Source organism: Fusarium redolens (assembly GCF_020744475.1).
Source record: "Fusarium redolens strain MPI-CAGE-AT-0023 chromosome Unknown BKA55scaffold_41, whole genome shotgun sequence".
Lineage (NCBI taxonomy): Eukaryota > Fungi > Ascomycota > Sordariomycetes > Hypocreales > Nectriaceae > Fusarium > Fusarium redolens.
Window position 1 is genome coordinate 73,201 of NW_025763704.1, and position 72,089 is coordinate 145,289.

The 72,089-nt window shown below is 34.7% G+C and overlaps 13 protein-coding genes across 13 annotated transcripts in view; 7 read left to right on the top strand and 6 right to left on the bottom strand.

Annotated features, from left to right (window-relative positions):
* Positions 1–119, top strand: part of BKA55DRAFT_587356 (uncharacterized protein) — a 366-nt gene extending 247 nt beyond the window's left edge. The window contains exon 1 of the mRNA XM_046194648.1: positions 1–119. This exon is cut by the window's left edge and continues 247 nt beyond it. The gene's annotated coding sequence lies outside the window, so the exon portion shown is untranslated.
* Positions 120–5,193: 5,074 nt separating this feature from the next.
* Positions 5,194–5,457, bottom strand: BKA55DRAFT_530963 (uncharacterized protein; the record flags this gene model as incomplete). Its single annotated transcript, XM_046189182.1, has 1 exon — positions 5,194–5,457. A coding segment is annotated over one exon (264 nt), but the record flags the coding sequence as incomplete, so codon positions are not given.
* BKA55DRAFT_291555 (uncharacterized protein) lies at positions 5,343–5,870 on the bottom strand. Its single transcript, XM_046185543.1, has one exon. It carries the CDS (start codon positions 5,734–5,736, stop codon positions 5,458–5,460), a length of 279 nt encoding a protein of 92 aa, XP_046040861.1. The 5' UTR covers positions 5,737–5,870; the 3' UTR covers positions 5,343–5,457.
* Positions 5,871–6,310, bottom strand: BKA55DRAFT_291554 (uncharacterized protein). The gene has a single exon (XM_046185542.1). It carries the CDS (start codon positions 6,260–6,262, stop codon positions 6,005–6,007), a length of 258 nt encoding a protein of 85 aa, XP_046040862.1. The 5' UTR covers positions 6,263–6,310; the 3' UTR covers positions 5,871–6,004.
* Positions 6,311–20,459: 14,149 nt separating this feature from the next.
* Positions 20,460–21,385, top strand: BKA55DRAFT_600412 (uncharacterized protein; the record flags this gene model as incomplete). The annotated part of the gene is made up of 5 exons (XM_046196521.1): positions 20,460–20,627; positions 20,679–20,840; positions 20,883–20,956; positions 21,011–21,048; positions 21,258–21,385. The coding sequence occupies 5 exons, from the start codon at positions 20,460–20,462 to the stop codon at positions 21,383–21,385; spliced, it is 570 nt and encodes a 189-aa protein (XP_046040863.1).
* A 6,516-nt stretch (positions 21,386–27,901) lies between these two features.
* On the bottom strand, positions 27,902–28,066 carry BKA55DRAFT_531011 (uncharacterized protein; the record flags this gene model as incomplete). The annotated part of the gene is made up of 1 exon (XM_046189188.1): positions 27,902–28,066. A coding segment is annotated over one exon (165 nt), but the record flags the coding sequence as incomplete, so codon positions are not given.
* Positions 28,067–28,682: 616 nt separating this feature from the next.
* Positions 28,683–30,043, bottom strand: BKA55DRAFT_547313 (uncharacterized protein; the record flags this gene model as incomplete). The annotated part of the gene is made up of 6 exons (XM_046191009.1): positions 28,683–28,710; positions 28,769–28,938; positions 29,011–29,288; positions 29,419–29,526; positions 29,618–29,632; positions 29,851–30,043. The coding sequence occupies 6 exons, from the start codon at positions 30,041–30,043 to the stop codon at positions 28,683–28,685; spliced, it is 792 nt and encodes a 263-aa protein (XP_046040865.1).
* A 4,519-nt stretch (positions 30,044–34,562) lies between these two features.
* On the top strand, positions 34,563–34,745 carry BKA55DRAFT_530992 (uncharacterized protein; the record flags this gene model as incomplete). Its single annotated transcript, XM_046189186.1, has 1 exon — positions 34,563–34,745. A coding segment is annotated over one exon (183 nt), but the record flags the coding sequence as incomplete, so codon positions are not given.
* Positions 34,746–41,163: 6,418 nt separating this feature from the next.
* Positions 41,164–41,633, top strand: BKA55DRAFT_547314 (uncharacterized protein; the record flags this gene model as incomplete). Its single annotated transcript, XM_046191010.1, has 2 exons — positions 41,164–41,336; positions 41,375–41,633. 2 exons carry the CDS (start codon positions 41,164–41,166, stop codon positions 41,631–41,633), a joined length of 432 nt encoding a protein of 143 aa, XP_046040867.1.
* A 1,944-nt stretch (positions 41,634–43,577) lies between these two features.
* On the top strand, positions 43,578–45,657 carry BKA55DRAFT_600413 (uncharacterized protein; the record flags this gene model as incomplete). The annotated part of the gene is made up of 4 exons (XM_046196522.1): positions 43,578–43,596; positions 44,405–44,641; positions 44,759–45,238; positions 45,323–45,657. 4 exons carry the CDS (start codon positions 43,578–43,580, stop codon positions 45,655–45,657), a joined length of 1,071 nt encoding a protein of 356 aa, XP_046040868.1.
* A 4,019-nt stretch (positions 45,658–49,676) lies between these two features.
* On the top strand, positions 49,677–49,904 carry BKA55DRAFT_530996 (uncharacterized protein; the record flags this gene model as incomplete). Its single annotated transcript, XM_046189187.1, has 1 exon — positions 49,677–49,904. A coding segment is annotated over one exon (228 nt), but the record flags the coding sequence as incomplete, so codon positions are not given.
* A 2,781-nt stretch (positions 49,905–52,685) lies between these two features.
* On the bottom strand, positions 52,686–53,659 carry BKA55DRAFT_698689 (uncharacterized protein; the record flags this gene model as incomplete). Its single annotated transcript, XM_046200540.1, has 3 exons — positions 52,686–52,881; positions 53,561–53,567; positions 53,617–53,659. The coding sequence occupies 3 exons, from the start codon at positions 53,657–53,659 to the stop codon at positions 52,686–52,688; spliced, it is 246 nt and encodes an 81-aa protein (XP_046040870.1).
* A 1,697-nt stretch (positions 53,660–55,356) lies between these two features.
* On the top strand, positions 55,357–61,184 carry BKA55DRAFT_587361 (ankyrin repeat-containing domain protein). The gene is made up of 8 exons (XM_046194649.1): positions 55,357–55,533; positions 55,586–55,805; positions 55,857–55,916; positions 55,964–56,026; positions 56,076–56,300; positions 56,347–56,509; positions 56,573–58,066; positions 58,282–61,184. Exons 1-8 carry the CDS (start codon positions 55,472–55,474, stop codon positions 61,146–61,148), a joined length of 5,154 nt encoding a protein of 1,717 aa, XP_046040871.1. The 5' UTR covers positions 55,357–55,471; the 3' UTR covers positions 61,149–61,184.
* Positions 61,185–72,089: the final 10,905 nt, after the last annotated feature.

Sequence of the window (72,089 nt, forward strand, 5' to 3'; positions counted from 1 at the left end):
CTCCCATTAGCCCTGGCATTCAGGCTTGCCATATTATCCCTCAGCACCATTACTATATATATCCCGTTACCGGCAAGGACGCAGATGACGATGTACCTCTTAAAGCAAGTAATTGCAGGCTGAAAGAAGCATGGCAAAGCACATAGAGCCCGAGGAACGGCATCCTACTTATAAAGCACCTTTATGACTTTTTCGATGTACGACTCTTCTCTATACATCCTTGCACACTCTGTATCCGAGTTTTTATCCTATATAATGCTTTGACGAGATTTAACGGCCAAAGAGCTTCAGTACCTAATACTATTAATCAAAAGGCCCTATGCCATTACTACGAAATATCATATATTGAAAATATGGCCGCTAAATAACTAATCCTAGATATAATCTCGCTTACTGCAAGTAGGATGACTTCAGGCATGGCGATGCCGCTTACTGCAAAAACTGACTTGCCTGTAACACCGACCTTAGGAGATCCAGGTAATAGGAAGGTAGGCAACCTGACTAAGAAATCGAGACCGAACTATCCCAATTAAAACCAACAAAGAGATAGTTCGATGCCAGGTGACTTGCTGCATATACTTAATATAGCAGAGTTGGTAGATAAGCGAGGGCAGAAACGGAAGGGACTGGATAATAATAAGACTTATTCGCTAGATAAGTGGCTAGAGCAGTATGCGGCAGATCGTTTCATTACATCCGATAATAGTGAGGAGTTCCTGAAAGACATGAACTAGGAACTATATAAATTCAAGAAGAGACGTTAACGCATTAGTTAAAATGTAGGATTAAAAGACGACTTACTGCTATTAATTCTAAGTAAATAGTAAACTGCTCTATAATAAGAAGAGTATCTGCCTTATTCTATTAGATTACATAGCTTCAGGATCTAGATATATATAATAAGTAGCTAGTCTAAGTTATACATATACACATATCGTAGAGATATTATAGAAATTTTTCTGCTTTATTATCTTTTCCATAGCTTAATAATAATCATTCTAGCAAAAAACAGCCATTCCTTGATTTTATTAACTAGATATTATTAGGACTTTGCAAAGCAAGTAAAGGCTAAGCTAAGAATACTATCAAGATTAGAAAAAGTACAATAACTGCTTATCTACTTTAATGCTTATTAACAGACAGGAGAATTCGCTTAATATTACAGGTAGACTAATAAGATTCGATCTCAATATCCTAGGTTTTAGAAACTAAAGCATTGCCGCTATATAGTCTCGAGAGGCTTTATAGAAGCCACCTTCGGGGCAAAATAAGCAAATAAGAAATAATAACAGGGTCCTGCAGATAACAGCATGCAGCCAGTATATTATACTTATCTACAATTTACGCGACAGGACGCGTCGCGTTTCACTCTAAGCCCCGTCTTGATTAGCGCCTCTATTTCTATTTGTATAAAAGTATAAAATTAACTCTACATCCTGGCAATAATCAACCCTACTAGGTTTAAAGTGGGCCGATAAAATCAACTCTACTAGAGTTGATTTAGCCATTAGTTACTAGGGCCCGTTTCTGGCGTTAATACTTGAGTAGGATAGGATAGGATAGGGGAAGATCTGATGAACTTGACAACGTTATAGATCTTTCCCACCGGCCCTTTCTTTCTCCAGTGTCGTAGGTCATCCTCACGCCGGCCGAGAAGGTCAAATACCTGCGATTCGGCCTCGAAAGCCTCAAAATCTTCGTCATAGAGAAAGGCGCGAGCAACTAGGTTCAGGATATATCTATAGCAGCGCATATATCTGGCTTGAATATCGGCCGCACTTATCTCTGCATCGAGATCTCCGTAGAAGTTTATAAGATAGCTGTTATTTGAAGATATGTTGTCTGAGATTACTGTTCTGACTTAATCCTCTATTTTCCATTTACGTGCGATTTGCCTGAGCGTTACTGCAAGATTTTCTCCGCTATAATACCTAAGCTGGCAACAGAGTGCTAATAGGCGCGACTGGTGCTTGCGCTGGCAGTTAAGAAAATAAGCTATAACTGCTATAATAGCATGCCGATTAGGCGATATCTATAGGTTGAACCCTAGATAGATTTTAGTAAGGGCATCTAAGAGCTCCTGCTTAATCTTATCTTTCTTAGACTTATATATATTATCTAGCAAACCGCCTATTAATTGCCGGCTCTATAGCATCTAGTAGATAGGTAAGGGTTAAGCTGCCAGGCGAGCTGCTAAAAGAATATATCGCTAAAGAAGGAAAAAGGAACATTAGTGTTAATCAGAAGTCCTAGGCTTAATTCTCGGATCATCTTAACTCTAGCGCGCAGCACGGTGCTATATTGCAAGCGTCGTCGCTTAGACCATTCAGATTTATCGGTTAACAGATCTAGATCAGCTGCTTGACTGCTCTCGAAAATCCTGTGGGACCTAACATTAGTCAATAGTGCTCAAGCTCGCGACGTTATATTCACATACTTGCAGAGGTGGTCAGCTGCCGAACTTATAGCAGCAGTGGCGAAGAATTCAGGCTAACCCTTCGCATCGCATAAACGATAGGCCTAGTAAGGACTTAGCAGACTGTTATTAGTATTAATCTTAATAAGAAAAAGTCTATAGCGCTTAATCTAGCTCTTCTGGCCCTTTAAGCCTTTCTAGGATAAGGACTCTTCTAAAACATATTATTTATTCTTCTAAATCTCTTGCAGAAGATCTGCAATAGTAGGGTAGTCTGGCAATGCCATATGTATTATTAGCTCGAACTGACTTGCCAAATTTCTTAGTGGTCAGAGAAAAGAAAAGGCAGAAGGTAGAGGCGAAGGAAGCATGATATCGTTAGATTCCATCGGGTTAGACGTCGATCCGTGAGGAATGGTACGCGTTGAGAGGTAAACAAACTGGCCCTAACGCGGTTTAATATCGCTAGGACAGGACGTAAAAGTTAAGAAGCTACTTTCTCTTTTGCCAGTCTGACCATACTACTAGGGGGTAGCTCACTAATAGAAGTCTTAATAGATAACTTTGATTGGCTGGGGTTGCTAACCAGCCAGGTTCCGGGTAAGCTGTAAAAGCGCTATTCATAGTCTGGCAGCATAGACCTTAGATCGCATATCACGTATCAAATATATTAAATATTATTTCAAATCCAGGATTTTAAATTTGTTTAATTGAAATAAGTTTTTGGCATATTTAATTGATTTGTTTGGCAATTTGTTTGATTGGATTTGATCTGTGGGCTGCGCTGCTTCTTCTAAGGTAATGTGCAGAGGCTATACCTGCCCCTTGACTACTGGAAGCCCTAAGTCTCTATCGAGATTGTTAAGAAGGGGTAAGAAATCTGTAGGTGCAAAGTGAATAAGGATTTCCCGCGCTGAGCCGCCACGGGGAAATTTCAATCTGAATTTCCGTAACATATAGAACTTCTTTCTCTTAAAGAAAAGTATGTCTGTCTTAGGATATTGGCTGTCATGATATGTCCTTCTCTTAACTTGAATATCCTTAAGGTAGAACCTATAAGGACAGGCAGAAGTCCTTTGAATAGTCCAGCTAAAAACAAGATCGAGATCCGCATTGTTTTCAATGAATGTGCTTACAACTGGCCATAGCGTGCTATGTCCACAGGACTTATAAGCAGATCTTGCAATAAAGTAGAATAGAAATCGAGTCCATGGTGATATAGAGCATGAAAATGAAGGATAGGTGTACCAAAAGTTGGGGCCAAATCCGTCGCCAAGAAGAATTTCCAAAGACTCCGCTGGTGACTGGTACACGATATCTTCCGGCGATGAAAGAGCGGCAATAGCGCTAGCCCGAAAGCATTCATTGTTTCGCCAGTACAGGCTATTGTGTATCGCCTAATGTAAATATTATAGGAAACCTTTTTTACAGCTGTAAAAAAATACCATAGGAATCTGTTCCTTGCCCCTAGGTATATAGTTTAGGCTGCTGTGGAAATCCAGGAATAGGTCTTTAAATTCTTTAGTTTAACGATAAAGCAGTGTTTCGTCTAGCAAGCCCAGAACCGGTAGTATTGAGTCGTTGTATATATGCTTAATTTCAGACAGTAATTATCCTAACACAATCGACATATCAACGCTAGAAATTCCGTAACGATTGACTTGTCCAATCAAGCACTTGGCTATCATTATCTGGGTATCAACTCGAGACCGAGAGGTTTTCTGGCATAAGCTAGTGCTTAGATATTCGTATATTAATCGATAAGAGAATGTTAACCAGTCCAATACTGGGCTTCCGCAGAACTGTCCCCAAGGAACGACTTCTACCATGCCACGGAAAAGCAAGGGAACCCGCTTTCGGAAATCATCGACACGAGCCTTTACTTGTAGTGCTATGTCTTCCCACAATGCAATATAATCAGAAGTTCGTTGATAAAAATCAGGATTTGACATTAAGTCCCCAAGGAGGGAATAGTAATAAATGTTAAATAGGTTCAGAAAGTTCCATTTTGCTATCTCAATAAGGGCATCAAACACCGCCCAAGCTTCTAGTCTATCGCACCGTAAGACCCTAAGCAGAATCCTGTCGTAAAACTCTTCCAACTTTTCCGGAACAGTATTAAGAACTTAATAGAGGGCGTCCAGGGAGACTTCGTAGTTAAGTTTTTCTTCCAGCTCCTGCAAAACCAGCTTAACCCAGATAAAAACACCATTAGCCATATTAACGAACCTGCTAATGAACTTTTCACTCTCAGTAGGGTTAAAAGTTTTAAGGTAGTGGTCGTCAGATAGATATTTGTCAATCATTCTCCGGATATCTTATTCTGTGGTAAGATAAAGTTTCAGCCTTAGAAATTTAACAAAATAGGTCGTCCAGGGTGCTTCCTCGCAACTAGAAACGCAGATCTTAACCCCTTAATGGCTTGCCTAGTGGTCTAGCTGATTCGCTAAACTAAAGTTGAGCAAGTTTTCATCATAGAATTCATCCAACCCATCAATAAAAAAGCAATACTGATATCTTCAAGTCGAGTCTGTAATTAGCTTTTGCAGAGCGATCTTTATCTCGTTTCAGCTCATTTCAAGATGCTGCTATGATATCAACGGCTCCTCACTCAATGCATTCCAAAGATCCTCAAAGACCTAGGGAATGAGCTCTCTGTGTTCGCTCAGGATAGTATACAGCAGAGTCCTATACATGCCGTCCATATTCTTCTGCTCTACTGATCCGAGGTTCTACAGAAACACTAAAGCCATAACGATGCCGTTTCCATTGCGTGCCTACTTATCCAGCTGTAATCTGGTCTCTGGATAACTGGCAAGAAAATTCATCATTGTCGATTTGCCACTTCCTGGTTTTCCAATGATGTAAAAGATTCCTTCTCCTTTTTCAAGCCAGCTTCTGAAGGATTGCTTGAGATGCTGATATAAAGGAGGCACCATTTCATCCTTGACCATCCATTCAAAAGTGTCTTCTGCTAGCTCGACTTTTCTGATCTCATAATGCCTTATTCTAATATCCTGAAAGGCGATAGCCTTCAAAACCTAATGGCATTTGATCTCTTCTATCGTTAGGTGGGATGCTTCGAAGAGTTTTTGAAGCTTGCTGATATGCTTAACCCATCTGGGGTGGTTATCAACCGCTTGATTAAGTTTGAATTTCACAGATTTGATCTGCTTGATAAGGTAATCGGACTTTTTAGAAATGTTTATAAGAGTAGTCTGCAGAGTATCGCGGATATTTTTGATGTCGGCTGAGCTTTCTTCACGGTATTTGGCGAATATAACGTCGACTTTTTCGAGGATATCGGATCTATGTTTCATTAGTGAACGTGCTGCTATTCACTGCACATTTCTCACCTCGAAATTAACGTCAGGTGAATACTAAGTTGCCTAATACATATATCGAATGCCTGTCTTAACCCCTCTGCTTCCAGTTCGCCCCATAGTATGCATAACGTGACCTTCATAGTCTTCTTAGTAGATAAGCGACTAGTGATCTTTTCGCCGATAATGGTAATTCGTGGCCAATTTAAGATATTGGCCCGGTTTAATATCTGTCCAAGAGATGGAAAATTCGTTTGCTAACATCTTAACACTGCTCGGCAACTTGCAACAAGCTTTCCTCCTTAGGGGAAAGTAGAGTCTGGCTTTTGCGCTTCTCTATCAAAGTGGCGATGCCAGGCTCCAACGCGGAAGCAACATCTCTCAGCCGTTTGTGTTCGTCGAGTTCACCAGTCGTGTTATCGTGCACTTTTCGAGCAATTGAAACTATCTTGGCAATCGTTTCAATAAAAGTAATAGCCGCGGATGTGGTGCCAATAATACTAGCGGGATCCATGGTAGACATGGATATGATACTGTAAAGCTTGCGATTGATATTGAGGGTAATGCAGGTTGAGAACTCTGGGCCGCCTTTGTAGGGATCCAATTTCAGCTTCTAGTCTGATTGTGGCCTGATCTTGCAAGGGGGTTGAAAGCTTGATCGTTATTGGAGGTGGCCAGCCGTAACGAGGCGCAGGTCACATTATATCATCATTGAGGGGTCTGGCATGCAAATTGGTGAAGGATTGCATCACCTTGTAACCAACTGCTATTCTTTTCAGAGTGCATAACTTATAGTGTTTACCTCTCTATCAATAAAAGCGTGCACTGACGAAAAGAATGTATTATGATGCAATTCTAGGGAAATTAGAGGGACGTTTAGCGTATACAGACCACAATATGTACACTGCATCGCAATGTTTGCAGCAATTATTATAGTAAGGCTAACTTTATTTAGTTCTGTTATTTATTTACTTTAGTTTTACTTCTCTTAATATCCTTATAATTTCCATACAAACTTTCTTTTTTCTTTCCTTCCCCTGCTTATAGCTGCTCTGGCAACTTCCTCTACTTCTTTTTAGTAGGTCTTTTTTTTGGCCAATCACCTTCATCGCAGTCACTGACATCCTCTTTCACTTGAATCCCCACCGACCCCCTGTCGGCGCCATGTCACTAATCTGCCAACTATGCCGCAAGAGGTACTTCTATAGACGATAGGGGTTTCCTCTTTCAGTGAAAGTGGGAGAGACAATAAGGATGTAGGAAGCGTGTGGAGCCCTCTGTAGCGATTGGAGCATGACTGATTCCTAATTGCGTTGCTGCCTGCTGTTCCTACCCTCCTCCTCCTCCTCCTCCTCCTCCTTATTATGCTTGGCCAGTACCTGATGCCTGTCACGGTTTGATCGATCGCGGGTCAGATGCCGGCAGCTCTTGCAGCTGAAGCCTGCATACGTCTCGAGCTCTGCGATCGGTGGGCTCCCGTCGGCCGGCAGCTCCATGTCCTTATCTATCAGATCTTGGAGCGCCCGGGGCCATAAGCCTGATAGTGAGAAGGAGGCGGCGAATGCAATGACCTCCTGCAGCTGTGCCCCAACTGTCCTGTGGCGGTTGCGGTAATGATGCTTGACTTGATCTGTGCCGGGCTTGATGGCCGCCGGGCAGAGGAGGCAGAGGAGGATGTTAAGCTCTTCGCATAGCTAAATGATCTGGCCTCCTGGCATAGTAGTAGCAGCATCATTATTATCAGAGACTGGTAATGCTAATCCTCCTTCTTCTCCTAGCTTCTTTGGCAGTGGCCGTCTTGCTGAGGAGCCTATAGGCATAGTAGTTATCCCTAAATGGTTTTAGTTGACTATATAATAGATAGATATTCTTAGGTACTTCCTTCCTAGGGCTAAGTAGGTAGAGTTAGGTAGGTAAGTAGGTAAATAAATAAATAACTATTAATATATTTATTATAATATAATATAAACTCTAATTCTATTTTATTTTGCTTTTTATTATTGCTTATAGTAATGCTAATCCTTGTTATCTGTCTGGGGTTGTGTGACGGAATGGGTTCTAAATAGGTAAACTAGTCTGTACTAGGTTTAATGTTTGCAGAGTTATAGGGCGTTATACTAAGCAGTTATAAAGTATCACGTCTCTTAATAGTAAATAGAGCAGGTTAGGCATATTTAGGTAAAGAAGTCTTATTAATAGCTAGTAAGCTAAGTTCTATAAAAGTGCTAATAAACGTAGTCTATATATTAGAAGTGATCTGTAAGGATTACTAAGGCAGTTAGATTATGGTAATCCTAGATTATAGTAGTTCCTAGAGCGTTATAATCCTATCTGTAAGGTAATCTAGCTCTGATTGGTCTATAGCCGTTGCGGGGCTGATGCCTTGTATAAGTTTTTATAGGGTATATGTAATGTAACCGCTAGGGTCATAACACGATCTCTCCCCTCTATTAGGTCTTGTCCTTAAGACCTTAAAGTAGGCCTAGTCTGTTTTTTATCTAGTTAGTTCTAACTTACATCCCTAAATATTTTCCTATTAGTATATGCCGCTAATAAGATATCTAATTATATTTCTAAATCTACTAATTAAAAAACCAAAGAGCGTAAATTTTTAGCTAAGAGTATCAAGCTATTACGCAAACCTGCTAATATGCCGTATTCCTATTATTTTAAACACCAGAAGGAGTGTTTAATAATAGCGGACTCTTCCCGTTATAGTAAGTGCGTATGCTAAGGGCGATCTTGCAATAGTACTTAGGTGGCATCTTCTTATGCGTTATTTTCTTTTCTTTATTTATTTAGTTACTAATAGTTTTTAGTTAAGAAACTAATTTCTTAAGAAAAGAAACTAGATAAGGATAAAGAGGAGGCCAGTAAGGATCTTTTAAAACTTTATAAAGAGTTAGCTGCATTACAGGCACATATAGCCATAGCTGCTAGTCATTTATCTCATATTTGCAAGACTAAAAACAAGGTAAAGGAGCATCATATATCTAAATTTCGCCATAGTATTTAGGGTCTTAAAGGAGAGGATAAGCTAGCTGAGGAGTTGAGTTATTATAAATATAAAGCTTTTAAGGAACTTTAGTCTTTAAATCCTAAGGGTATTAATTAAGATTCCCTTAGTCTTAGAGACTTTAACTTTAATCCTTTATCTTCTAATATTATTAGTAAAAGTTCTTTAGGAGTTATTAGGTATTAGTAAGGTGTTTAGATAGTTCCTATATGTTTTTGTTTTTTAGGTAGTCCTTTTATTTAATAAGGTATTTTATTTATTTATTAATTCTCCTTATATCTCTAATTGCTTTTGCTTTATAGACTTTTAGTCCTTTAATTTCTTCTGGTTTATTACTAGTTTTAGCTTATATTATATAGACTGCTAATTTAAGCAGTATAATATAAAAGATTAAATAAAGCCTAATTTTTAGTAATAGGTTTAGTTTATAATTATTTTCTAAGATTTTTCTTTTAACTTTATATAGCCTAATATACTTATAGTCTAATTTATAATTTAGTTATTTTATTATAATGTTTTTTATAACTAGGTAAACTATATCTCCCTTTAAAAAGGTTAGTCTCTTAATCCTTTTTATATTATAAGATTTTTTTATTTATTTTTTAATAAATTCTAATTTCTTCCTTAATTCCTTATATAAAGCTTTTAGGTCTTTGCTTTTAATTATAGCAGCTAGGTTAACTGTTTTTAGTTCTTATGCCATATAATATAGGTCTAGGGTAAATCTAAAGTTTGCTGCTAAAGGTGTTATTTCTATGCTTTTGTTATATACTGTGTTATAGGCAAGTTAGGCGCTTAGTAGCTTTTCTACCTAATTATCTTATTTATAGTTAATATAGCATTGTAGGTATTGTTTTAATACTTAATTTATTTATTTAGTTTATTTATCTATTTGTAGTCTAAATGCTATTAAGAGTTAGTAGTTTAGTCCTATATATAATATTAATGCCTGCTAAAATTTGCTTATAAACGTTATTCCTCTATCTATTAAGATTTTATAAGGTAGTCTATATTCTCTAACTATCCTATTATAGAAGATATAAGAAAGTTGCTTTATGTCTATGTCTTCCCTATAGGGTATATAGTAAGAAAATTTAGTAAGTTAATCTATTATAACTAAGATACTGTTATAAAAGATTCTAGTTAAGGGTTTTTTTAATAAGGGTAGCTTGGTTATATAGTCTATTATAACTAAACTCTATAGTCTTTCTGCTACTTCTAGTAGTTATAGTAGGCTATAAGGTTTATATTATTATACTTTAGTTTTTATATATAAGTTATATTATTTAATAACCTTCTTTACTGTTTTTTTAATTCCTTCCTAATTATAATATATCTAAATACATTTTAGGGTTTTCTTAATGCCTTAGTAGCTATATAGGGGATATCTATATATATCCTGTATTAGTTCTTCCCTAAATTGTTTAGGTACTTATAGTTTATTATTATAGGTAGGCATTTCAGCTCTGCTTTTAATAGGATTTTAAAGGTTATATCTTATAGTAGTATTTTAGATTTTATTTATCTATTCTTCCTAATTTATAGGTTTATAGTTATTTATAAGTCTTAGAGTTTCTGCTTATTATATAAATTAGTATTCTCCTTTATTATTTTTTTTAGGAGTTATTTTTTTACTTTTATTATACTAGTATTATAATCTAGGCATTAACTAATAGTATTAGCTTATTTATTATTTAAACCCTTATAATAAATAATTATAAAGTTAAATTTATATAGGTATTTAGTATAATATAGCTATTATTAGTTAAGTTCTTATATTATAGTAAAGTATAAAATGTTTTAATAGTTAGTATAGACTTTAATTTAGTATATACTTCCTATAAGGTAGTATCTAAACTCCTTAAAGTAATTAATAATTATTAGGAATTCTTTATTATAGATAAGGTAATTTAATTCTGCCTTATATAGTTTATAGGAATAGAACGCAATTAGGTAAAGCTTTCCTTCTTTATCTTATTATCTAATTTATCTTCTTAAAGTAAAATCTAATAAGTTAGTCTTTAGTTTTATTTCCTTATTAAGGTTAAATATAACTAATATAGGTTTACTAAAAATGGCTTATTATAGTGCTTTAAATACTACTTATATATCTTGTTTTTATATAAATTTCCTGTCTTTTTTTATAAGTTTTATAAGTAAGTTTATAATTTTACTAAAGTCTTTAATAAATCTTTAGTAGTAATTAATAAATCTTAAGAAGCTTTAAACTTCTTTAATTATTATTAATAAGGGCTAATTTACTACTACTAAGATTTTCTTTTATTTTATTTTAATTTTACTAGGTATAATAGTATATCTTAAGAAGTTTACTTTTTTTTATATAAAAGTAACTTTTTTCTAGTTTAATTAATAAGTTAGTATTTTATAAAGCTTTTAAAACCTTATAGATATATTCTTTATATTTTTCTTTATTATTTAAGAAAATTAAGATATTATCTAGGTAATATATTATAAAGATATTTAAGTACTATTAAAGTATATTATTAATTATTTACTAAAATATTATAGGTATATTAGTAAGTCTAAATAGTATTACTAAATACTTAAAGAGTCTAAATTTAGTTCTAAATGCTATTTTCTATTTATCTCCTTCTTTAATGCAAATTAGGTTATAAGCTCCCTTAAGGTCTAGAGCAGTAAAGATCTATTTACCTTATAGGCAGTTTTTAAGTTCTATAATAAGTAAAAGTAAGGTCTTATCCTTAATTATAAGGGCGTTTAACCTCTTATAATCTATAATAAGTTATAGTTTCCTGTTTTTCTTTAAGATAAATATTACTAGAAATCCTATTAATAAGTTAGATATCTTAATATTCTTTTTTACTAGTTTTATATCTAGGTATTTCCTTAAGGTAATAAGTTCTTTTTATTAAGGTTATAAATCTTCTAGAATAGTAAGTTATCTATTTTAAGCTATATTTTATAGTCCTAGTGGCTATACTATAGTACCTTTATTTTAAGTTCTTTTTTAAATAGTTTCTTATAGATATAGTATTTTTCTAAAATATTCTTAAGTCTATCTTACTATTCCTTTTTCTTAAGTTCTTTTTAGTATTTTAATTATTTATTTAAGTTATATAATTAAGTTTTAAGGAGACTTAAGATTTAGTAGTTTTATTATTTCTTGCCTTTTATATACTTATATTATGCTCTTGTTAGAGGTAGTGAATTCTTTACTTCACGCTTGCCTATACTATCTTCTTTAGTTAGGGTTTAAGATCTCTTATTATTTATTATAATTATTTTATTATTACTGTTAGTATTACTAGAAAAGGTAACTTAGCCAGTCCTCTAGTTAATATATAGGTTTTTCTTTTATAGCTAATTTATATTAAGGAGGATATTAACTTCCTTATTTAGGGGAAGTATATTAAAGTCTATCCTTAATTCCTTCCTTAGATAAAGACCTTAAGGTAATTAATCTCTTAATTTATAATTCTATTATTATAATTAAAGAGTTATCTTTCTGCATTAAGTAATAGGTAGGGTTCTTGCTTCTTTCTTTATAATAGTTTTAGCTATATAACTATTTCTAGGTTAATAAAATTTTATTTAGCTTTATAGTTAATCTATATATCTAGCTATTTTTCCTTAATTTAAACTTTTAGTATTAAGTATTTTAATATTAGGTCTTTATATAACCCTAAAGTATTTAGTAATTTAAGTTATTCTTATCCTTACTCTTTACTTATCTAACACTTTATTATAAATAGCATATAACTTTTCTTAATATATCTTAGTATATCTGCTTATAATTACTGTTATTATACCCTTCTCTATTAAGGCAGTTATTTGCAAACTTATTATTAGCTAATTATTACTAGAAATGTTCTTTTAGTTTTATGTCTTATTTGTTTATATATTGTTCTTATGCTAACTAGGGTATAATTAGGTAAAGTCTATTTGCTTCCTATTAGCACTATATTTCTTTAGTAGTATTTAAGATTGTATTATTATTTATTAGGTTATTTATTAAGTAGCTATATTATCCTTAGCTTATTTTTTCTAGTATTTGTTTTTTTATTTTTAGTATTTTTCTTTAATTTTATTAATTTCTACTTAGTTAAATGCCTCCTTAAGGTTAACTAAGGTAAAAATTCTTTCTTAAGTTATTTTATTATTATTTAACTTAGTTTCTATTAAACCCTTTTTTAAGTAATTAAATTTTCTATTTATAATTTCTTTAAATTCTTTTTTAGCTTCTTTAATAAGTTTTTATAATTATTAAATTCCTTTATAAAGTCAGTTTACTTTATAAGTCTGTTAATAATAGGCTATATTAAATTATAGTTCTGCTACTCTTAGGTTTTTATATTATATATATATTAAATACCCTTTTAATTTTTTTTTTATATATAGTTTATTATTAGGTATATTAGAAATTATTATTAAAAAATAATTATTATTAAGCTTCTCTTACTTATATGTTTTATATTAATAGTATTTATAGGATAACTATAATATCTCTTTATGCTATTTATTTATAGGAAATGTTTAAATATTATCTTATTTATTAAATTTTTCCTCTTTATATAGGGGGTTTATGGCATTATTAGTATAATAGGCTTTAATATTTAGAAGTTTAAGTATATTAGTATTTTTATACTTTCTAGCTCCTTATATATATTATTCTTTAGGTAAGGTCTATATTCTGCTTCCTGCTTTATTAAATAGTGGTTTATAGGGTTATTTTTATTTAAGCTTAAGGCATTTATCTTCTTTATAAAGGTATTATATAGTTATTTATGCTACTCTTCCTCTATATCCTATACTTTAGGAATATTAATAATAGTAAGTGCATATCCTAGCTACTACTTCTTATTCTTTATTAAAGGCTTTTTCTTTTTTCTATAGTTTAGTTTTAGTAAATCTAGATATTTTATATTTTATAATATATCCTTTTTCTATATTTGCTATAATAGTTATTTTATCTTATTAGGTAATTGTCTTTATAGGGATATTATCTATTTACTTAGATGCCTAAGCTTATTTATCTATTTTAGGGGTAATTACTTTTCCTTATTTTATTATTCTTAAGACTTATAGTTTTTTAAGTTTTTTAATTTTTTTAAAGTTCCCTTTATTAAGCGTTTTATTATTCCTTATAGTTTAGGTTATTATAAAGCTTTTCCTTCTTATTTTTATTATATTATGCCAGCTTGGCAAGATATCCCGGATTATTGGCTCTTTTATAGGCATTCTTTTCCCTTTAGATCCGATTCTTGGTCTCCTTATCTCTTGCTAGTGGGTTTTCTGTATTGGCTTCCTTATAGGTAGGAAATAGGTCTTGCAGTTCCTTAATTAAACTATCTAGGTAAGGGTACTATTCTGGTTCCTTTGTTTTCTTTAAGCTAGTAGTATTATAACTGCTTTTAAGTATTCCTAATATCTTAGTTTACCTGGCTATTTGCAGGTCTTATTATTTAATTAGTTTTAAGGCCTGCTTACCTTAATTAGGGTCTTTAGGTTTCTTAAGCTCTAGGCATTATTATATTATATATCTAAACTAGTTGCAGTTATAGCACTTATACCTAGATATATCTTGCCTTTAGTTATTATTATTATTGCCTGGCTAAATAGCTCTAAGTACTATAGGTCCTAATTGCGTTTTATATAAGGTATTGTTTTGCTAGTTGCCTTATTGCTGTCCTTAGTTTTAAGAGTTACCTTAGTTATTATTATTTTATTATTAGTTAAGGTAATATAAGTTAAAGTTATTACCCTATTTATAGTTAGCTCTCTCTCTTTTATATTTATATTATTATTTATTAATCTTAATTATTATAGTAATATATATAGTTAGACCTTCTTTAAGTCTATTAGCTAGATATAGTTTATCTTTAACTTCTTCCTTTAATCCTTTATAGTAAATTTCTATTAAGGCTTTATTATCCTATTTAGTCTTAGATATAAGCTGCCTGAATTTGGCAGAGTAGGCTATATAAGACTTATACTACTTAAATATAAGTAGTTCTGCTATAGCTTATTATTCTTTATTAACTACTCTAAAATTATCTTTAAGGGTTTATTTAAAATTATCTTAGTTTCTAAAGATATTTTAAGTATCCTAATCCTGTGCTTTTTTATTATTTTTAAGGAAATCTCTTAAGATAGGTTTAAACCAGTCCTTTATATCTCCCTAAATTAAGCTTGCAGTATATAGGAGTTTCTTTATAGGGGTATTTAGCTTATTTTTATAGAGGCAGAAGTAAGCCTTTATTTAGGTCAGGAATGGGATTATATCTGCGGCTTGGCCTCTAAAAGGTTCTGGCTTAGGGGGCTTAAGTGCCTCTTTAAGGTCTTATTTATTACTTTCCTTATTAGCAGTTATAGCAGGATATGCATTTATTTAAGCCTATAAAGTATAGATAGTATTATAAAGCTATTAAACTTTAGCTATTATCTTAATAGTACTAAATAGTGCTTTAGTATAAGGAGGTGCTAGGCTAGTATTGCTAGATATCTTAATAGTATAATATTACTTAGTTATTAATGCAGTATGTTTTAAATAAGAGCTATTAATATATAATAGAATAGGTTTTAAATAGGTAAATTAGTTTATATTAGGTTTAATATTTATAGAGTTATAAGGCATTATATTAAGTAGTTATAAAGTATTATATCTCTTAATAATAAATAAAGTAGGTTAAGTATATTTAGGTAAAGAAGTCTTATTAATAGCTAGTAAGCTAAGTTCTATAAAAGTGCTAATAAATATAGTTTATATATTAGAAGTAATCTATAAGGATTACTAAGGCAGTTAGATTATAGTAATCCTAAATTATAGTAGTTCTTAAAGCGTTATAATCTTATCTATAAGGTAATCTAGCTTTAATTAGTCTATAGCCATTATAGGGCTAATGCCTTATATAAGTTTTTATAAGGTATATATAACGTAACTGCTAGGGTCGTAATAGGTTGGAGCTTGGGGTTAGGGTTAGGGTTAGCTTAGGGTTAGCTTGGGGTTAGCTGCCTGTTTAGCTGTTTTTACTTATGGTTTTGCATAAACTGTAGTTTTGCGTAAATAGTCTGTGCCCTTGACTTTTTAGGTTAATTAGCTTATATTAGAATTAACCCTAACCCTACTTGCCATTGTGGTTTACCGTAAACCCGCCCGGGACTGGCAACTAGGTCTGGCATATACGGCAGCAGAGAAGCTAGAGTTCTGACTTATATATAAAGTACTTTATTACAAATAAATTTAATAAGATTAAAGTCTTAACTTAACCTTTATATATTATGAGCTATTATGCAGTATTAATACCTTCCTTAAACCCCTTTATTTTATATCGGCAGTTCGAGTTAAATATAACCTAAATATAATAAGATATATAGCTATAGCTATTACTAAACTTTATAAGTTAAGAACGCGCTTTAGTTAGCCATAGTAGACTAATTTATATTTATAAACTCTATTACCTAATAACTATATAAAAAAATAACCTTAAAGTAAATTTACTATATAGCTATTAATATTATAACTTTATATATTAATATAAGTATTAATTAATTTATAAGTATTTCTTTTATATTCTTACCTATTTTAAACTTACTATAGCTATTATAGTGCCTAAAATACTAATTATTAGCACCTACTTATTTTAATTATTATAATACCTATATTTTACTAATACTATGAAATTTCCTATATAAATTTAATTATTAGCAGGCTGTTAATGTAAATAATAGTCTTAGGGATATTATAGGCTAGGTAAAAGGTTTGGCTCTTGTTATCGGCGACCTAATAACTAGCTCCCGGATTCTCCTAGTAGGCATAAGACTTTATATAAATAAGTTTATATAAACTAGGAATCTCCTACTAAGCGTAGTCTAGTAATATTTTATAAGCTACTAGTATAATAATATTATTATATAAATCTCTAAATTAATTTAAAAAAAGACTATTTATAAAAGCTAGTATAAGTAAGTAACTTCTATTAAGGAAAAATATAATTATATTAAAGTAAATATTACTAATAAAGAATAACTTAATAAAAGTATATTATATATATACTAGATTTAGATTATAAGGTTAATTAATTTAATTAGTAAAGATATTACTTTTATATAATAAGAAGAATAATAAGTAAAACTAGTTAGGAGGCTAGATAGCTAAAAGAGTTTTGGCCCTAAACTAGATACTATTAATATCCTACTGGCATATAATAGTTACTAATTCTAGGGTAAGGGAAGCTTATATATTATAGAAGAAAAGCGGCTTTAATAGTTAGTTAGAGAGGAAGCTCTCCTATTTAAAAAAGGAGCCGTAAGGGTTATATATCTGCGCCCTAAGGTTATTAAAGATAGAGTATAAGGGCAGAAGAGAATGCTAAAGGTATTTAATTCTTTCTTAAAGTATATAAGCATATTTAGGCTTAGTAATCTTATATAAATATAGACTTATATTAGGTTATATATTAGTATATTTATACTTATAAAAGTAAGTTTATAAGAAAGCTAGGCTAACTATAGTTATACTTATATTTATAAGTAAAAAATAACTAAAATACTTTTTTATATATACTGCTTTATATATATAAAAAGTCTATACTTTCTAATATCTCTTACTAGTTAATTAAACAGAGAAAGCCATTAAAAACCAGGTCATAGGGGTTAGTAGCTAACAGAGCTAATAATAATATAAACCAGGCTTATATATTTGGCCTTTATAAAGAGGGACTTACTAATTCAGAAATAGGATACTTATATTAATATATTAGACTAGATAATAATATTACTAAGTTTACTGATTTTATTATAAAATAATCCTTAAATATAGAGACTTTAGTATTATTATTAATAGAGGATTTTAGGCATTATAATAACTATAATTATATATATTATTTTATAAAATAGGTAGTAGTACTAAGATAGGCCTAAGGTTAGTTAGACTATAAGTTATAGCATTTAGCTATATTAACGCATTACCCCTTATATTAAGGGCAGAGAGCTTGGCAATTAATAGCAAATTATAGGATCCTTTATCTTATTATATAGTTAATAGCCCCGGATAACTTAGCAGTTTAAAAGGCATTAAAGTTATATGCCTTTTTTATACTAGCAGATCTATAAGACTGTAATCTTTATTTATATATAGTTAATCTAGTTATATAAGCCTTATTATTAAGCTACTAGGCAGTAAATATAAATTAATAAAGAACTAGACTTAAATAAACTTATAATAGCTATAATAGTTTATAATATAAATAATATAGGCAGTATATAATTAATAATTATATATAGATATAGATTTAAAGCATGTTCTTAAATAAGTTATAGTATCTATTTTATATAAAGTGCTTCCTGCTATTACCTTTACTATTTTGCTTTTTCCTATGCAGTTAATGCTTAATAACCTATCTTAAGTAAGAATTATAAACTAGTATATATTATAATATATTTTATAAATTCGCGCTTTACTATTTCCTCCTATACTTATTTATATTTACTTAGTTTATAGTATTCCCTTTTTTCCCCTTAAAATAGCTATAATTATAATTAGCTATTATTTATATTAGTATGCCTTTCTTTAATAAGTTTAAAAGACTATTTATAAGATATAGGCTATTATAGTTTATAAACCCTGGCAATTTATTATATTTAATTAGACTAGGAAATAAGAAAGTTATAGTAATAGTAATAGAGCTAACTAGGTTATATTATAATTAAGATAGGTAATTAGTTTAAGGTTAAGATATTAGTAGTTATAGCAGTTACAGTAGTAAGGAAGTATATTATATTTAGTAAAATAAATTAGTAAGGTCTTAGTTTAAAAGGGCATTTCTTTTATAATAACTAATAATAATAAATATTTAAAATAACTAACTTATAAGTTAAAATAAGGAAATATTATAATATATATCTATAATATTATTTATTTAAGTTTAAGTTTATTTTTATTTTATTTTTATTATTATATAATAAGTAAGATTATTCCTTAACTAATATATATATACTTCTAATATAAATAAGAGGTTCCTTATATAGAACTATCTTTATTTATTTATAATATAGTTAAGCTGCTTTATTATTTATCTTAATAATACTGCCTGCTAAGGATATATAAGGTATAGCAAATTAAAGTATTTTCTTATTTATTATTAAGGATATAATAGGGTTCTTTTAATTTTATAATATATTATATTAGCTGCTTAAATACTTAATAAGGTTCTTCCTATTTTATAATTCCTCTTATTTACCCATTTCTTAAGCCACTATTAAGGATTAAAATTACTAAATATAAGATTAACCTCAAATTCTATCTTTACTTAACAGTAGCCTCTTCTATTAGTATATAAAATTCTCTAGCATGTTCTAAATAGTTTAATTACGCTAAAAAGTATCGATTGATCCACGTTTTATTTCATGCACTAACGTGGTTGATTTACTGTGGAATTTCTCATTGTATTGTTCAACAAACACAACGCCGCCCCAACCCGCACCCTCAACGCATGACTGATACATATATATATAGATCTCATATACCTTTGCAGCGCGTCGGGTACTTAATTTCGGGTTATTTTGAAGGGCCTGAAGGGCAAGGAGGGTTCTGGCTTCATTTGAAGGTTGTGGCATTGTTAATTGTTGAGAAATATCTGATCAGATAAAATGTATGATATAAGAGGGAAAAGTGCGTCGCTTGCTTATTAAACACGTTAATATTAAAATAAATTATATATTAGCTTTATATTAAGCTATATACCTTTTTTCTATATTTTAAAAAATCCTATTTACCTAGAATTAAGAAACCCTTATTTATAATATATTTAATAAATTTTTTAAAAAAATACTATTATAGTAATAACTTAAAAACTATTTATATTATTTAGTACTTTTACTATATAAAATAAAGCTAAGCCTAGTAATATACTTAAGTAATATAGGGTAAGTTTTTTATTATTATATAAGATAATATAGCACTTACTTATTTGCAACACTTACTTATTATATATATTAAAGTTATTATATATATTAAAGTAAATTAAAATTTATTAAGTAATTAAAATTTAAATTATTAATGATTTTTTATTATATTAATATCTTTTTATTTTAATTAAAATAAATTTATAATTACTAAATAATATAAGGTATTATTAGTACGGTTAGGAGTAGCATGCCCTTAATCTTTAGTCTTGCCAGCTATTTACATGTTTCACCTGGTAAAATGGTCTGTCTGTAGTTTTTACTAAAAGTCTGATCCTTAGGCCGTGGCCTGTTAGTGCAGTACAAAGGCGCTGATATACAGTATCTCCTTGGCTGGATAAGTTATGCTTTCTTTTTCCAACAGCCTAGCAACGCCACACATCATCCATTCCTAGCTCAGAGCCACTTAAGCCCCTATTAACTGAACCCTGGCTTAAACCCGGCCGAATCATAAACCCAGCCTTCACGCCTCCTCATCTTGACGCTGACTCATAACCTTGTCTCTTTCTAACATACGGTGCTTGATCGACTATTTCTCATCTCCATAAGGCCTTACTACTGCTTTCGACAGGGGCGCCACTGAGACTTGATGACGAATGCTATTACCGCCACGGATTCCCAGGCCATCTTACTCTTGCCTAAAGCTCATTCCAATCAATCCCAATCCCCCGTTTAATTACCCTCATAAGCGCGCAGAGAGCTACTTCTTCTCCCATCTAGTCCTCAAGACTTAACCGAATTGCTTTTAGTCTTGCCCTTAATGGACCAAGACGCTCATCTGCCGCACGACTCGCTGGGACCGCGGGCTCTAGCTATCGTCACGCCCTTTCTTATCATTGCCATTATCGTCTTCTCAGTGCAGATCTACACTCGCGTAACCCCAGTATATAAACTAGATGCCTCGGACTACACCATCTCAGTCGCCATCGTGAGTACAAGACAATCTTAATAAATAGGTAAGACTCTGATCCAAGTGCAGCTTATCGAAGTCATCGTCTACTCGCTCTTCATAGCAAGTGTTACTTCCGGGTTAGGCCGCCACAGCTACGATATATCTCCGGAGCAGGGCGTTAAGACCCTTCGATATGTTTATGTGGTTATCTTACTATCAACTTTAGTGCCTGCCCTCGCCAGGATCTCGGTCGGGTGTCTACTTCTAAAGTTCGCATCGACCAAGGCCTAGCACGTAATCATCTGGTTAATAATTGGTATTCAAGCTGCCTGCATTATCGGCACTAAAACCTTCCAGCTTATCCAGTATCGACCGATTAATGCCCACTAGGAAGAGGTTCTAGATACGCAGTGCTTAAGTATACAGCAGATTTGGATATATGGCTACGCGGCTATAGGTAAGTTATTAACTACGAAATTAGCCCTTATTACATAATGCTAACTCCTCTTGCAAGGAGTTGCTTTATTCGGTAACTTGACTTTAGCAATTATCCCAATATTCTTAATCTGGAAGCTTAACTGATTGACTGTGGAATGGTATCTCATTACTGTCTTAATGGCGCTTAGCCTGGTTATGACTATTACCGTCATTATAAGACTTATTAAGATATATACATTGAACTTTACTTCTCTAGAAAAGTTCTGGACTCTAATACTAATATACTTTTGGCTTTAAATAGAAGAGGCTATTCTAATAATAGCTTCTTCCGCGCCGATACTCAAGTCCCTAGTTGAGCATGCCCTCCATTAATTCGGCCTACCTACATTCCAGCCCAGGATTAGGAAATTAACCTCATTTCACTCCAGCACCCTAACATCAGATACAACACCACGCTTGCACTATCAGCAGTCACAGCAGGAGCTACTAGGATACAAGCAACCTTTCTTTATACATAAGCCCCGGCTTAAAGCAGCAGAGGACGGTCCAACAATATCGAACAATATATAGCCTTTTAGCGATATTCCTAAAGCACTAGCGTGCTGATTATCTCATCATAAATTATAGCAAAGCGCTCTGTAGCCTAATCTGATAACTCGACAGGAAATACGGCCCAAAAATGGAAATCTTTTTAAATCCAACCTATAGGTTTCGCAAAACTCGGACTCAAGTTACCCTGCTATATAGTGGATTTTCGGGATACTAAGGCCTTAAAAATGCAAAAGGGAAGAATATTAAGAGTTCCTATCCTATCCAACCAAATCCCAGATCCTCACGACGGCCCCCTAGACGAGCCAGATTGTATAAAAATGCGATAATATCACGCAGAATCGCCAAGCGGCTGCGTAAAATAACAGATTTCAGGCAAAGCAGACACAGTCAGGCAAAAAAGTAATAACCATATATAAGTCAATTATAACAAAAAGAAATATAAAGTTAAAGACTATTTTCACCTAGCTCTTAATCCCTCTTATACATCCGCCACGGCTACATTAATCTCAAGCCCTAACGATCTAATACGTTGCTTAGCATATCATCTTCTATAAAACGTATTAACTAATTAATCCTAGTTTTTAGAGAAGCAGTAGCTCCTGGAGTAACATATAAACATAATTGTATTATAAGATACTATTAGCCTAAGCATTACCTAGTTATCCTATGCAGTCGCCTGCACAACCCGAAATTTCTGCTCTATATAGATTTCTCCTAAATCCACATCTACGCTCATAATATAACTATATATAATCTTTTCCTTAAACAAGTTCTATATCGCTCCTGTTGCTCTTCTTGCTATCTGACCTAGAATCGTCCTCCGAGATAGACCCTTTGCAGTTGCATCCAGACAAGCCACAATCCGACCCACCTATCTTATCAAAACCTAGAGCCACCGGTATCCTCGGAGTTCTGGGGGTGTGGTAGACGCCTTAGGTATGAGAGGCCTCCGCCGTTGAGTTCTTAAACCCGGCACGAAGGTAGGATCGCAAGGCCAGAAGACATACAGTTATAAGGGCGATGTTCTCCTTAAGGGCAGTCTAAAGTTCTAAATGGTAGGATGGCATATTAGCGACGGGAAGAGATAAGCCGCCAGGCATTCTTATATATCAGAGTAAGTGGCTTAAAGGACATAGGGTTGCGGATGATTATAATAAACCCCGTTAGGGAGAATGCAATGCCAATAAAATTAAGGAGAAAGATCATAACGCCAATCTTCACCCTCTTGTTCATCTAGAGGCCTTGCAAGATGAAGAAGGGAAGTATTGTAATTAGAACCGATGGCTAGCGGGTTAAGGAAAATAAGACAGACTAAGGAGCACGAACTAATAATGTTCCCACTAAAATAAAGGGAACACGCAATAATAAAGCTCGCTATGCAATCACGGAGCTGCAGACAGTGTTCCGATTTGAATTAACCGCCCTAATAACAGTGGAGAAAAGAATAAGCCATAATAACTACTATGGAAAGATTTTGGAATCTGGTTTTTTACTAATTGCCTTCAATAAGCCAGTATAGGAAGAGCTGGGTGCAGACGGTAGCTAAATTGCCATAGACGCAATATACTGTAGTACCGTAGAGACTCCATCTCAAAGCTATCACGAAAATAGGAAATAGTTAGTAATACGTTTTAAGCAGAGGGGACTTACAGGAGTATAGCGCTATAAAGAAGGGAAAGGCGCTTGCCTATATAATCTACTAAAGTGGTAGGCATTAGATTCTAGGCGGATATAAGCGGTTATTAAGTATATGCTTATCTTAGTAGAGTTCGAAGAGTAGAAGAAAGGGAAGTATACCTTTAAAGCATACTATATCTCACTTGCGCTAACACCCTAGTTAAGCAGAGTTTAGTCGTTAGTTAGGCCTAATGCACCCTTAGCTGTTAGCACGATAGCTAGGACTAAGTATGCAAGATAAAATAACAAGGGTTGGTTAGCCACTAACATCTTCTCAAGTATCTATCTACAGATTAATAAAGCTCCGCTTCCATATCATATACAGTAGTCTTTTTACAGGCCATATTTAAAATCTTTACATTTCCCTTTTATCTTTAAATACCATACCCCAACTATCGCTTGCATTTACCAGAGCGTTTTTCCATTATAACCTTATTTCAATCCACCATAATTTCCAAGGAAGAGAAATTCGCTTGCAAAAGCTACATCCATGGCCATCGCGTTACTCAATATCAGCATACAGGTAAGTATAACATCTTTAATTAATCTAGATAGTAAGACCATCTACTATACGCTGCCATAGCTGACGTCAAGACGTGCAATAAGACCGCCTACTTCTACAGGTTAGTAAAAAGGGCCGCCTAATATCGCAATACACTTACTGCCGCTCCCTATACACCTCGCGATCTGTTCACACGAAATGCAAATACGCATTAACATCGCACCAGGCCATATTAAAGCAATTCAGAAGAGGTTCGACCCTACCCTTAACCCTACCTAACTATCTGCAAGTAGCGCCCATTAACACCTCCTTATATATAGAACGATACGCCTGCTCAGAGGGCAGCTTATATAAATATGCATACAAGAGTAATCGGGGAGCTATAAATGACATTCTCTCAGTAACATCCAGATACAAAAGCTCTACACCATCTACAGCCTTATCTCCTCCCAGATTTAAGCCTAAACCTTTAGAACTTGCTCCCCTCCCGCTTCAATCAACCTCTACCGAGAGACTGGCGCCAGCTTACTATAGCGCCGAAAGCGCCGGCTTAATTTTAAGATCAAGTCTTCCGATCGTGAATAACTGGCCCTTAGACAATATGCCTATCGCATAGACGACTCCATTAGAGAGCTACTTGCCTAATTCTGTGCTTTCTAATATACATAATCTAACAGGAACTAAGGATTCAGTTCTAAATATGGGCGCAATCAAGCAAGCTTAGATAAGTAGGCCGACGTTCGATAATCCTTTATTGACCGTAGATATTCTTAGCCTAGGCGATCTCTTTATTAAACCCGATGCTAGTTAAATGCTTGCATTAGATAATTCAAATCTGTTAGACTTTCAAACAACAACCTATTACAATCATAGACAGTGGTTCGATAACTATAACTTTATGAATTCCTAATATTCTTCGCTAATTAGTCTAGTCTAATCTAGAGGCTATGATTATATGCTGAAATAGCCAGGGTATCACGAGATAGAAGGCGTAACAGGTTCAGTAGCTTAAATCAATATCAAGTCATTAAGTCTCTGCTGCTAATTACCAAGAAATTAGCTATACTGCCATTTCAATATTGCCCTCTGACTTCAATTCTCTACCACCTGTAATAACCTTGCCAGACCCCGAGACCGCATATCAAATGGCTTCAAATGATTCATCGTCCGAGGCACTCACGGTGACCTTTTGTCCTCCAACAGATGTTTCTACTAACTCTATGCTAGGATAGTCAGTAAGGGATTTTTTTTCTTTTTCTTTCTCACTGTTGTGACACAGCCTATTTCGTATCAGTTCTACCTCTTAGTTTACTTGCAATCTTTAAATCTTACTATTACAAACCATCTTCACATCATACTAATAGGACAACATTGCAATAGGCACGATAGAGTAGTATGAATTTAAAAGCGAATGACGTAGTAAAAGTGTTAGCGAGATTAGTCATATAGACCCGAGGGCGATATCAGAAGCTCTAAGCATGCTTATAGATAAAGAGGATACTAATATATAAACAACTTGCTAGCCTCAGTAGGTGCAGGGTATCGAACATTACTTATCACCGTCTTAGAAATTCAAAACGCCTCGCATAAAGCGCTTATCAGCTCCCAATAGCCTAACATGCAATCAGCCTATAGCTAGTTCTCTAGTCTTAGCAAGCCGCTATTATTGCCCTAAGACGGGGAATATACATGCTTGGGCCTGATTTATGCAGCCAATTAGGCATGCCCCCTATATGGCGAGGAAATTATAATCAGGAAACGTCACCTAATTTAGCGCACTAGTCAGCATTATTACACATTACTCGATTTACGTTTGCCAAGTTGTCCTTAGTATAAAACTCCATGTAGTTTAGAAGATTTATACTAATTGTTTCCTAAGTAATAGCTTACCGCCATATAACTCACTTATATAATACGTTATAGAAGGGTTAGAAATATTAGTATATCGAAAATCGCTACGTTCCTCTACTTCAGACCTCTATTAATTCTGCCTTAATAGCAGGCAAGTATTTAAGATAGTAAAACTACGCCTATATATACTAGGGGACTACTATCTGACATTTCCGATCTTTAAGGCTTATACTGCTAATCCCTTGACGCTTTTTAATACCTGTTAATTCTGCCTACCAACCCCTATTAACTCCAACCCGTATAAGGGACTAATACGCTGGCTAAATAGAGTATGAGTAGTATTGTTAATATGGGGAGGTTGTACCCGCAGCTGTAAGGCAAGAGATCAAGCAATTTCCCCTTATCTTAGGAGTGGGCTTATCGATAGAGATTTGTAATTTCACAGGAGCAATGTGGACAGAGATACTTATACAGTAAGTGGCCAACGTATGCTAACGCAAATAGGGGCGAGACTGTTGGCTGTAACAATTAGGAGACGTTAGGTAAAAACTTATAATGTAGTTAAACAATGATCGCTAGAGATTAGCATTTTTTGTTTTCTTTCTTATAATTCTTTTATTAAACTGCCTAATTCGATACCTTAAGGCAATATAAAGGTAGGGTTAAGAGCAAATTATGCTATGCTGACTAAAGCGGTCATCGTGACAAGTCGCAATGAGATCCCCAAAAATAGTTGCCAAAACGGCATTTAAAAAAGCAGAACTAAAAAGTTTATTGCGTTTTAATACCGCAAATTCAGCGCTCGACCTATACCATGCCATGCCATGCTTTGCAAGTGTCCGGCCTATACAAACCATTCATTCTGTCATCATGTCAGGGTAGACTGGGGCAGTATATAGGTGCTTACTCCTCATGCAAGGCACAAACTGCACGCTATAAAGAGCTTTATCTTACCTAATAAAGTATAGTCACTCTCTTTTATCTAGAGTAGGAATCAGCAGCATAAATAATGCAAGTCTCTTAATAAGGAATAAACTAGAGTCCCTAGTACCGGACAGTAATATTAAGAAGCATCTTAGTCTACTTATCATTAGTTAACAGTAAAACCTTAAATACTCATCTTTTATATATTAAGATATGAGGATAGCTGCTAGTAAAACAACTCTAGCATATCTAGCCTAGTAAGTTAACATTATAGCAGAAAAGTTATAATTATTATCCTTCCAAAGGATAACATTCCTTATCCTAAATATTTATTATCCTACTTGCACTTCTTTTATAGCTAAGTTACTTAATAGTTTAAGCCCTAAGCTATCCTCTATAAAAACTACTATTATCTCTTAAAATATAACTATAGAATATAGTCTAGCCCTTAATACCTTTACTATCTCTAAAGTGCTTGCAGATACAGGCTATAAGGTAAACAGCATAATCCAGGAAGTAAGTTAAAGGGCCTTTATAAGATAGCATCACGCAGCTCGGCTAATAACAATTTTCCTATTACTTAGTATAACAGTTACACCTAGCCACTACGCTACAGGGCAAAAGATTAGCTAATAACTGCTATTATAGCAATTACAGTAGTGCATATAGCTACTTATAGAAGCTTACGGTAAACCAAGCCGTAACACAATGCTCCCTCCCTAGTGGCTTATAACCTGGAAGCCAACCCTCAAGCATATACCCCGCAGTACGCCAAACCGCATTACAAGGGTAACCTTATTATTACGGCTTGGTTTACTATAAGCTCCTATAAGCAGCTATATATACTACTATAATTGCTATAATAGCAGTTATTAGCTAATCTTTTGCCTTATGGCGTAGTAGTTAGGTATAACTATAATAAAAACCTCTAAGTAAAGTAGCTTTAGGTAATTATTATTACTTAACCCTTACTCCACTTACCAGGCTTATCCCTGTATCACCGCTTTTATTCTAATTTACTTAGCTACTTCAAAGATATTAAGCAAGTCCCGTGAACTACAGTGCCTTACCTAACCTAGCCTCTTAACCTATGCCAAATCGCAGTCAATATCCTCTTCTAAATCACCCTTCCAGAGTCATATAGCATCCTCTTCCTCTAATCTGGTTTAGCTAGCCGCAATTATCTTTTCTATGGTTCTCTATTATGCAATGCTAGCTAGGTCTAATGCGTTATTCGTGTCGCTACAGTCTCAAACGACCTAGTAGCGCGCATACTTTTTGCGCCTATCTACATCTATAACCGCACCTCAGTCTACTAAATCGATATAGCGCTGTATTCTTTTCCCTAGTAACAGATAATATTATCTTATATAACTATAAGATACTTATATATAGCGTAACTATATCTATTTAATATAGTAAATAGTTTAATAGCTAGGCTATTGTCTTCCAGCAAAGAAGTAAGTATTAGGCCAGATAGCCCTATTGCACTATAGTAGTCTTTAATATCCTTTAGCACTTTGCCTTTTAGCTAATGCTCTTATTAAAAGTTCGAGCTAATTAGGTCAAATAGCTAGTTTATAAAGCCAATAAAGTAGCATTTAATACTGCTTATTTAATTAGATAATGCCCTCTATATTATTACTAATTTCATCTAGCTATTCTCTGTAACTACATATAACAAAGTAGTAGATATTATTCTATTTATATTCCTACTTATTAGGTACTCTATGCTATATAACCCTTACCCTAAATCGGCGCTAGTTTACTACAAGCACTAATCAGCAACTCGGCGTAAGCCAAAGCCATAAAAGCCAAATCAATTAACCCTACTAACCTATTTTAGTAGACGATTTAACTTAAATCGCCTATAAATAATACCTAGGCTAGAGATCAATACTAAAGCATAATGGCGACAACTACGATAGCAATAAGTATGGCAGAAGGACCATAACGACTTACAATTAACTCCATTACTCCGCTTCTATCTGCAGTTTTATTGTATTATCTAACCAGTGCTGGAAGCTAGTCTCTACCCTCGATAAGCACCATAGCCATGCCAACCTATTTCAATATCAGTAAGCAGAATCGCACCTATTAATTAAGAAACTTATAATAATATGCTACTAAAGATAATAATAGAACATCTAAGCACCAGGATTATCCGTAATATAACTATACAGTGATTTCTTAGCCGCAGTGCAGATATTAAGCTCCTCTCAACGAGACTTACCAGATTGCAGCCCACCCTTGCAAAGGGAGGCCCATCATATTACGGTAAGGGGGATCCCGAAGGTTAATAAGGTCCGCTGGCGCGTCTATGACAGCTGCATACGGAAAAGATCCCTCACCAGAACCTAGAACCCAGAACTTATGGCCATAGAGGTATATCAGATGGCCCATCTTCCCAGTTATATCAGTACTTAGTAATCAAGCGACACTACTTCCTTAGGCCAGACAGGGGGTAGAACGCACCATATCTATAGACTGGTTTGAAATGCTTATAATAATATCAATAGTTAAGTTAATAGGTAAGTGCATAGTCGTGTTTAAATTCCAGCCAGAGGAGTTTTCCCCATAGATAATAGGGACATCTGGCTCCGAGAACGGAGCATGATCGATTACCCAGGTCACAATGTCTGTCTGGCTCACGACAAAAGACAAAGCCTTATCAGGCCGCCCCGAAGGTGGCGAATTGTGGCCATCGAATGGAGAGAGTGCCGAGGGGTCTAGTAGGGCAGCGTCTGCCTTAGCTAATCCGTTAATATATATCTACGACTTCGCTAGATCTTCTATAATATCTGTAGTAGAACTATTGTCAGCCTAGAGAGTTAGGATTTTGCATGCTACTACCGATATGTGAACCGTTAGAGACCAGCGCACTTATATTATATAATACAATCGCCTGCCCTTTAAGGACCTGCTGTATGTTGCCGCTAGGGAAAGTAGTGAATTTAAGGTAGTAATTCCTAGGAGACTGATTAAGCTTAACTATAACAGAATACCGCTAGCCAAGCTCTATATAAAGCACCTAACTTAAATTAGTAGAAAGTACGTTATAATACTGCCAAGAGATACTTACATTTACCTCTTATAGCTTAGTATAAAAGCTATCGGCAGCATAGACAAACATTAAATGCCTATCCAACAAGACCCTCAGGGCACTGACGGCACCAGAATTGACTAAGTTAAGAGCCAACTAACCTCTTAACTAATCCGTAGAGATGACTAGCAAAGGCGAGGTCGTATTAGTACAGGTCTTAGGCGGCAGTAACGATATATTAAACCCCGGCTTGAACATTATAGGCGGCATACAGCCACGGGGGTTTAAAGAGTCCATTCCCGGCATATCAGGCATCCCCGAGGATGCTGGAGAAGTAGAGTAGTCTATTAATATAGTAGCAGATAGCCGTAATGTGACCGGGCTCACAGGTGACTCCATAGGCATATCATATATATCACGTCCTTTTAACATGTCCATGCTTAGCATATCCGATATATATTGCATTTCGGAAGTAGTCGTTAATGTCCCGAGTGCTATAGTTGTCTTTTTTATCTCTATTCTAAGCCCTAGTCTAGACTTAAGGGCGCTCTTTAGGAGGCACTATACCTTTCCTTAGCTATTAGCCAAAATACTATTAACACATAACAGGAAAGCACCGGTCTTTATATATCGCGCAAATATAACATCCGAGAGTTTATATATCCAGTCATTTAGAAGGACATTTATTACATTTCGTTTAGCAGCTAGGAGCGCTATAAGCTCGTCCTAATCTTAAGCCAGTGTCGCGAATGGACGTTGGCGTGATGCGGCCGGTCTGATGAGAAGTGGACCGCAAATGGCGTCATTATAATAGGCACGGAAGTGAGAATAGTACTAGAAAAACCTATACTTAGATGCCGTAGAAAACCGATAGGTAAAGTTACCCCCTAGAGGAATAGGGTCCTACAGATTTATTCAGTAAGGCTTAGTATAATAGAAAAGAGAATACTCAGAGGAGGTTAATCTAACCTATGTAACACCTGGCATACTATCTATATAGGGAGTTCCTTGCTGTAAGAGTCCTAGTTCAGGGAATTGTTTTTAGCGGCTATTTAGTGCAGTACCTCTAATCAGGGAGATAACAAACCATGCCAGTAGATAGTGGTCTTAACATTCAAGTCGTTCTAGACAAAAATTTCAACATCGTCCCCTTCATCAACGTCAACCAAAGGCCCCGGCTACTAGCCATTAATGAGATACACTTCGCGCTCGAACCTATCTATATGGCAGTTAGTGGCACTGGCTTAAGTGTTTTATTAAGTTTTTAAGGCCAGGTAGTCACATGCCTGGAGAGTTGAAAGCACTGTAAACAGTAAAATTAAATTAGCGTAAAGCAGCTCTCGCGCCAAAAGCGTAGATAGCGACAACAAGAGATAACATAAGCATCTCGGCATTAACATGTATGTAGTCCTACTGCAGTCGTATACGCGGTAGAGATTAGAGTTAATAGGTAATATACTGCGCTCTGGAATCTAAGCCAGTCCTATATGAGATATTGAAAGGAGCACGTTAATGTAAGTTTTTAAAAGATAACTAAGAAAAGTAAAAATAAAAAATATAAAAAAGTTATATATATCGAAACGCTATGAAAAACACTAGAGAAGAAAAAGAAAGAAAGAAAGAAAGAAAAGGCGTAGGGGCACAGGAAGTTTATAACCTTACGGCTAAGCAAGAAAATCACCAGGCCCAACAGCCAAACGGAGCCCCTATAAGGCCAGATCAGTCAGGCCTATTAGAGGGAATAAATAAACACAGCTTAAAGAGGTACCCAAGACATATCTTACAAGCTGTTCTTGTCTAGAATCGGTACTATAATAAATGCAAACCCCTATTAATTTATATAAAGATACATATAGTATGCAGGATTTATACAGCGCTAATAGAACTACACTCTGCATAGCCCCCTGGTTGCCGGGGTTGGCAAGCCATAACGCAAGCACCTTTTAACCAGCCATATAGTCAATCCGTAATTCCCCTGCTAGAACGCGGCATTTGTGCGGAGTTTAGTGCCGTCTTATTTTCATAGAAGGGCAGGATCCGGCAGACGGCAAGTACTTATTAGCTGGCCCGAAGTAGGCCCCTAACGCCGCAAACTCTATATCTACCTTAGACTATAAGAGGTCTAGGTGCTACAATCTCCATATTCTATAGAATATATCCATCCACCAAGTCCATGCTTACAAAACCCCAGCTAGTTTAACTCCTAATCCTCAAAGCTCTGTTTTAATAAGCTATTAGTGGGTTTTACTAGAGGTAGGGCAGGTAGCCGCATAGAAGCTAGTGAGGATCAAGATAACAGAGAGCTCTTATGCGTATTATATAATAGAGAGTAGAATAGACAGAAACTAAAAGTTTACAGTACTAACATAGCACATACTTTCTTTTTAATACAGGACTATATAGATCTTCAATCTATTACTATTTATTTAGTTATATATTATGCATTATTAACTTTAATGTAAGTAAAGGCAGAGGCAGACTGCTCCTGTAACAGTTATGTGCATATCTTTTGGCAGTTAGAGTTGGCTCTTAGCTGACTTCACTAGTGCTGCCAGTAGCATCCGAGCCCGAGCTTCAGAATAAGGAAACAGTCTGCTATAATGGCGGTAGACTTATTAAATAATGCAGAGGCCTTATAGTATCTAGTGCCAGGATTCCAGAATTGCCTCTAGATAAGCTTTAGTGCTAATTACTTAAAAGGGGATGCTATATAAGATTCCTTAGCATTAACTTAATCTGCAATAGAACTTATCTTTTAGACTACCTTCTACTGATGCTAGCTTGACTATGCTAAGCTCTGCCTTAATATACTAGCCTTATGCAAGGGCAAGTAATTACATAGTTTTTACTAACTGCCCTGCAATATAGCCTAGCATCTCCTAGCTACCTTTACCATTCTTCCTACCTAGATTTACAGTGGCCTATATGCCAGCTCTCTTTAAGACTTTAGCTATATCCCTCTTAATGTTATATCCTCCTAAGAAGAATAACCAGACTATGTTATAAGCATGCTATAATAGATGCGGGATTATATACTTTTATTCTGCAATAACGTGTTTATAGACTAGCTATTAAAGTTTAGAGTTAGGGTCTTTTCAATATTAGCCCACAACCGACCACGTAACGCAGGTATGCGTTTAACTTGTGCAATTTAGAGTTTTATTTCCTATATATAATATAGTATAGTAACCTATTTACCAGACTTTACCTATTGTTCTCGTTTTTGTAAGTTATCTCTATCTAGCTATATTAATTTTAAGATTTTTAATTAGGGGGGAAAAATAATCCCTGCAAGCGATAAACTCTAAAGATATCAGTTAGGTAGACTGCAAAGAGAATACAGGAATAGGCTATCAATGCAAATAGTAGTCTCAGGGAAGGACAGACAGACCCAGGGACGCGTTCTTTATCTTAATCCTTAGGATTTTCCCCCTTTCTTTCCTTTGCTTTGCTTTTTCCTTAACCTTAAGTCCTCTTTCCTATGTTCTAATTGGCTATAGCATAAAATGGTAGTTTGGCACTGGTAGTTTGGCCCCCCTGCCTGCATCCTAGACCCACCTTGCATGCCCATTGGTCCGTGCCGAAAATCCCGAATGGTAGTTTGGCCTAAACTACCACCGGCCTCGCGGTTAGGATTAAGTAGTGTATTAGGCAAGTAACTGATATGATAATTGCAAGGCTGCACGATTAAAGGGCTAAAACTGAAACTGCGGGACTTATTGGCCGGGAAATCATTAGCTCCAGCAGGCTCCTTGGGGCCCGTGCGGGGGGCCTTTATGTTGCTTATAGAAGCTCTTATTATATAGGAATCGACCTCTTATATTTAATCGGGATCTGAAGATATATTCATTATTTGAACTGCCATAAATTGTATAGTAATTTAGCTGTGAAAGGTTGGAAATTGAAGCTTTTAGTACCCCGCTTATACTGCTGTAATGATAGAGATAAGGTAGGGCGGGGTACAGATTGGAGCTCCTTGAGCTCTTAGATAAGACAGAATATTTTTATATACTTTAGAACATATTACTAAAAACCATTGCCGAAGAAAGGCAGACCGGAATCTATGGCTTTTTGCTATCTATATGTTTGGTCTGTTCTTAAAGCCACGTGCAAAAGTGTAAATAGAACCCCCAGTAAAATGCACGGCCTTCTAAGTTAAGACATAGGGGTGATATAAAGCAGAAGGTTCCATCAAATCCTTAGTAGCTTCATATATACCAATCAACATATAAATGATCTTTATATATATTATCTTTAGATAAACTTTTCGTATAGATAGTACCTATATCTACCTTCAGTTAGAGGGCCGTGACCGGGCATATATATAATTAAATAATCTATATATAATACTAGCAGGCTTACCCGCAACAGTTCACGCGTATATAATAAAGTCAGGTGCAGCCCGTGGAGCTCCAATAGGTCGCGCCGGCTATTTTCTTAATGCGTAAATTATTATCCCATTCTAAAGTACCTTAAGGCATTCCTTAAGCGGTTTCAGTCACGAAGTCAGGTATATAATACAGAGGAGCTATAGCTATTAATGCAAGTTCGATATAATGCTTTATACATAAGGTATTAGCATTCGCAGGCTTAAGTCATACTTATATGTGATGCCACCTTGTTTATATTAGACTTTAATAGCTTAAAATCATATAAGTTCTTTATAGCTTTAAAGAATGCCTTACTGTTCTGCTGAGAATGTTAGTAAAGCTAGTTAGCCAAGTGCAAGTAGGGGGCTGCATATCCGGGCTAAGGTCACTATATGTCTGCCATAGCCACCCCTAGAGCCCGATTTTATTATTAGCAAATAGAATACTTTAGTTATATTTCTAATAGTTAAGGGATATTGAAAAGAATAAAAATCCTTAATAATACTACTTTAATACCGTTACTAGATGTCGCCTAAGTAGCAGGCATAACTTCTAAGCCAACTTTTCCGATATTCCTTACTATATATATTAACGTATATACTAGCATATAGGTCGATTATTCCAATAGGCGAATTACTAGTGCAACTATAACTCTAACTGCTCGAAATGGCTTAATCTTAGTGGCTGCCCTGTCTATATTCCTTATCCTTATTAGAAGCCAGTTCTGGAGCATTCTGAGCTTTATTATTTACCAGATAAACGCAACAAAAAAGGCTACTAATATACTGCACTTTTAACACCAAGCAATTTTTCGCAATGCCAGCATATTAATTGGTACTGCTTGAGAACTGCTGGCGCTTCCATTCCTATAGCGGCATCGATAAACAGGGTCAAGAGACTTCTCAATAACTATACTTAGGTCGTGGGCATAGGCTTTCCTTGCTCTTACTAACTTCTGTATCTAGTCTATAGTTAGACTCTTTTTATCTGCTATTACCAGATCTGCCAGAAACTACATTTTAATCATGCCAGGAACTTATAGGATAGTATTTAATAACATATCTAAAACCGGCCTTTTAAGCAAATCACTTGGCAAAACCATCATTGCAGACACACACGCACGAGGTTATTATAGAAGTAATAATAGCTCGGCACAATATAACTTATTTATTTAAAAATAAATTACATAAACCGAAGATGCAAATGCATCTTGCGCTCTCGGGAATGGCTTCTGCTCGGCTACACTTAAATTTAATACCAGATACATTAACTCTTACTATAACCTAGGTATTAACGTACCCTTAGAAAATAGAATTTATTACTGCAGGGTAACTAAATATGCCGTCGTTAATCCTAAAGTGGTCCGAAATTTTATAAAGGAGACTTACACTAACTATACCGCCTACCCCATATATTAATATTATCTTGGCAATAGCACAGCTCCTAAAACACCATTTACCTTTAAATATGACTTATACCTGGCTATCTCGGATATTAGATATAGGTTAAGGTAATTTCAGTCACTCGTATTTCTCTATATCGCTAACACCTTCATTAGCAGCTCGATAAGTCAGTATGGCGGAGATATTAAGGCCTCAAGCTGGCTTCCCTCAGAAGAATTCTACCTGCCAGATGCAGATCTTACCCTCGTCTGGCTACTTCCAAATTTTGTGTTCTCCATAACCCCTATTAATAACCCATTTTTTGGATTTCATCCAAATAATATCTCAAAAAAATTCTACCAACCCAACAGTAAGTCTTATCAAATACTAGAGTGCTAGAGCTAACTGGTAACAGATTTAGTAAACATCATGGCTTATACTAATCAATATCAAGTATGTAATCCAAAGAGATAAACGCCTATATGCTCCCTGTTAACCGCAGCCGTCCTATTATAAGATAATATTTCCAACATTAAGCTAAATCCCACTCAGAATGTCACAGCCAGACTGATACTGGCCCTAAATGGTGCTGATAGTATTAGTTCCTTACTTAGGGGAAGAGGGTCAGGCGCACTTCTTGCAAGCGAAAAGGTTGCTTAGTCTATATAAAGTTTTCTTCCTAATAACCAATAGGCTACTAAAGTTAAAAACTGGTTTGCGATCAGTTTAATAAAACTCCAGTATGCCCTTGTTAAGTATCTAACCGGTCCGACTTCTCCCTTAACGGAAAATCTTGCCCTAAAGGTTCCGCAGACATCTGAATCCCAGAATCTCTGCTAATTAATGAAAGTCCTAAACCCAGGAGGGTATAAGTCCTTTAGCGTTCTTGCCCTCGTTATTGTCCTTATTGTAGGAGGCATGGTCATTATTATAAGCATCATTCTTAAGCCCGTTACTAATTATATTTATAACAATTAGGTCACAGAGCACCAGTTCCGGAGGCTTTAGTGGATTCTCGATAGAAAGCTGTAGCTTCAGCGAATGGCATACGAATGTTCTGGGGTAGGGACCTGGGTAAATAAGGACAGATATATTCCCGTTACTACAGAAACCACGAAGATAACTTACTTCGACGGAATCCCTATTAATTTACCTAGCGTAGAGTTTAACTAGGAAATACCTAAATAAGACTTCGTTATCAGGCAGTTAGAAAGCCCAGGGCAACACCATTTAATAATACCAGGCATACCTGGCACCCAAGAACACGCACCGCTTCGAGAGCAGCTTACATAAATATAAATAAATAACATAGAGGTTAGGAAAGGAAAAATAGTAAAAGGCACCCTGGTGCTGCGCCACTAACTCGATCTAATCAAGGTTAATATAGTCATTAGCTCGGCAGTTCTGGATAATAACAATAAGGTCTAGGATAGAGCAGCAAAGATATTCTGCAAGAATAAAGCTAAGGCAGCAAAAATTACATAGTAAAGCAGATAGAATATTAAGAAAGTATATAAATCGATAGTGGTATATTTAGTAGATACCACTAATATAGCGCCGCCCAGAATGCTAATCGTCGCCAGGCCTATATCATACTAGCGCCACTAAATTTCCCATATAAATTTCATTATTAGCTGCCAGCCAATGCAAACAATAATTGCCAGGAGCTAAGGAAAATAAAACTCACATAATAAATTAATCATAATTATTATCTTTAGGCATCTTGCTTCTCCCCGGCTACTTAGCTAACTTCTTAAAGAGTATTAATGCGATATAAGCATAGGCAATATCTGTAAACACCCCACTTCCAAAGATAATTCATATATATATATAAGTTAAAGTTCTTATACTTTTCTTTAATTATATTTATACCTCTAGCTCTGCTAATAGTTCTATTAAGAAAACCAATAATATTACCACAATAGATGTCTAAGTTTGATTGTGATATGCCAACTACCAAAATTCTATCCTTACTGCCATTTCTAAAGATTATGGCATTACTATCAGCCCGCTTCCTAAGGACAACCCTATCACTTCGGCAGTCGGTTTTAATCCGGCTTAGTAAAGAACTTATCAATAGTACCAACTAAACTAAAGCAGATTTTAAAATTACTCCATTTATATTCCCAGAGTCCTTTACTAAGCCCTAAAGTATATAGACAATACGCAGACGAAAGGGGAGACTCGGCGCCAACGGAGAGCAGCGACTCCTCTCATAGTGGGCTTTCTAGCGACGCCAAAGCTCGCATCGGAGCTAGTGCGGCTATCAGTGCACTTGCCATTATCGGATTGCTGCTATTTCAAATAGCAGAAAATAGCCTATATAATCATCAGCACAGATATCTTATAGGCAGCACTTGGCGTCTTAAGACCTTTTGTCTCAGCTTAACCAGTCTCCTAATCATCGGATAAGGTCATTTAGCCAATAGCTAATATATTGTACCTCAACTAATTGCCAAAATTGAGCCTAATAACTAAACCTCTGCAGCATAATATAGCGGCAAGATATATTATAATAGTAGGTAGGCAAGAGCATCCTATTATCATCTATACTTATTCATCTTTTCTTAGTAGAACTTCGTCACTAGACTGTAAATCTCTATAAAGATCCTTTCTACTTCGCCTAATAGATATTGCCCTCTATATCCCTATTAACCTACCCCTCGCAACTCTATTTTTTTCATTTTCCCATCCATACAACAAACCAATTACAGCATCCCCTTTCACTAAATTCCTCTTTCACTTAACTCCCTCGCTGGCCCTATCGACGCCAGGTCATTTCCCACACAAATTATGCTATCTAAGGTACCTTCCAATCCGATAGGGGTCTCCTCTTTCACTAAATAAGGACCGAGGCATTATTGCTAGGGCGGCTAGTCTAGATAACGAAGTATAGGCTAAATGAAAAGTAAAGGACAATCTGTAAATACCTAAAGCGGCTATAAAATAGATAATAGCAGATATAAATATATCTCTAGTAGGTTCCTAGTATATCTAGAAAATTATTAATAGTTAGAAAATAGCCTTAAATAGATATAACTAAAGGCTAGATAGGAGAAAAAAGGCTAGATTAATATCTTTAATATCTTTAGTATAATTCCTATTATAGACTTTATTACTTTTATTAGACTAGTTCTTAACTTCTAGCTTTTTATAATTAGCTAGATAATCTTCCTTATTTCTATTATTATCTTTATCTTTATTTTTATTATTATAATTATTAAACTTATCTTCCTCTTTATTTAATATTTTATTTAAGTTTAAATCTAAAGATATAGTATTATATTATAAAAAAGAGATTAAATATAATATATAATATATTATAATAGTTTTATTTTTTTAAAGTTATAAGTTAAAGATTTCTTATTATTAATATATATTAAAATTAAAAACTTTAAATATATAATAAATAAACTATTTTTATATATTAATATAGTTTCTTAAATATCTTATAATCCTAAACTTATAAGGCTAAAAGTTATCTTTTTAATATATATTTATTTAATATTAAGACCTATATAAGGTTTTTAAGAGTATAAATATTATATAATTAATTATAAGATTAATACTATAAAGTATAACTTATAGCTAGGCTTCTATAGCAGCCAGACTTTAAAGTAATTTATTATATTATTAACCTAATAAATAATCCTTATTTTATGCTAGTTTAGGCTTTTTTATTATAGCTATAATAATAGTAAGTAACTAGTTATAAAATAAGCAAGATTACCTTATATATTATAGCTATAAAGTTATTTTATTTTATTTAATATTATAATAAACTAATAGATAATTATAATAAAGCTCTAAAGGCTATATATTTAAGAATAGCTTAAGTTACTAAATTAGTTAAATAATATTATATAATATAAGTATATAGCTATTAAGGATAAAGGTTAATTAAAAAGGATTAAATCTTTATTATATATACTAGACTTATTTTTATATCTCTATAGCGCAATTATAAAATATATATAGCTAATATATTAATTTATATAAAGGCTTTTAGGAGGTAGTATTATTTTATGCTATAAAGATAAGTCTAGCTATAAAGGTTATAATAAAAGAAGAGGCTAACTAATAAGAAAGTATATTATCTACTCTTAATTAAAAAGCCAGCTAGAAGCTTAATAACCCTATTACTTTTTTAGTAAAAGAGGATATATAGGGGTATAAGCTAATAAAAGACCGCGAATTTCCACTTTCACTAAAAGTAAGCTAGATAAAAGGGGTATAGCCTTTTCTCCCTTTATACTTATTTCTTATTTCTTTATATCTTAGAAAACCTTTAGTTTTTTATCTTATTAGCTAGATCTTAATTAGAAAAAAACACCAGGGTAAAGATAGCTTAGATAGTTAATACTAACCCTATCTTAACTTAAAAAAGACTTAGTAAAATTAAAGTTATATATTATATATACTAATAATAATAAAAAGAAAAAGAAAAAGAGAAAGATTTTAAAGTAAAAGGGAATTTACTTCTATAAGCTACAGGCAATAATTAAGCTAAATAATAGTATAAAATACCTATTATAAATTACAATTAAAATGCCACTTTTCTACTTAATAATTATAAATAATAGAGGGGAGTATAATAGGTGCAAAAGGCTTACTAAATTAACTATAATAGCAAAAGGACTTCTAAAGTGCAAAAAGCACATTTAAATTGCAAGGTATAGATAGTTAGAGTGTTAGAATCTTTCTACTCTAGGGGGGTATATTAAACCAAAGCAGTTAAATCTTCAGTGCGTTTTAACCAAACAAACCTTAGAATAAGGAAAGGCAAAGTCACCTAATAAGCTATATCTCAAATAGGAAAAGCGCAGTACATAATCCCAAAATAAGGGGATAGAAGTCAGGCAGAATATAAGCAACATATATAATTTCAAGAATTACTACCTAATTTAGTTTAACAGATTGTATCTTAACTAGATCTGCCGCTCCTTAACCGACCTCTGGTCGAGCTTTTCCTCCTATTAAGGGAAATAAGCTGACTTTTGTATACTAATAGCTTACCTCCGTAGATTGATGGAAGTAGGGCTGACTTTGAAAGTTCGGCAGGCTAATAGAGTTTAATGCTATTTGCCTAATAATTCTGATAGGGCAATGCTACTGCATCTGCTGCATATAATTGTAAGGGGGGCATTATGCTTAGACTAGTATATACTAAAGTTACTTAGGTTATTATATAGTAGTTATAGAGGCAGTAATGTATTTAAAGCCTAACTAATGTATATAGATAAAAAGGATGTAATTTTTTAAAGATATTCGAGGCAGGGGCTTAGCGCACGGACGAAAGGTATATAAAATACTAAGAAGTAGGGACGCCATTGTATGCAGGGCCTGGAGGCCGAATAAGAGATACGCATGCTTACCGAGCAGATCGCACTTAAGAAGGGGATTATTACGAGAGGATTATTATTAGTAGGTTGCTCGTAATAGGTATGTTAGATAATAGTAGATAGTTAACGTTAATAGAGTACACGCCAATATATTCGGCCATTATCAAGGTAGCCAACTTTTTGGTATTATATCAATCAATATTAGAACGCTAGCAGGAGGTAGCATAATTATAACAGATAATAAGCTAGAGGAGGGCAGAGGAAGAAGCATGCTCGGTCAGGTTAGGGCATGGGCTAGCTACTTATATCTAGATCTGAATCTCTAGCCTCACTAAGCTAAGCCGTTTTATAGCAGATAAACCGGACCTTTCGGAAATATCAGTTAAAATTAAAACAAGGGTTATATTTGGGAAGACCTATGACTGCCACCTTTTCACCATTTCCAAACTTATCGGCATAACCACTCATTTCCATCCAGCGCGAAAAGCAAGATGGCGGCTAAACCGGTAAAAGAACCCGTTTACAAGCGCCAACGGGTAGCCCAGGCATGCCAGCCATATCATACAATAAAAGCCAAGGCACATACGCAGGCAATCCCATTTAAATTTGCGCTATCTAACCCTCCGCTAAGTGTGACGGTCAGAAGCCTGAGTGCGGCCGCTATGTGGGCTATAGCTTCACTTATCTCTATACTAAGTGCAGGTTCTCCCAACGCCATGGCTTGAATAACGAAGATGGCCATAATAGAACAAGCCTCAGGGCTATTCATAAGCTTCAGGATGCCATTAATGGCTACAAGAACTTAGTTCATCAACTCTTATCTAAGAAGAAGCAGGATCACTTTAACTCAAAGGAATTACACAAGACAGTAAAAGACCAAGCCAAAAAGGCCCTCAATCGCATCATCTCTATCACAGACTCCCGCACCGGTGACATTGATTCTATCTCCGATCTGGATTAGGTATCTTATTTAAGACCCTCACAAAACCAACATCAATACTTAGGAGAAGTTAGCAATATCCATTTCTTTAATCTAGTTAAGGGACTTTTGCAGACCTAAGACTTATCTAATCTAAAGCAACACTTTAACAGCTATAAACAAGACAGAGAAATCTAGGAGACAAATAACAGAAGCAATAAATCTACCGCACTCCCTAAACTAATTAAAACGAGAGAGCTTATCGAAGTATACTTCTTGATAATCCATATTGCTTATCCTTTTATCCCACAATCTACTTTCATGGCCATCTAGGATGAGTTCTAAAGTCTTGCAAGGGAAGATAAAAACCCTACTAATATAACTAATCTCGCTATCCTTTATTAGGACCCCTATATTTATATCGTCCTTTATAACACTAATCCATTAACTGCTATAGATGTTATCTATGCTATTAGATTATATTATACGTTATTTCCTAGATAAGATTCAGATTCACAAACCTGCCACAAGCGCTACTACCAGCATGCCATAACCTTAGCTTCTGCAACAGCGCATCATCGCTCTATTTACTAAGTCTCGCTACTCCTTATACAATGCTTCTACCTGCTTGCTATATGTAAAACTAATAGGTCAGTCATTTTAATTAATACTATAGGAGATTATCTTCTAATATAATAACAGTTACTAGACTACACTCAGACAAGCAGTCCATATTGCTCAAAGCATAGGCTTACACGTAGAATCCCCATATTCCAAGACCTATAGTGCTACCGAGCTAGAAAGGAGATAAAGAATATAGTATTCGATATATATTCTTAATCGGTTACTTTCTCTCCAGTTAGGGAGACCACCAGCCATCCATAAGGAGGATTATAGCATGGCATTACCATCTCGATATGCCAATAACGAGATTAATTAGACTTCCAATACGATAGAGCCCGCTAAAGAAGGGCTATCTACAGGCAATTACTTCATTACAGTCATTGCCTTCTCCTACATCGTAGGCTATATACTACGCGATATTTACAGTCCAGCGCATATAAGACCTATACCTGAGATAATGCTAAGTACATAGATATTAGACCGAGAGCTTATTGAATGGAGATTAAACTTGCCCCAAAAGCTGCAGTTCGATTTAGGCCACGCATTTAACCAAAACATCACATTTAGACAACAGGTTATCCACACTTTGCCCTCTTATTTATCATCGCTAACACAAACTTATAGAGAAATATGCTCGCAATTAAATTCCACCACCTATAAGCCCTCATTCATCATCCATACCTATATTACCCTATCCTGCAACAACTAGATAATCCTTCTACAGGTTTGCCGCAGGTAGACTGGCCATTAATTGCTCTTTTTAAGAAGACATGCATTAATAAAGCTCAACAGACTGCCCATCTACTTCATCACGTCTCTAATAAGCAAGATTTAGTTCACAAGTTTCCTTAGTAGCAGATAATCTCGTGTTTGATTTGTGCTAGGTCAATCTTGCTGGTCTCAAGCATCTTTTCCTAATAGCCACCTGATAACCCGAGTGAATATAATACCGAGGGCTTGCGTGATAATGCCGAGACATGTCTCAAGATCTTCAAGGCACTTAGCAGTAATTCAAGAAGTGCAGGGATAGCAAGGGACATAATTAGGGGCCTAAAGCAGTGTGGCTCCAATTGGCGCAGTAAGTATTCTATTCAATTATCTCTTCGCAGTATCTAATCTATATTAAAGAAAGGAATTACATAGAGATTGACGCAATGTTTCTTCAACAAGCCTTTCCGCAACGTAGCACCTCGCTCCAGCATTCTCCATCATCTGCAGACCCAATAGCATAGGAGACAATAATTCTAAATTACCAAAATAGTATACTCTTATCAGATACTTTAACAACCCCACAGAATTGGCTAGCTAAGATTATCGACTCTATGGCTTAGTCATCGCAGTTTTTCAGCGCAGCCCAAGGTGATGGAAACAGAATTTAAAGGTACTATAGCAGCAATTAGGACTGCTGCAATTGTCTATAGAAAATCCTCCTTAAATCTAGTCTATAATTCTTTATTAAGAAATTTCAAAGGCGAGCCTCTAAGCCAGTCTTCTTCCCAAATAACTTCCAGGAAACAAGCCTATAAGGTCCTTTAATTACACAATGCAATAGATGCCTTAAAGATCTCAAAAGTCAGCTTTAATAATCATAAAAAGCGCGGATTTTCTATGCTTAAGGTTCCAGATCTTAACAAACAGAACATTGCCTAACTATAAGATTCTACAGCCGCTTATACCACTACCAGTCCAATCATCTCGTAGAGCAATAAAGATCCAGGATAACCGGTCTTTCTATAAAACCCCCTTATACCGACTTCATGTTAGTATACCTCTCCAGTCCACCTAGCCGAAGATTCTTATAAAATTTGTCAAGCATAACGATACAGGCCGATAGTATATCCTTCTATCTTTTTATCTTCAATATACTAACAGACAGTTAGAGGATAACTCCCATCACACCATAACCCCAGGGAACACAATCATAAACAATTCATCATCATCAACCAACGCCTACAATCCTCCAGATATGTTTAAGAACGAATAAATCAAATCAAAAGAACATCAAAGTCAAGAGAACAACAAATCAAGTTTCAACAAAGTGGCGACCTAAGGGCCTATACAGAAGCCCCAAAAGGCTATATTTCGACGTTATCCTACCAGGGACCATCCTTCGCACTCGGCAGACAGAAACACAAGACCATAACATTATTCTAAGCTTAACAATCAAAATATTACCAATTTAGTTAAAGAATATAACTTAGATAAAGTAGCATCAATCGCTCTTATCGCCAATCTATACAGCCCAGTTAATAATAGGAACGGTCTGGAGCAAGCCCGCATAAGGGAGATAAAACTTAGGGATAAAGAATCCCACATCCCTAAGAATCCAGATAGACCCTTGCCCTCTAAAGAAGCAAGTCATAAGGCTTTTTCATTTACTTTAAAGCTCTATACTCATTCGTATCTTATCTTCTTCTCCATAATAGGTACACTGGCCAGAGAAGGGATAACAGCGTTACTAGTCTATCCCGGGGCTCCAGTCATCTTTCCAACCTTATAGGTCAATTTTGCTGGGTGCCTGATTATGGGGTTTCTCGCTAAAGACCGCATGTTATTTCGTCACAAATGGGGACAAAGTACATACAACAAACATATCAAACCTTCCAGGCAGAAAGAGCAAGATCAGGAAAACATCGGAACAGTCTCTGATAACTTGGCTTCGGCTTCCAAAGATAAAGACCCTACAGCCGCCAAGAAAGCGCACCTCAGCATCAAAAAGACATTACCTCTCTATATTGGTCTTTCGGTCGGGTTCTATGGCTCATTCACAACCTTTTCGACCTTTATTCTCGACTCATTTCTGGCCCTCGCCAACAAACTAGAAAATCCCTCTACACCGACATCAGAACGCAACAAGGGGTTTTCGTTCTATACGCTTGCGGCTATAGTCTTAATAACTGTTCACGTATCTTTGGGTGGCCTTTTTCTAGGTGCACATATAGCTATCCTAGCAGAACCAATCGCCCCGTCATTATCTTATCTCTTTATGCACAAGGTGATAGATCCGCTTGCCGTCGTTCTCGGTTAGGGTTATTAGACCGGAGCGGTAATTATATGTATTTTTCTACCACATAATGCTTAGCGCAGTAGTATGCTCTTCTCCATAGCTTTTGCACCTCTGGGGGTATTCACGAGATTTTATCTTGCAATTTATGTAAATAGCAAACTTCCTACATTCCCATTAGGGACATTTGCAGCCAACGTGCTTAAGTCTTTAATCCTCGCCGTGGTCTGGGATATATCCTATCTCTCTTCAATGGCTTCGATTAGGGAGCAGTTGCTCGACAGAGTCAAAAACGGTTACTATGCCGTTATTACTACTATTTCCACTCTCGCTCTAGAGCTCTCCACACTTCAACGCCAGCACGCTTATAGATATGGCACTGTAAGTTTCTTAGTGTCTTTTAGGTTAATAGTTATTATCTCCGGTAGCATCCAATAGACTCAAGGGAATTAGCCCCATTAATCAATCAGTCATCAATCACGTAGAGTCATAAGATTACGACAGCTCTCTCCTATTAACAGGAAAGCTCCCTTAACCTAGGTATAGTTCTACTAGAATCTCTTAGCATAGACAGATAATTAAGCGATTTAATACTATAGTTAAAGTTTATACTACAATCGAAATTATTTAGCTATTACCTTTTTAAGAGATAAGGTTAGGATGTAAAATCTCTCAGCTACCTCTCTAGCAGAAATGGTACTAGTACTTTAGCTAGACCTTCCAGGTCCTCTTTAATAATAAAATGCCTGCACTCCAAGGTTTTGCCATGAACATCTTAGGCATACTTCTGCCAGATTTCAAGGGGCCCTTCAGACTTATTTCGCATAGACTCGGCAAGCAATCCCGTATTGCCCCAAACCGCCAACATCGGAGTCTATATCTTATTTCCCTCCTCCAAATCCTTTTCGTCATAGGCTCTATCAACGAACGCTCCAGCTCTATAATCCTCACAGGTACTATAAATCCTTGTTTTATTGCAGTATGCATTCCTATACTCTAGTGCTCTCTCGTCAAAGTCATAAAGTATCTTTTTCCTCATCCAACTCGCTAGGGTATGTTCTAAGAAGTTCTTGCCATTATTAGTACCTTAAACCATTGTTTCTAGGAAATGGTCTGGTTAAGCGAGGAAAAGCCAGTAGTAGGCCCTCAGCCCAGCAGTCACATCCCCAAACCCTTAATACATAGCTGCAGTCAGAATAATATCAATTATAACCACTTTTAAGACCCCCGGTCATAAATCAAGTCTACCCTGTGTATTGCGGGGTAAAATAAATCAATTCTACTATAATTGAATTTAGTATGTAGTACTAGGAACAGCTCCAGGGTCAGGGATTATCAGCCAATGACCTTGCGAAACGTCTACTTTCAGCGAAAGTGAATGAATCTATAGAGATATAGTACCTTGCAGAGTAAGCCTACTTAAGATTATCCTCGTATGAATTACTACTAGCTTTTCTTATTTGTAGTTACTAATGCTAGGGCTATTAGAGCCTATGGTGCCTGCGCCAGTTAACAGGCTGACAGGTAATAAAGCAGGTTTAATTCTATAACATTTAAAGAAATAGAATCCTACTAGATTTAAAGTACATACCTCACTCTTAATACAGGGTTACAAAGGAGATAAAGTTAAAGTAAATTACTTTTAGGGGTAAGCTATACCTAGAGGCGATAAAACTAGAATTACTACAATAAGGCGTATCACATATACCGCGGCTGTGTTTATTATAAGAACATGCCCGCCCTCGTTTAGCATAACCTCCACAGGTCCAGAAGTGGTTAGTGGAACAGGGCTTATGCCAGTGCTAGTACCAGTTTCGGACTCCAAGTTAGGCACAGAACCGTAGCTCCTAGACTTTCTGCCCCTACCAGTTTTACTATTTCTACTTAAGGGGTCTGGTTTCTTGGCTACTAGGAGCAGGCTCTGTCTAGGTAACCTTCGCTAAGAAGGTTAATCTCTCTGCTTTTACAAGCAAGAGGCCACAGAATATAAGAGCTATAGGGTTATTCCCAGATTCCTAGATAATTTTAATCTTTAGATAAGCCGAAACCATAGTCTTTTCACTCTTTACCTCTTCGAATTTACCCCCCATAGTCTTAAGATCTTTATTATAGATAGATTTCTTATCTATAATTATCTAAAGGCAGGAGCCTGTACTTCTCCTGACTTTTATAAACGCTTATCGCCCAGCCAGGTATAAGAGGGACTTTAAGTTCTATATAACAGCCTTTGCAGAAGGTCAAGTCTATATCGCTTTGTTAAGAGCAAGAGGTCTCTAGGGTCTCAGGATCGATAGTAATAAGGAAGGATTCAAGACTCTGCAGAGGGAATAGATTTATATAGGACTTCTTAAAGAACAAATTTAGGCAGGCTTTATAGTAACATTATAGCTATAAGTTCTGCTTAATAAGTCAACTCTTAATAGTCTTACCCGAATTTAGCAAGGCCTTGCAGCATACATAGGCCAGATCCTATATAATTCAGTACATTATATCCAGCCCTTATTACAGTAGTAATAGGGTGCTTAATATAAGAAAGTTAAAGTGCACGTTTACATACATAAATCACGCATAAGCAGAGCTTTAATTAAAATAGGAAAGATAAGTCGCCATAGTATAAATATATAGGAATAGACTAGAGATAAATATATATATAAAGTAGACAGGGGTATGCAATAATTAGGAATAGAAGAGTAAGGAGTGCCAGGAACCTAGCTTAGGCTCCTAATAGCCGGTTATTTACAATTAGTAATAATAAAAATATCTGGCTATTAAAGTTCTATAAGACTTATCACAAAGCCATAATAATAATATAAGAACAGATAGACAAGATGCTATTGGGATAGGAACTAGGTATTAATGTTTCTGCTATTTAAGATATTTTAACCTGCTAGAAAGCGGGCTAGTTATTTATTAATAAAGCCGATAATAATCTAATAGATATATAGCAGATATTACTCTATAGGTTATAGAAGCCGTCCTTTTATAGCATATTTTTTACTAAATCCGGGCATTAATAAGTAGAGATATACTATAAGTATCTTAATACTAGTATTAAGCTTAATAAGTCTGCTTTTATAGTAATTCATTTTAGAGCTAGTCTACCTAGCCAGGGTACTAAAGTAACCCGTATTTAATACCTAAACTTAAAGCTATTTATATATAATATATATTTCTATAACGGATAAATGAGATCAACATAGGCAGCCTAACTTACTACTTGGACTTTTAAGCAGACATTATTTTCTAGCCAAAACACATTAATCAAGACCCTGCATCTATAATAATAGGATTTAATTATCAATCCTATTCCAATCTCGTTTAAATTAATAGCCAGTAGTCTAAGTCTAAAGATTAATTAAAGATTTATTAAAAAATACCTTTAAGGGGGGTTTATATTAAAGCAAATAAACCTTTATTAATCTAACGTTATAACCAAATAGTAAGCATTAATATTTAATAAGAAATTCTGCCTGCTTATTATCTCTACTACCTGCTGAAATAGGTAAGCTTAGCGATAATAGCGCGGTTTATCGTTAATCCGAAACTTTTCCGGAGTCGCCTAGCTTCTTTTAATTGCAATAATATCAATTAAAATAAAGAAAACTTAACGTTATAACTTAAAGTGCTTGATATAATAGTGCCGCCTGCTCTTCCACTTTATTATTATTAATCGTCTCTAGAGGGTATTATTAACTTCTTATTGCAAGAACCCCTATTTAAGTCTTATTACGCCTCTGCTATTTATTAGTTTTATTAAGTTATTAATTATTTTAATAGCAGTAATAGTAAATAAGGTTAAGACTAATATAATAAAGTAAAGCTTATTTGCTTTACTTATAAATATTTTACTAATTAAGTATCTAAAGATAATATTTTAATTACTATTTTTAAGTTTTTAAAACTATTAATTTTATCTAAAGAGGATATTAACTTTAAAGAAGCTATATACTAAGGCAAATTAAAGACCTACTTATATAAATTTGCTAACTATCTAATTAATAACTTCTTTCTCTTATATATAGTTTTACTTTAAACTAGCATCCTAGCCTATTACTAATACCTTAGTAATTAAAGTATTAATTAAAAAGATATTATAATTAATACTAATATCTTACTTAGCTATTATAAAAACCTAATACTAAGACTATATCTTTTCTAAAATACTAAAGCATTTAGCCAGTCTAAAAGGTGCCTGCCTTATATAAGACTAGTATTACTATATTATTTTATACAAGTTTAATAAAGCTAAAGCTCTAAAGCGCTTCTAGCAATATAGCAGAAGTAAGGCTATTAATCAAGACGGCATTCCCTTAGCTAATCTTAAGTAAAGGTTTAACTATCTAGAGGTTATATATATTCTTTTGCATTCTCTTACTTAGCTTAACTCTTTTAAAGAGCTAATAAGAATTCTAAACCTTATAATCTTACTTCTACTAACTTTATAATAGAACTCTTTAAAAGTAGCAGTACTAGCAATACTTAATATGTTTAATAATAATATTACCTACTTAATTAAGGGAATTAATAATAATTATCTATTTAATACTTTAATACTAACTTTAAGTTATTATATATCTTTTAGTAACTTTTATATCTATTTTAAGCCTATTAGAGATATACTATATATATATTATATAGGCATGTTTTTACTGCCTAGTCTTATAGAAGATATCTTAATTACTTAAACCCTTTTCCTTACTAAAGATAAAAGTATTAATTTACTATTATCTTAATTCCTTACTATTTATTATACTATTATATATATCTTATACCTTTCTGCTATAGGTAATTATATTAATAATATACTAAGTAATATTAAGGAATTTAGTATTTAATTAAATAGGTCTATTAATCTATCTTAATTACTAAAACTAAGACTTAGTAATTAGGCAGTTAGAGAGGTTTATAAATAAATATATATGCCTAAGGTATGTTAATATTTAATAATAATTTTTAATTAAATAGGGGCATTATATAAATACCTAGATATTAGTAATAAGTTAGACCTAAATATATACTTTTCTAGAAATATAAATATATATATAACTACTAATATATAGTTACTATCTAAGTAATAGATATAATCCCATTCTTCCTAGGAAGTATATAAGCCAAGCTATAAGGTAAATTTAAGGAGCTTAATACCTTAGATACCATAGTGATAGGCTAGAGTAAAACAACTGCCATTAGAGTCCACTTAAATATACTTACTATTAGCAGACTTTTAAAGCAACTTAGCCTTAAAAAGTATTATAAGAGTTATTATAAGCTTCTATAGCCTTTCTTGACTTGCCTTATATATTATTAAGTATATATTATATTTATAGTAACTGTTAGAATAAATATAACTATAGAAATAATATATATTAGCTTAACTTATATATCTAGACCTAGCTACCTTAAGATTTTAGCTTATAAGGGTATAATTAATGTGTTTTATTTATGTTTTATATAATTCGCCCCTAGGGGCGAATTTTATGCATAAAGGTATGCTTTTATACCTGGTTTATGCACTTATTGGGTTCCTTTAAACACTTCGCGGCGCAGTTATAAGCAGTCTTAAAGCCATCCTTAAAGAAGAAGCATCGTTGCTCTGTGATAATGCCTGTCATATCAGCAATCTAGTATTGCCATCATCAACGCCAACCTTCTTTCATCTCGCAATAGGCTATAAATTACTTCTCCTCCTAAACTACCTCAGTGCATAGGTCGGTCAGTCCTGCTATTAGGTAACTCTATAAGCGCAATAAGGATATCATAATATATATCTTTAAATATCATTTCCTAGCCTATATGCCGTATCCAGTTTATCTATAAGGCAAAAGTTGCTAGTACTGCACTGTTATATAGTCTTATATGGCCTTCCTGTATATCCCCTAACCTTACATACTTATTAGCAAAGAGCTTCTAAGCAAGGTGTCTAATAGTATCAGGACTAGCTTGCAGGAGAGTACTATAAGATAAAGAGCTATAATTAGGATTATTATCAGTAATAACAATCCATAATCTTTAGATATTATTTGCTAACTAACTCTAAAAAGATAAGCCCTACTAGATATAATTATAGAGCCAGTATCGGGTCTGCTATCAAGCTGCAAGCTTAATCTCTTTGCTATAATTAGTTTTTAGGTAGGTAAGCAGGAGCTTCTCGCTAATAGAGCGAAAACCACGGTATTTTAAAGGCCAAGCCCTTCTATACGGTAAGGTATAGGTAAGGCGGCGAGCCATCTAGTTACAGTAGAAGTGTCTCTAGGTTTAGAAGATTTAGGGAGTAGATTAAAGGCTTCAGGCCACAACAGGCAGACTTGGGTATATAATGCTTATCGCCTGGGTAACGCGGCGCGCGTGTGGGGTTAATAGTAAAGCTGCATTTAATGCAAATTATTGCTTGCTCTATTAGGTTATAATATAAGCCGAGATTCTAGAGCATATAAAGCTAACTCGGCCGCAATGTAACAATAGCCTCTATAGGCCGCCCACGGTGGGCATCGCGAGGCCTATTATATTAATAAAGTTATATAAGCACTAAGAGGATAGGCTCCTCTCTATAGAGCCACATTTAGCCAAAGAAGAAAGAGAGAGCTTAATTCCTGCTCCCTTCTTCCTAATCGATATAACGGAAAGTACTATACGCTGCAATATCCAAAAGCGCTGTCTTTTATATAGTTAGCATAGGCCTTCCTGGAAGAAACGCGGCGTGTTTTGCGTTCTCGGTTTACGGGCCTAGATGAAAATACGCCGCACTTCTAGAAGAGAAATTTAGGGTAAAAATATAGATATTCTGATTGGTAGAGAAGTAGAAATGCGGCGTATTTCTAGTCTACATCCTTAAGTAGGGCTTAAAAGAAACGAAAGGGGCGAGGGTGACCTAGGGTGAGGCAATTGCAAACACGTATCGAATGTTCTTTAAAACTTCAGCTTGGTCGGGAAGGAAAGGCAAGTCAGCGTTCTCTGATGATGGAGAAATAATACTTAAAGTTGTTCCACACCTTAGCAGAGATGAGATAGGTAGTAAGCAGTCTACTGCACTTACTGTTGGAGAACATATAGGGTGTATGCGTATAAGTACAGTTCTTCACAGCCAGCTGCTTAAGAGCGTTTACCTCCTTCCAACCAGTATTATTAAGTGCTCGGGTGACAACCTTATAACCCTGGTTGAGGTATAGCTTGCCATCTACAGACAGGATATGCATACTAGAAATATAATTAAAGACACGCTGCTTATACTTAGTTATGTCTTTAGCCTTCTAGCCATTAGGGAAGTTAAAGTCCCAGTCTATTAGGTTAAGCCGCCACTATAGACCAGCGTTAATAGCAGTGCCTCTACTAAGAATACAGCCGGCCATCTAATCGATATTGGGGCAGGTAATGCTGAAAGAGTTGGCCTAGATCTCATTATATAGACTGAGAACGTCAAAGTGAGTTAGGTTAGTGCCTTAAAGCCAGTCTGATTTATAGGTACCGCCCTAACAGCCAGAGGATAGAGGTCCTTTCTTAATGAGGAGGACCTTCTTGCCAGCTTCACTGAGGCAGTTAGTGATGGGAAGACCACCAGCATTACCGCTAACAATAATGTAGTCATATGTCTTATCTAGGACGGGAGTCCCACTGGGTTCAGCAGTGGAGGTAGGCTGACTGGTGGCAGTAGAAGTAGGCCCCCCACTGTTACAGTTGCCATTAATAACCTTAGTAGTAAGCTTAGCCTATATATTATACTTACTATTAAAAGCGTTACTTATCAGTTAGTCACCAAAGATACTCTGCATTTCATGCTGGGTCATCCTGGCCTTATAGGGACACTCAGGGTCAATCACATTTATAACACTGTGTGCCTAACTAAGAACAGTGATGGGAGATATAGTCGCTAATTAACCTGAGTTTCCGTCTTAGGACTAAGAAGTGTATCTCTAGTAGCAGTAGATAAGAGTAAAGCTATCATTAGTAATACTAAATAAGATCTAGGTTAGAACAGCCTTACCTTTATATAGGATAGGCTTAACCTAGGCGTTGGCCTAAAGGAAGGATATAAGGACATTACCGTCATAAGGGTAGGCGAAGAGTAAGAGCAAGTTTATTATAAGTCTACTATAAGAGAGGCTACACCATCCAGTGCCCTTGCTATTAGAAGTAGTGCAGTTCTATTTAATAGTAAGAAAAGAAGAGCTATTGATTCAGATATTGCCTTACTAGGTATCTAATGAACTTATTAGCGTTTGTGGTCTGTCTATTTATAGGGAAACTGAAACTGAAAGTCATATGGGCTGCAGTCTATATGTCAAACATAATGCCAGTGTCAGGATTGGTGTAAGATGTAGGTGTTGATTGCTAAGCAGACACATACTGGGCAACTTATCAAGGTCAGCACTCTGAAACCATCCGGGACATGTTCAGACTCACAAGGCGCTAGGGCCAGAAGCCATAAGGAGCGGAAGGAAACCATAATGACGAATCACCAGTCGATGATTGGTGAAGGCCGTGGGTAGAATCTCCGTAACCGTGATCTTAAAAGTTACGGCAGAAGCAGCATTTATATACTAATAAGAGGAATTAAGGACCAATGCCGTATTTAGGTGCTACATTGGGCGCTCCGGAACAAAGCAAAATAAGGTGTGCCCTTGCAGGGGTCTGTGTCGAACGGAACGAACCTTGTCCTTTCCCTTGTAGGTGACGGAGATTCGGGCCTTGTTTCAAACTTATCTTTATGCTTACCATTAATCCGCGACAAAAAGATCGCTCTATCCCAAACAAGCTCATGGTCCTTCATTTTACAAGAGCTGAACACCATTCACGAAATACTGGCATTTCAAGTTCGTTGGCTTGAATGTATGTACTTCTGTATATTCGGTGAGCCTCGTGTCAAGACGCTTTCTTCACCTAATATCCCTGCATTACCCAAAGCGTGTCTATAAAAGTTCCGTTATTTCCAGAAGCGGCTGTCGGAGGATAATGCTCCTTTACTCCCCCACAGCCATCTCATATGGTTGAGCGGCGCGGTATTCCGAAGATAGACTCCCCTGCTCAGGCACAGCCAGCCAGATGCAAGGGAACCCTCACCCCTCTGCAATTACAGTGTAACCTTTGCGCCAAACATGCAGTCAAAAGGATCTCACGCGGGTTTATGCTCATGCGAACCCCATGCATGTTTCGCGGTCAAATTGCCGAGCGGTCGGAGAATCTTTTGATCAGTCAGCGTGTACTTATGATAGGCAACAGGCTTCTTATGTATAGGCTAAAATTAGTCTGTCTCCAAGTTCGCTGACGTTACCAAGCCAACTCCACTGGAATATCTACTAATTTCTAATAACCAGCAGGAAACAAAGAAAGGAATACCAAATAGCTATAGAGATAGATTCTTTACTGTTTTTGCAATATAGATTCTGACTTAAAATAAGTTTAATTGTAGGCTTTCTTCAATGCGATGGGGCCAACGTGGGGCGGGGTAGCCAACCTAACAAGTTGCCCATGCTAGACAGCTCTACTCTGTAGGGTTAAACTAACTTCCATGAAATGTAGTACTTAGCATGAGAGAAAAGAAAAAGAGTGAAGTAAAAAATTAATTAACTTACTACTAATGCTTACTAATATTAACCCGACCTTTAATTATAGTCTTTACTACCCCTCCAGGGAAGAGAAAACAGTAGTTCATTGCTGTTTTTAGTCCCTACGTAGGCCCTGTCGGAGGCTTGAAATGGCTTGCTTGACTGGCTGTAGCTGTAACACCACTTGTGTTAGGGTACGCAAGGCAGATTTCAGCATACACTGCATACTCTATGTGTAAACATTTGATAGCAGGAAGATACCTATATAATAAATCCCTAGGGTTAATAGGAATGCAGGGATATTAAAAATACAAACTAAATATAAGTCAGTAATCTTTAAGTCTAGTAAAAAAGTAGCGAAGATTAACAGAGTCCTGTCGCAGAAGAAAAAGAAGATGAGGACAATACTTCGCGTTGAATTTCTCGTGGTGTTAAGTTAGAAATTTTCGCTAGGCCTGCGTAGACGTTGTATTTGTCTCGGGCTTGGTTATGCCGCGACTGTCAGCCTTGGCTAGCCCGCATTGATGGTGGCTTGAACTGACGCTGACTATTTGCTACAAAGACTTCCCCAGTGACGTGGCACCAACAGTTCATTCACCGCATCGTGGCTTTTCAAGAAGAGGACTATACGTTGCTCGATTGCGATCTTCGATCTCAACTGCAAATCTCCCTACATCGCTACCCAAAGACTGACTCACGATAGACACGCTGCAATGCACGATCACGGTCTAGTGGTCCTTGCCCCATTGCCGCCAAATGGGCCACACACTGTAGAGTAAGTCACCAAAGAAACTGTCGCATTCGGCTGCTGATCAAAGGATGCGTAGTATCGTCATGGTGCATGGTTTAAATGGCAACCGTACAAAGACATGGACTCAGGATGGCTGCTGTTGGCCACGGGATCTACTTCCCAAAAAGATTCCCACTGCCAGAGTCCTGACCTTTGGCTACGATGCCAGTTTTGCCAGGAACTATTCGACGTATGGCATTCGAGAACATGCCACCATGCTGCTTGCTCGCCTTAGAGACAATCGGGAAGAACGTGACGTGAGTACGCCAAGTTCAGGCCCGCAAGCACCAAACTAACAATACAATAAGGACGTAGATCGGCCTTTGATCTTTGTTTGCCATAGTCTCGGCGGCATCGTTGTAAAACAGGTGCGTGGAATGATACCAGCGACGCCATCTTACTAACCACCACATAGGCTCTGCTCATTGCGTCAATCGATCAAGCGTACTCTAGCATCTCGAGAAGCACAACAGGAATTGTAGCAACCCCTTTCAAGCACACAAATCTACACCTTCTAATCATGTCAGGTATTCATGGGAACTCCTCATCGTGGATCCAGTGTCGCGGACTGGGGTAGTATCCTTGCCGGCATAGCTAGAATTATGTTTTTGAAACCCAAGAGACAGCTTCTCGACGACCTCAGATCGAACAGCAGGACACTCAGCGACATCTCGGAAGACTTCCTCAAGATCGTGTCTCGTTATAGTATCAAAAGCTTCTACGAGGAGAACAAGATGAAGAATCTTGTGATGGTTCGTTTCTTCTTCCAACTCTTAGCCTTTATACTGACTGCAACAGGTCGTCAGCAAAGATTCGGCCACGATGAAGATCACCCAAGAAGAAGCGATACCAATCGAAGGCGAACACAAAGAAATTTGCAAGTTTTACGGTGCTGATGATGCAAGATTTACGGCCGTGTGCAATGCAATCCGGCGTCTCGTCCCACAAGAGGAAAATAAGCGTGCGTTACTGATCTATCTGTAATCTTTTTGTTTCTATACCTTGTCTAACAGCTCCTATATAGCCTTGACAGCCGAGCAAGTGAATATTCTGAAGAGCCTGCCTGGCCCGAATGTCTACGAAATACTGGAGACAGTAGAAGAGCCATGTCAAGGAACGACAGACTGGGTTCTTTCCAATCCTCAATTTACTGAGTGGCTAACATCCACTGAATCTCATGTCCTACATGTCGTTGGCAAGCCTGGGAGTGGTAAGTCTGTCCTAGCAGCATTTCTTTTCCAGTCTGGGATGCGCCAAGTCCTGAACCACCACGCCTTCTACTTCGCCTTCGGCGACGGTCGATGCGCAGCGGCCGCTTGGGCTTCTCTGGCACATCAAATGCTCCTAGAAGACTCTTCTTTATTTTCTAAAGTTTTCACCCAGCCCGGCCAATCGAGACGTTTTTCTGCAGGTCTTGATGCCAAGGTCTGGACAGCATCTAGGTTAAAGCAGATATTCGAGCGACTCCTCCTAGAATTCAGACACTCGTCGGTATACATTATTGACGCCTTGGACCAATGCGACGAGACCATGGAGAAGTTTGTTGCATCATTCACGGCAGCCACCCAAGGACATGCAGCAGGCAAAGTAAAGTTATTAGTTTTAAGCCGTCAAGGGCTAGCCTCATCGAACCTTACTGCAGAGTTTCTCAACCTGATGAGCTTTGATCTGGACGACCAGATCGAACATGGCCATGCTATTAGAACGGCCATTAAGCAGAAAGTAGATGAGTTATGCAGGAGGCGAGGCTGCCAGCAACTAGCGGACACCATCACTGAGAAGCTTTCACTGACTGCGCAGGGCATGTACCTGCTCCCCATGATGACAGTCAGCTTACTGAAGAAGATCCACGCAACCCATCCCAATATCATGGAAGAACTAAACAGCTTTCCCGAAGACCTTATGGCTGCGTACCGAAAGGCCTTGGACAACGTGAAGGAAGACGACCGACAACTTGCGGCTTCATTGCTTCTTTGGGTTGTCTTCGCCGTCCGGCCGTTGAACATTCGAGAGCTCTCCTCAGTCATTGCATTAGATGATACCATGGAGACAGGCTGGGACATTGTGAGGAATACGAGCTTCGATCTCCTCGGCACAGCAGGCGTGATTGACCTTCTAGGACCCATCCTGAAAGTCTCAAAATCGAATGGAAATTTCTACATTTCTCTGATTCACCATTCGACACGTGAGTTCTTCCTGTCCTCCAACCATGCAGAAGATAGTTCCCGTGGCTCTGGCCCACCACGTTGGATAGTTGAGGCGTTTCAGGGTTCAAAACGACCACTGGAAACGGCAAAGGAACTGCCAAGCCGGGCCAACAGAACTCTCGCAAATCGGTGCTTCCAATATTACTACTTGACTACCCAGTCAAATACAAAAATGGGCGGCGAGAGGATCAGAGGCATGATGCAATACATAAGCCTAGGGCGCCGAGCTGAGCTGAATTTGAATATCGAAACTCATTCACCTCTTGATCTGGATCGAAGGAGTCCGGAAGACCAACTAGTCAAACTCGAAGGTAAGCCATCCCTAAGGATTTTGCTCCAGAATTTGACTCCATTATCCTCTATCCTTCTTATACCTTGCGACCTTCACGGCGTCATTGGATTTGTTGACCGAGAGACGTCCTCTTTGGCGTAGCATGACATCCTCTCAAATCTCCAAACCAAATACCAATGGACTATGGTCTAGATCTAGATAGGGATCGTGTATCCATACTAACCTGAGATGCAGACGAAAGGATATACAATACAATACTTAAATCGCAAACGAGTACACAAACGGCCTCAACGACTACGTGCACCGAAACCCTGGAATCAGATGCAGGACCTCTTTTACAAAGGAAGGGGCTATTTATGTGCGAAGAAGAGGCCCCGATGATTTGCTCAGCTGAGAGCTTATATCACCACCTTGAACTTAGCTTGGGAGGACCCAGGTTCCCAACAAGGGAGATGCCGTGGCATCAAATGTCTGCGGCAATTCCATACAAGTTTAAGCTCCCTTCAGAGTTGGTTCGGGGCCAAGACAAGGACTCCGAAGTTGGCATGTCTCTTGGTGATGACGTATTTGAAGAGTTCCCAGCACTCAAATACTGCATTGAGAACCTCCCTGAGCATGTGCGACTGGTTGAGTCCTCAAACATTCCGTTTCATAGATCGTTTGCGGCATTTCTGCATTCAAAACTCGGTGGGGACTGGATATATAGCTTTTGGGCAACTCGCGATCCGGAGCAGGAGTATGGGAGACAGCATGCTTTGCACTTCGCATCCACTCTGGGCCTCGAGCCGGAAGTCAAGTCACTGCTGGCATCCGGTATAAGCGTCAACCAACGGGATCAGTATGGTAACACCGCATTAGATGTGGCCACAAGCACAGGCGTCGTCGACATCATACGGTTGCTCTACGATATCGGCCAAGCAGACATTCATGCGAGGCAAATGGTATCAAGCGCACAGAACCCAGCTCTGCCTCTGCAGAACAACGTTTTGCACACGGCGGTGTGGTACGGACACAAAGACGCTACTGCGTACCTTCTCAGTGTCGGGGCGAAGGTACTAGTGCCCGACTTGAGAGGCTGTACCCCTTTAGACATCGCTGTTGACGCTAGGAATAGCCAACTTGTGAAATTATTGATGGATGAACCAAGTACACTTGAGGTCATCCACTTTGCTGCCAAACGAGGCCGGCTCGAGACCCTGAAGTGGCTGATTGAGGAGGAGAATGTTGATCCTTGCATCAAGACCTTCCAAGGGAATACCTCGCTCCATATCGCTGCTCAGCACAACCAAGCTGCCTGTGTCCAATACTTGGCTCCTATAACCCTGTCTGTCCCCGAGCATGTCTACAACCAAGACGGTCTACACGCGTTTCACATTGCCGCAAGGTCTGAAGCCAGGGATGTTCTAGAAGTCTTCATAAGTCGTCGGTTTTGTGATATAAATATCGTCGACACAAATTCCCGTACCGCCCTTCATCATGCCTGTCTAGCAGGGAAGGCCGCGGCAGTGGCATTCCTAATTCTCAAGGGAGTCGACACTGCACGAGTTGATACAAATGGCTATACGGCACTGGAGCTCTTCCTAGCTGAAAAGAGAATTAGATACTCCAACCAGCAAAGGCGAGAAATCATGATAGCCTTCAACGATCCACGTATGCGAGACAATCAGCCAAGAAAAGGTGGCAACCTCCTCCATGTGGCTCTAGAAGCCAGTCCCCCGGAGCAGGACGGAGACCTACCAGAAGGGGACGCAGTTATAGAAATACTTCTCGATTGGGGCTTGAATCCATACGAGACAGATTCGACAGGGAGTACGGCCCTACATCTCGCTGCAGTGTGGGGAGGCAATCGGCTTCTTCGACTGTTGGAAGTTTGTGACTGCGTTAACATACAAAATCACCTTGGGCAGACCCCGCTCCATGTTCTCCTTACCACCAGGTCGTCTTCCAGAGTTTCAACCGACAGCGCAAAAGCCCTCCTAGACCGAGGGACAAATCTAGAGCTTCAAGACCACAAAGGGCGAACTGCGGTTCACTATGCCGTACACCAGTCTGAAGCAGTATTTGTTTTAGTCACAGAACAGGGGAAGGCTCTTAATCTGCAAGACAATGAAGGGAAGACTCCACTCCATATTCTCATGGGCAGTCCATACTGGGAAGTACCGAGCCAATTCTCAAAGCTACTACGCCTCATTGAAGGAGGCGCCGATCTTCAAATCCAGGATAAACACAAGAGAACACCCTTGGATACCTACATCTGGAGAGTTACAGAGAGCGACAGCAAGTATGATGCCATGCACGACGAAGTATTGACCATACTTGTGAAACATGGTTGCAAGTTAGTTGACTACAGCGAAGCCACGAGAGTAACGCTCCTCAGGAAGCTAGTGCTCAGAAGGTTCATGGACGATGCGCGTCTGGTTCTTGCATCTCTGAGCCCTCTACCACCAGATGTTTCTCTAGAAATGCCAGAAAAAGCTTCAGTTGGCATAACTGGCATTGACCCTGAACTTCTTTTCAAGAACGTGTCTGAGAATGATAAGGCAGACTTCCTGCAATTCCTGGTGTCGAATGGCGCGTCAGATGACCAGATTCTGCCATTCTTCAAACTTTTCAACGAAACTGATTTCACCATTAATCAACCGAAACGGTCTGAGAGATTCAAGGGGGAATTGCGGCTGGCCGTCCGCCTTGCCATCGAGCGAGAACATGCTGGTATAGTAGCTTTCATGGAAGGCGTTGTTTTACAGGCGGCAATTACCAACGACCTGCCCACTCTGCGGAGCTTTGTCGAAGACTTTGGTGCGAACGCCGAAGCTGTCGACCCCTGGAACCGGACGGTGCTATCTTTGGCTGCGGAGAGAGGGAATTTGGACATGGTTCAATACCTCCTGAGTAGGAATGTGCCAACCGAGTCTCTTGACAATTTCGGAAGGACGGCCTTGTATTGGGCGGCAAGGTCTGGACGACTGGACGTCGTTAAGGCACTAGCTGAACACGGAGCGATTTTAACAGACTTTGCTGTCGAAGTCGGCGCGGTCTATGGATATGAAGCAATTACAGGATATTTAAGAGAGTTCGTGAAGTTAGGTGACAGCAGTTAAGAGTTCGAGTTGGTATTAGTAGTAATTAATAAAGCAAAGTTAATATTTATATATAAATTTGTTTAAATTCTTACCTAATTTATATACCTAATTTATATACCTAATTTATATACCTAATTTATATACCTAATTTATATACCTAATTTATTTAGCTAATTTATTTAGCTAGTAGTTTAATAAAAATATTAAAACGAAAAGGTAAAGATATTAATATTATAATAATTATATAATATAGTTAATAAGCATGTTAGCTAGATAAGCATGTTGGCTAAAAATCCCTTATCTTATATCTAAACTATTTAATTAATTAATTTCTAATTACCTAATATATTATAACCTTTAAATAAAGCTAGAATTATTCTGATACTTTAAGTGTAACAGTTGGGTTTCCAACTGTAGATAAACTAAGCCATGCTGGGTTTATTATTAGCAGGTTATATAGGGCGTTATACTAAGCATTATTAAAGTATTACGTCTCTTAATAGTAGATTTAATATATATAAGGCTTAGATTAATATAAAGAAGTTATATTAATAGCTAGTAAGCTAAGTTTTATTTAATACTAAATAAATATATATATATATTAATACTTTCTAAGTAAGAATAATATAATATAAGGTTATTATTAATCCTAAAGTAATATAATCTTAGAGTATTATTAGTTTATTAGTTATTAATCGTTAATCTAATTAATAAGATGAAAATAAAAATATAAGGTATATATAATATAAGCGCAGAGATTATAATATAATCCTCCCCTTCTAGTAGTCTTACTTTTAAGGCCTATTATCTTAATTAATATTATTCTTCTTTCTACATCCTTATAGTCCGTCCCATTTTCAGTAAAAGAGGAAACCCCTGTCGGTATTTAAGGCTGTGATTGGCCAGACAGAGAGACCAGAGTAGGGTGAGATAGAAAGCCTCTTTCAGTTAAAGCGGAGACTACTATAAGGCTGGGAAGTACCGGCGGCAGGTTAAAGTAGAAGCCTCAACAGTGTTCTAGGGGTTAACCCTTTTATATTTCATCAGGCAGCATACTATGCAGGGTAAGCAATATAGCGCCAATAAGAGTAAAGAAAGAGTTAAGTTAAGTAAAAGAGAATCTTATTATATTACGACCCTAGCGGTTCTATCACGTATACCCCACATTTTCCTCTAATTACTATAATCCCTGCTAAAGACAATTAGCGCCAAGACTCTATAATTAGAGCTAATCCATTATAATTAGTACTAATCCACTTAAATCACTACTAATCCCTTAATAACCTTACTAATTAATTAAGGATACCCCTAGTATATAGACTATATTTATTAACACTTTTATAAAACTTAGCTTACTAGCTATTAATAAGACTTCTTTATATTAATAAAGCCTAATATATATTACTTAATTATTAAGAGATATAATACTTTATATTACTTAGTATTATACCTTATATTATCTACTAATATAAACCTAAAATAGACTAGTTTATCCCTTAAAAACTATAACTATTATATATTAATAGCTCTTATTTAGGCTATACTATATAATACTAAGCAATACTAATGCAATAGTACCTATTACCTTAAGCTAGTCTTCTAACTTAAGATATGCCTAGCACCTATTACAGCAAGAGACTCCCCCTAACCTAGAGAATATTCTTATAGAAACTAATAATAAAGAAAAAGAAGAGATTACTCCTACTTATCTAAGCACCTATAAAGGGGAAGTTATAAAACTTAAATATAAGCTTAAGAGACTTAGCTAATAATATAATAATCTTTTAAAAAATATAAAAAATAACTCTAATATAGCTAAAAGTAAAATTAAAACCTTAAAAGCTAAGGTAGCCTAACTTATTAAACTTACTAAAGGACTTAAGGAAAAAGCCAAAAAAAGTAAGAAAATATATTAAGAATATATTAAATATATTATAGTACTTATAGCTACTAGAAAAGACCCTAGAGAAATCCTTAAACTATAATAGCCTAACCTATATAATAAAGATACTAATAAACTCTAAGGATTCCTTACTAGCCTATATAGTTACTATTTATATTACCTAACCTAGTTTACTATAAATAAACTTAAAGTATAATATATAATAGGATTCCTTAAAGATAAAGCACTTTAATAGTTTAAACCTATTATATATAACTATATTAATAATCCTTATAAAAAATAAAAAGATATAACTAATTATATTTATAATAACTATAAAGACTTTAAAAAAGAAATATAATATATACTCGAGATATAAGATAAAAAGCAATCTGCAGAACTAAAAATTAAATAACTTAAACAGAAGGGATTTATAGCCTCTTACCTCGCTAAATATCACTATTAGGCATCCAGACTTAACTAGAATAAGGAAGCATATATAGCCTAGGTATACTTAGGACTAAAGTCTGAAATTAAGGATATTATAGTTAATATTAGACCTAAGCCTACTAACCTAAACGACCTTACTGCCATTATAGTTAAAATTAATAATTAGTAATATAAGCAAAGATATAAGAAGTAAGCCAAATAAAGCAGTAGAATATATAACCTATAGTAAAATAATAACTATAAATAAAATAACGCTAATTAGGGGCATAAGAGATATAATAATACTTCTTATAGAACTAAAGCAGGACTTATAATTCTTAAAGCTACTTAATAAGGAAATAGAAAGCCCTAAGATATATTTAAAGTTAAATACTATAACTATAACTAGTTTAGATATATAGTATATATTTGCCTAAAACTAAAGAAATTAAGAAAACTAAATTAAGGTAAGCAAGCCTTAAAACTAACTTAAATATAGGACCCCTAGATAGCTATATATACTAAAATACTTAAAATAACTTAAAGCAGATATAATATAATTCTATATTATAAATTAACCTTTATAAAACCGCTATTAGAAACCTATAAAGGATAAGAAAAGAAGGAACTTATAGTAGAAGAAATAAAGTAATAGAGACTTTAAAAAAACAAAATTAATAATAACTATTATTACTAAAAGATAGAGGACTTAAAGTAAAAGAAATACTTTTAATAGAAATAAAGAGAAAGATAATAAAATAAAAAAGATAATAAAAAAAGTAAAGAAGTAAAAGTCTTAGGAATATTTAATAAAGGAAAAGCAATTATCCCTTAAATAAAAGAATAGCTAAGTACTTTATAATTAATTAATAATATCCTTACTAGAATAATTATATAGCAAGACAGAACAACTCTTATAGTAAACACTAAAAAAGGATATATTAAGAAATATAAAATGCCAAGATTTGCTAAAAATAAGCTTTAAAAAATAAAGGAAGCCCTCTATAAAAAACTAAAAAACTAAATAGCCCTTTAAAAGAAAGAAAAACAAGTATAAATTAAAAGGGAAGTAAGTAATAAAATATATAAGTACTACTACTAATATATAAGAAGTATAAAATACTAAGGTAAAGTAGTAAGATAAATAGCTAGATATCTCTATAAGGAAGATAAGAAACTTAAACAAGAATGGCAATAAACTCATACCCCCTTATTTAATAAAAACAGAAATAGGTACTATAATTTACTATATAAAAGGTATATTTAAGGAGTAAAAGAATATATAGATATTAATAAGCTAGAAGCTATAATTATATAAGCTTATTATATAAATAATACTATAAACCCCTTATATAAAGAACCTAGGTTTAACCTAAAAGATAATATTAGGATATTTCTTACTAATAACTAATATAAGGAAATCTCTTAGGCATCTTATAGGTATTACTAGTATAAGGCCTATAAGGGAGAAAAATTAGATAATAATTACTTTCTTATAGCTATCCCTAGAAACCTAAACTTAAACCTATATATATATAAAGAACTAGCAGGATATATTATATACTCTTAATATAATAACCTAAAAGTAGCAGAACTATATTTCAATATAACGCTATTTTAGGAGATTAATTAAAACTAATAATAAAAATACAGCTTCTATATAAGAGATATCTCCGCAAAATATTACTTGTTAACTAATAAAAGTAAACAGTTTATATAAGAACTAGGAAAAAGAAAAGAAATAACCTAACTAATCTAGCAGATTAAGGAATAAGTAATATCTATTATAAATAAAATAACTACTATAAACAGAGGAAAAGTAACCCCTAGCCAGATTATAGAAGACCTAATATAAGAAGCATAACTTAAAGAAATTATAAAGCTTTATTAAGAGTAGGAAAAAGAGTATTAGGAATAAATTAGCAACAAATAGTATAACCACCTAATAAAAGAACTAATAGTTAATAATATAAGTTTAAATACTACTAAAGAAGATAAGAACCTTAAAGCAATTATAGAATTTTTCTAATAACTATACTTAAGCAGAAGAAAGCCTACTAATATATAAAAAGCAGTATAGAGGATATATAATAAATATAAGTAAGAACTTATAAAGGAATACTAAGAGCTAAATAAGGTAGACTATATTAAAGGATATATAGATCTAGAAAAATATTATTAGAGTTACCTCAAGAGTATTAGAACCCTATATAATAAATAAATAATAAAATTAGAAAGATATAAAACATATCTAAAGATACTAGAAGAATAATATAAGGAATTAGAAAAACGCTTCTAATAATAATTATTTAATAGTAAATTTACTAATAATTATATTAATAATAAAGGATATGCAAATAGCAACTATAAATAAACCTATAAAGATGCCTTAGGAAAAGTTATATACTATCTATAATAAAGCTATAAATACGTAAAGAGCCAGGACTAGGCAAACTAGGCCTATAAAGAGCTCTAGGAGTTATAAACTAAGACAACTTAAACCGCCTAGTACTAAAAGTCCAGATTAAAGGAAAGGAGCTAAATATATAAATAGATTATAAAGCAGAAAGTAACTATATTAGACCTAAAGTAATAATAAACTTAAAGCTATTATAAAAAAGGAAAAAAAAACTATACCCCTTAATAAATATAAAAAGGCAACTTTTTAATTATAATAATAGCTAGATAGATTAAGAGGTTAATTACCTTAAAGTCTTTATTAATAGGAAAAATTAAAAAGTAGATTTTAATATTATACCTCTAGATAAGGTTAACATCCTCTTAAGAATGCTATAGTTAAGATATTATAACCCTAATATTAACTAGCTAACTGGCTAAGTTACTATCTAAAGCAATATTAATAATAATAAAAAAACTAATTATAAGGATAATAAGAAATCTTAAACTTTAACTAATAAGGATAGTAAAGCATAGTATAAAAGAAACATTTTACTACCCCTAAAGGGGACATAATATAAGTATATAAAAGGCAAGAAGAACTAAAATAAATAAATACTAAGTCTCCTTAAATAATAACTATATAATTTAAATAAATAACTACAAGAATAGAAAAAGGTTAAAGTAAAATAATAGCAGAAATAACTTAAAAATATCCTTAAAAAATACTAAGTTTATAAGAAACTATTTAAGGAAAAACTTAATATAAAGGTACTGCAATATAGCCGCTAAGACTATGAAATTTAGCTTAAAATAGATAACCTACTATTCTAGAAGATTTATAACCTTAATAAAAAAGAGCTTAAGACTCTAAGAAAATACCTAAAAATAAAATTAGCTAAGGGAAATATTAAGATATCTATATTATTAGCAGGATTTCTAGTAATATTTATACCTAAGAAAAACAAAAAACTATAACTTATTATAGACTACTAAAGATTAAATGCCCTTATTATTAAGGATTAGACCCTACTTCTGCTTATTATAAAACTTAAGGACTGCCTATAAGGAAAACAAATCTTTACTACTCTTAACCTTAAAGGAGCCTATAATCTAATCTATATTAAGGAAGGAAATAAATAAAAAATAGCATTTAGAACTAAGTTTAGACTCTTTAAGTATTTAATAATACTATTTAGACTTACTAATATACCTATAACATTCTAGTAGATAATTAATAATATACTTTAATAATACCTTAATATCTTTATAATATATTACTTAGATAATATCTTAATCTTCTTAAATAATAAAGGAGAATATAAAGAATATATCTATAAAGTCTTATAAGCATTATAAGATACTAACCTATTAATTAAACTAGAGAAGAATTACTTTTATATAAAAGAAATAAACTTCCTAAAATATATTATTTCCCTAAGATAAATCAGAATAAATTAAAAGAAAATTATAGTAATATGCAATTAAAAATAACCTAGTAATATTAAAGAAATATAAAGCTTCTTAAGTTTTACTAATTACTACTAATAATTTATAAAAGACTTTAATAAAATAGTAAATTTACTTACTAAACTAATAAAGAAAGGCAAGACCTTTATATTTAGCATAAAGGCAAAAGAAGTATTTACAAAACTACAAAATATAATCCTTAGCAAGCCAGTCTTAATTATATTTAACCCTACTAAGGAAATAGAACTAAAAATAGATATATTAGATTTTATACTTAGAGGACAAATCAGATAAAGAGATAAAGAAGGACGCCTCTACCTAATTACCTTTTACTTATATAAATTATATAAAGCAAAGCTTAATTACCCTATTTATAATAAAGAATTCCTAGTAATTATTAACTATTTTAAGGAATTTAAATACTACCTTATAAGAAGTATATATTAAGTTAAAGTCTATACTAATTACTAAAATATTTTGCATTTTACTATAACTTAAGAATTAAATAGGTAATAACTATATTATACTAAATACCTATATAAATTTAATTTTATAATTATTTACTATAAGGGATTAGAAAATAAATAAGTAAATACCATTAGCAGAAAACCAGACTATAATACTAATACAATAAAAACCAATAAATAAATCCTAAAAAAGAATAAAAAAGGAGAATATAAGTTTACCTAATAAATTAAAGCACTAGGATAGATATAAAAGGCAATAGCAAAAACAATCCTAAAACATAAAGTATATGACTTCCTTTACGAATTCTATTTATACCTATTATATAGATATTAAGAAGTTATAAAGACCTTAAAACAATTATAATAATAAAGATACTAGACCTAAAGAAAAGAAGTAGAAAAAACAATTAAACAATATAACCTCTATATAAAGATAAGGTCATAAAGATATAAACTATATAGATAACTATAACTACTAAAAATAGCAAAATAACCTTAAAGTTTAATTATAATAGACTTTATAACTAAGTTACCCTTATTAAAAGAACCCTTAACTAGAATCTTCTATAATAGTATTATAATTATTATAGACTAACTTATAAAGTTCTTATACTACCTACCTTATAGAGAAGTAATAAATGCAAAATAAATATTATATATCTTCTATAATAAGATAGTCAGAATATATAAACTACCTATAGAAATCCTATTAGATAGAAGACTAACTTTTATATTAAAGTTTTAGTAAGTACTTATATTATATTTAGGACTAAACTACTAACTATTAATAGCCTTTAGACCTTAAATAGATAGATAAACTAAATAAATATATTAAGTATTAAAGCAGTACTTATAGTATTATATTAACTATAAATAAGATAATTAGGTTAAGAAACTATTATATGCCTAATTAGCTTATAATACTATATATAACAAAAGTATAAAGCTCATACTATCTAACGCTAACTTTAGATTTATGCCAAATATATACTATAATGTATAAAAACCTAAATTAATTAACCTAGCAGCCATTATTAAAAGCAAAGACCTTAAGATACTCTATAATAAAATAAAAACAGAGCTTAAATATATTAAAAAACAGATAAAACAGTACTATAATCCTAAAAGGATAAAGGGACTAACCTTCTCAGAGGGAGATATAGTTTACCTATTTATAAAAAACATTAAAATAGACTAATTAAGTTATAAACTAGACTATAAGTATATTAGACTATTTAAAGTTATAAAGAAAAAATTAGAAAATAACTATAAACTAAATCTACCCTTAATAATATAATACTATCTAGTATATTATATTGCAATACTTAAATTAGCAGTAAATATAATATATATTAGAACTGGTAATAAACTATAAGTAATTACAAGACTAAAGGTCTATAAAGCAGAAGTAATTAAGAAGATATAACTAAAGAACAGAAAATGCAAATATCTAGTTAAATAGAAAGACTACCTAGAAAGCGAAAATATATAGGAACTAATAAAATACCTTACTAATACCTAATAACTCCTAAAGAACTTCTACCAGAACCGGAAGAATTAAGGAAAGCACTAAGACTTAATAAGTCCCACTTAGACTGTTTAGCAACAGCAGACCAGTCCTAAAAAGACCTATTAATCATAGCACCTTCTAAAGCAGCCTGCTTATTATGCTCTGCCTTCTCCAGTTTATCCATAGAACTAAGACCATACTAAATTATATCTAAGCCCTTTACCTCTACTTAATAATATTAATGCCTTAGATAAGTAATTTTAGCAAACTAAGCATTTATAGTATTATAAATATAAGTAAACTTTACTTAAAGACTAATTAGTTTGTCCTTAGCAGCCTCTTCCTTATACTCTAAACAATGCTTTTTATTAATAATCTTTTTAGCTAATATTATATTAGTAAAATCCATAAAACAATTTCATATAAAAGAAAATATACCTACTACTACAGAAAGACTATAACTATTATAAAATATTCCTAACTTAATATAAGGATTATAGTAATTTAACTTTATAAGGTTGAGAATATAGGAATCCTTTATCTTCTGATAGATGCAGTTAGAATAAGGCATAATAGGATTCCTAAATGCTATAATAAGGATATAAAGAGAATTGCAATTTTTAATAGAAGTTTTCTTAGTCTTAGATATATAGTTAGATATCTTAAGGGATTATAGGATTAAGATTATACTTATAGAGAATAACTAATAGAAAAATATATTAACTAGGCCTTAAGGATAAGGCCTAAAGGAGGGGAGAGATTGTGTTATAACCCTAGCAGTTCTATTATATATACCCTATATTTTCCTCCAATTACTACAATCCCTGCTAAAGACAATCAGCACCAAGACTCTATAATTAGAGCTAATCTATTATAATCAGCACTAATCTACTTAAATTACTACTAATCCCTTAATAACCTTACTAATTAATTAAGGATACCCTTAATATATAGATTATATTTATTAGCACTTTTATAAAACTTAGCTTACTAGCTATTAATAAGACTTCTTTATATTAATAAAGCCTAATATATATTACTTAATTATTAAGAGATATAACACTTTATACCGCTTAGCATTACGCCCTATATTATCTGCTAATATAAACCTAGAACGGACTAGTTTATCCCTTAGAAACCACAACTATTATATATTAAAAGAGGTAAAGGTAATTAATAAGAAAGAAATAGCTAGTAATAGAAAAGGAAAGTTTAATAGGAGAGATTTTTCTAAGAGAGATACTTAAAAAATAAGAAAAGAAAATAAAAAAATAGCTAAGAAAAGTTAAAAATAAAAGGGGATAAAAAGAGATAAGAAGATAGAGATAAAGAGAGGTACTGTATATCCCCTTAATTGTGTTAAGGCTCTAGTCAGGTCACTATAGGGATATCTGACTAATAAAACTAAACAATATAAATAGTATATTATTTCCTACCTAAATTAGCCTATAATAGAAGTCTTAATAATATTTTAAATTACAAATCACAACATTACACTGCTTACATCCTCACATTAATTAATGCCTCCTTTTATTGCTGCTGACCAGCCCCAAAAGCTTCCTTGAGCTCCTTGACCTAGGGCGCCCAAGCTGACAACCACGACAAGCAATGCAATTACATCTTCTTCCTCTTCGGACATATTTATGCTCTGCAGAATGATTTGTATGATGTTTTTGGTGGGAATGATTGATTATGCACCGTCAGGTTCCCCGCATGTATCTATCAGGTGATAGGGGCGATGTGGGGCGGAATACCTTCTGGAGCCTTAACACAATCGAGTGGATAGTAATGAACAGTTGTAGCTTCCTCTTTTACAACACTGTCGCATTCTCCACGAGTCTCCACATAGTGTTAGTGACTTCTTTCTATAGACCGTATACTTTTGCATGAATGCTAATAAACAATCGATCCAGGCTTAACCATAAGTAACCGCAGTGCTGACACGCACCGTCGTAAGCAGTTCCTTTAGGATTAGCTCAGATACCTGTAGCTACCATTAAGGTACGCTTACCCCGAGGCCGAAAATAACGTTTAGGCAGTTTTGACGTCCTAAAACGGATAGCTTGACCCTAGTAACTAATGACCAAATCAACTCTAGTAGAGTTGATTTTATTGACCCACTTTAAACCTAGTAGGGTTGATTATTGCCAGGGTATAGAGTTGATTTTACATTATTCTACATATAGGAAGGGTAGTGCTGATCAGAATAGGGGTTTACTATAGAACGCGACGCATCCTGTTACGTAAAGTGCTATTAAGTATTACATACTGCTAAATGGTGTTATTATTAATCGGAGTATTATCTTTATTCAGACCATACTATTAGCAACTAAGTCATTATAATAATTACTATTATAGCTTCTAAATTACAATCTGAACTATATAGTGTAATTTATCCTTACGTTCTTCTTTCAATATACTGCCTTATTATATGTCAGGTTTGCAGGTTTGCCTCTATAGCCGATAAGGTTACTACTTATTTAAAAACACGGTATTGCAATATGCAGCTAGAGCATTAACAGGAGCTAGTAGAGAAGATAAAACTAATCCCAAATATTTTACGTAATTAGGATGAACTGCGTGATTTATAGTACTTAATAGATATAATTAAACCTATTTTATATCTTATGCTACTAAAACCAGATAGTTTAAAATGTCATGCATGCGGTCATATTATCTATTATATTTAGAAGATCTAAAAGTATTATGCTAATAAGTATTAATAGATAAACCCAAGAGGCAGGGGAAGACTACTGCCGGATTACTATATATCTGCTTATGAGTTACTATAGGAGGAGGGTGTT

Bases quoted from the DNA above. Each gene is read 5' to 3' on its own strand.
- BKA55DRAFT_291555 (XM_046185543.1), bottom strand. From the start codon at position 5,736: ATGAAACATAGATCCGATATCCTCGAAAAAGTCGACGTTATATTCGCC.
- BKA55DRAFT_291554 (XM_046185542.1), bottom strand. From the start codon at position 6,262: ATGTCTACCATGGATCCCGCTAGTATTATTGGCACCACATCCGCGGCT.
- BKA55DRAFT_587361 (XM_046194649.1), top strand. From the start codon at position 55,472: ATGCACGATCACGGTCTAGTGGTCCTTGCCCCATTGCCGCCAAATGGG. The intron at 55,534-55,585 runs GTAAGTCACCAA...AAGGATGCGTAG, and splicing joins AATGGGCCACACACTGTAGA to TATCGTCATGGTGCATGGTT. The intron at 56,510-56,572 runs GTGCGTTACTGA...GCTCCTATATAG, and splicing joins CCCACAAGAGGAAAATAAGC to CCTTGACAGCCGAGCAAGTG.